The 63478-nt window shown below is 42.3% G+C and overlaps 4 protein-coding genes across 4 annotated transcripts; 2 read left to right on the top strand and 2 right to left on the bottom strand.

The window, feature by feature from the left end:
- The first annotated feature begins 4716 nt into the window (after positions 1 to 4716).
- On the top strand, positions 4717 to 15799 carry LOC135674222 (inositol phosphorylceramide glucuronosyltransferase 1-like). The gene is made up of 11 exons (XM_065183846.1): positions 4717 to 4895; positions 5003 to 5237; positions 7318 to 7438; positions 7564 to 7749; positions 8138 to 8301; positions 12301 to 12408; positions 12617 to 12754; positions 12837 to 12983; positions 13803 to 14082; positions 14159 to 14282; positions 15351 to 15799. Exons 2-11 carry the CDS (start codon positions 5004 to 5006, stop codon positions 15490 to 15492), a joined length of 1644 nt encoding a protein of 547 aa, XP_065039918.1. The 5' UTR covers positions 4717 to 4895; position 5003; the 3' UTR covers positions 15493 to 15799.
- A 546-nt stretch (positions 15800 to 16345) lies between these two features.
- Positions 16346 to 23498, top strand: LOC135674221 (cryptochrome-1-like). The gene is made up of 6 exons (XM_065183845.1): positions 16346 to 16541; positions 16636 to 17604; positions 19626 to 19847; positions 20739 to 21451; positions 22085 to 22774; positions 23259 to 23498. Exons 2-6 carry the CDS (start codon positions 17292 to 17294, stop codon positions 23328 to 23330), a joined length of 2010 nt encoding a protein of 669 aa, XP_065039917.1. The 5' UTR covers positions 16346 to 16541; positions 16636 to 17291; the 3' UTR covers positions 23331 to 23498.
- A 574-nt stretch (positions 23499 to 24072) lies between these two features.
- On the bottom strand, positions 24073 to 27495 carry LOC135674220 (phenylalanine ammonia-lyase 2-like). Its single transcript, XM_065183843.1, has 2 exons — positions 26858 to 27495; positions 24073 to 26008 (listed from the first exon to the last, which is right to left on the bottom strand). Exons 1-2 carry the CDS (start codon positions 27241 to 27243, stop codon positions 24259 to 24261), a joined length of 2136 nt encoding a protein of 711 aa, XP_065039915.1. The 5' UTR covers positions 27244 to 27495; the 3' UTR covers positions 24073 to 24258.
- Positions 27496 to 39419: 11924 nt separating this feature from the next.
- On the bottom strand, positions 39420 to 43769 carry LOC135673956 (uncharacterized). Its single transcript, XM_065183351.1, has 6 exons — positions 43735 to 43769; positions 42928 to 43125; positions 40681 to 40704; positions 40419 to 40531; positions 39718 to 39795; positions 39420 to 39601 (listed from the first exon to the last, which is right to left on the bottom strand). The coding sequence occupies exons 1-6, from the start codon at positions 43767 to 43769 to the stop codon at positions 39420 to 39422; spliced, it is 630 nt and encodes a 209-aa protein (XP_065039423.1).
- Between the last annotated feature and the right edge of the window lie 19709 nt (positions 43770 to 63478).

Below are 63478 nucleotides of genomic sequence, written 5' to 3'. Positions count from 1 at the left end.
GTATTTTTTATTTTATTTTTTTAATAGTTAGAACATGGTAACAAACTAATTTTTTCTTATATTTTGGTGATACTATTCATAAATTATTATAAATATTTATTTGAATCAAAGTATGATATACCAAATGGTTTCTAGTATGTTTTGATTGCATTTAACTCATCTATAGTGGTTTCAAATATGCTCTATAGTGTTTTTATTGTGATGGTTAAAACACTATAACATATCAAAACACTATAATAGAAAAAAAATAATATATATATATATATATATATATATATATATATATATATTTGATAGTTTGGGTATTTTTTTTAAATTAGAAGTATTGTTTGAAAAATAAAAAATAAAATGAGAGCATCGATTGAGAAATACCCAAAGAATGGTTTTTTTAAAATATTTTTAATTATTTTAATAATAATAATAATAATAAAATTAATATATTTATATATAGATATATGTGCACAAACAGACAAACAGTCAAACAGATAGAAAAATAGATAGAAAAGTAAAAAAAAAAGACAATAGACTTCAAAATTATCTGCCAAAAGATATGGGTATTTTATTTCCCTAAATACAAGAATCATAGGAGGGGTTAATGTATAAAATTTGTATACAAGTATTAAGCCTTCGATACTCTGTCAATTTAAAAACCTATATCACTTTTTCAAAATATGATGATGGCGATGATAAATAAATAAATAATATAAGAAAAATAATCTTCCTTATCACAACTTACAAATATAGACAGACAGACAGACAGATAGATAGATAAAATGAAAATGGAAGATAGACTTTAAATTATGTGCCAAATATATTGGGATTTCATTTCCTTAAACATGAGTTTGTCAATTAGTATTGGGCCTTTTAATGGGCTGGATCGGCCCATGAAAATAATACATTTAGGTTAAATTGATGTCTATGGGCCGTTCTCCATTCATAACAATAATACTGAGAATAATATTAATTAATAATATTATGATGATTAAGAGGAAAGTTGATTAACGTGTAATGGCTAGTACGAACTTGTCTATTTTCATCACTCAAGATTGGGTCTCTATGCCAGGTGTTCTTCCGGTGGCTTCAAGGGGTATTCATGTTTGGCATATGCCTGCTTTGACCCAAATCTTTGGGGATGATTTTTCTTTTTTTTCTGAGTTCCTTATATATGAGTTCAAAAAAGGGATAACCAAAAGGGAGTTCCGTTTCTATTCCCCATGATGATAATGTATTTTAGATCTTCACCAAGATTTTAAACAGATTTGGTTTTAATAAGATTGTGTCGGTCAAACAATATGGTGATGTTATTATGTATTTATATTGTCGCTTGTAAGATCTTTTTGCTCTTACATTGGATTAATTATAGATTACCTGATATGATTAGTTACGAATCAATTTTTATTTCATTATTTATCATTATAATTTAAGAAATATTAATCTTATTTTCTTGTTTGCTAATACAAATTAGGGAATAACTATTAAGCATTTCAAATATGATTATATTATATTTGTTAGTATATTAAATAAAAGTATTCATATTAAATAAAAATAAAAATAAAATAAAATAAAATTTCTTTAATAGAAAATCATCTCCTCTTATTTAGGGAGGGGATTTCTCTAATTCATTCTTCAATTAGCCGAGCCCAAGAGAACGAAGAGTTACACTATGCTAATAAGAGATAGGTTTTCATATCTTTATTAAAATTACTTAAATATTAATTTCTTTTATAGTTTGAAAATATTTATTATTATTTTTAATGTCAAAATATTCACTATTGGATTAAGATATGTTATCTGAAGATTTTAAGGGATTCTTCAATCCTCTTAAAGGTTTCTTTGGATTTAAATATATTAAAATTATACATGTTTTATGTATTGAATACATGATATTTAATTCTTTATATTTGGATTAAGAATATTATTTTCTCACATTGTAGTTTATATTTTAATCTTATCTAGATTAAAATATACTATGAGTAGTTCAAAAAATATATATTTCTTAATCATTTAATTGTTAAATTTTTTATTGTTAGATTATAATATATTATCTAAAAAAATTTATCCCTGTTAAGATTTAAAATTTTATTATTTGATTAGATCATGTTGAAATTATTCATGTCATATATATTAAAAATATGATTCCTATTAAAAAAATAATTTTTAATTCTTATTAAATTTAGAATATCAAGTTTATCATTCAATCTTATTCTTTAATCTGATGTTACACTTTAATGTATTATTGTTAATGAATATATGTTGTTATAATGAAATTAGATAAGCGTAGAGTTACAACAGTCCGTAAACTAGGTCTAACCCATAGGCCAAGACACAACCCATTGATTAGGCCCAATCAATAGACTAGGGCCAACTCATAGGCCAGGTCTAACCCCCGGGCCAAGCCCTAGCCCGTAGGCTAACCCAACCCAACTCAACATGGGAAGTCATGTGTGACGCATATGACCAGTCCATGGGCTAAGGTTGGCCCAGCCTACTATGGTCTGTGCACAGTTATGTGTAGTATATATGACTAATATATGAGTCAGCCTAGCCTAGTCCGATATTATGTAATTGTTGGAATTGAGTCCGAACTAAACTAGACTTAATTGGTCTAGATCAATTCAGGATAATTCTAAATTGGTTTAACTTATCGTTAACCTAAATCGAACTTAATCTAGTCCAAATTATACTAGTTTAGGGTGGTTCTAGATTAGTTAAATAAGGATCAAAGATCGATTCAGTTAGGTTCTAGTAAATTATATTCGATTGGATTAATTGAACTCGGGTTCAAGTCAATTAAGGGCTAATTTATATTATTTAATATTGATGATATTTGAAAGAGATATTTTAAATATATTATTTTATCTTGATATAGACATGATCGGTATAATATTATATTATTTTCGTACCAAGTAGGTAGGGCGATTCTCTTCGGGGATTAGTGGACCATTAGACTTGATAGTTGGATGGTTCCTCTATTTGTTGTTGGGAGGAACGTGTCCCCGCTTTGGCTGGTGAGGGACACCACTCCATTTGCTGTTTGAAGAATACAAACTCATCCTGTAGGATAAAGCATCTTCATCCGGGGGAGTGCTCATTCGAGTATTTGATATATGCTAATGAGATGATTGATTTTTTATCATGTATTCATTTTGAGTTGACTTTTGACATTCTTACTGAATTTTTCTTATTTTTTATTTCTACAGCAGCCTCCCACTAGTACTAAATCAGATTCTAATGGATAGCGGACCTTCCTCTACCGCTAGGTAGAGCCACTTAGATGATTTTTAGAGTTAATATCACTAAATTTATTTTTTTACTTATGATTTGATGAATAAATAAATTATAATAAATATTTATAAATAATACACAAAAAATATTTATCTACTTGGTTCTGAATGTGTGCAAAGATGTGATAAAAAAAAATCCAAGCTAATTTAGTATTTTAATCTCTATACTTAAAAAAATTATATTGACATTTTTATGATTACGAAAGTGAAATATTTATGTCCATTTATCATAATATTATTGATTTTATTAATGAAAATATAAAAATAAAAAAAAAGATAAAAATTTATTTTTAATATTTTAGTTGGCGGTGATTAACGATAGTGCCATGGATAGTTGTTATGGATGAGGAGAGTAGCACCAAAAGGTGAGGTGGCTTCGCATCTTCATTTGCATCGATGTAGTTATCGAGTGACCATTTTGTCACTGTGTATCTTCAACGATATCGATGCAGTTATCGATGGATCGATATCTATCACCATAAGTTGGAGTATTAAAATTATCTTTTTATTCTTTATTTTTATTAATAAAATCGATCATATTATGATAAATAAATTTAGATGTTTTACTTTTATAATTATAAATAAAAAATGTTCGATATATTTTTTAAAATATAAAATTTAAAATATTAAAGACGTATAATATGTAATTAGGTCTCTAACGATCTTATTTTGCTTTATGGAGTCGAACGAGCATAAATCAAACGGGCACATGCATTTGCACATGGAAGACGGGTCATAGTGTGCATGCACATGCAACTTCGAGCATATCAAAAGAAATGTAAGCCATCATAACCTAACCCACATAATATTATAATGCAATAAAGTGAATGTAATTGAGTATGCGTTATTTATGAAAAACATCCATCTAAATTTCAGCTAAAAATGCCAAGGAATACGATACTATTTGGGATGCAAATTAGACTTTGTAGTCACAAGAGGTGGGAATACGCTATTAGTGGTAAGAAGACAAGTAAAATGAGATATAAAAAGATGATGCTATAAATATAAAACATAAACAGTCAAGATAAAAGGATTATATGTCCTCCAAAATGAGCAATTAACAACACGACCCAATAATACCAAGTCTTATATTAATCAAAAAGTTTCAAGGTGCTAAGATGATTGATATTTAATGTAATCCGTGATACATATTATAACAAATTAGTGAAATATAATGTAACAATATTGTATTATCAAAGGAGCATAGTGTGTTAGTGGTTGGGGTAATACGATTTATTGTTATTTTTTGTGTAAATATTTTAGAAATTTATAAAATTAATTAACATTACTATTGACAATAGTGATTATTTTTATTTTCTTATAAATGTTATTTCAATATATGGGTAAGGATAAATATGTTGATTTCATATTAATTATATTATTGTCATTTAACGTATCACGATATTATTATGACTCATCCTCCAAGTCAAGAAGGGGCGGCCTTCGGACTTTTGTCTCCTCCTCTCTTTAATTGAGAGAAGGGGGAAAAGGGAAGAGGAAAAAGAGAACTCCACAAACTTGGTTTTCTTCTCGATCGATCGAAACCACCGCCTCTTCCCCGTCAACGGAGGCCGCCGCTGCACCCCTCGCCTCGTCTTCGGTGCCTGGAAGGTTCCCTTCTTCACTCCCTTGACGATCTCGAGACGTGTTCTTGAACAGGGGCTTCGTATTCGGTTCGTCTCTTATTCTTGATCTGGATTCTTGTCGTCGGATCCTAGGATGGGGTCGCCTGTGGCAAGATTAGGGTTCTTGGCGATGGTTTTGCTGGTTCTCGGAGCTACGGGTTGCGGGAGGGCCAAAACCGAGGACGCCTACGTCACCCTGCTCTACGGCGACGAGTTCCTCCTCGGCGTTCGTGTTCTTGGGAAGTCGATTCGTGACACCGGGTCCACCAAGGACATGGTCGTCCTCGTTTCGGATGGCGTCTCCGACTATGCCATGAAGCTTCTTCATGTAGGTTTCCTCCCCCTATTGTTTTCTGTTTTGGTTCTCTACTCTTTTCTGAAAATAAGTCAGGTCAAGCTTCGGTTCTTGTCACCTCAGAGAATTGGAGTTCTTTAGTGTCGCAAGGAACACTTTAGTTAACTTGACCTTTGAGGCGTGTGGTTGTTTCTAGGCCAATAATTGGAGTTCTTTTGCATACCGAGCATGTCGTCCCGCTAGCTTGAAGGCTGCGGCTGGATAGCTGAGCCATAATTTACATTCCTTCCAAGCTACGGGAGCAGCAGAGCAAAAGAAATGGTATGATCGAAGGACACATAACACATAATAAGAGATACAAGGTGTTGGCTGTATCACATGAAAGAGCTGTATTTAGTTTAGTAAAAAATGTTGATGAGAAAGATTCCGTTCTTTTTCATTGTGAGGTAAAAAATCCCTTGAGTCAATGTTTAAGCCAACTCAACTTAAAGTAGACTGGTGTAGGCCTGATCCTCGCACGTCGGTCAAAAATTTAAGCAAAAGAGAAGAGGCTTCGATAATTGGGAATTGTGAAATTCTGTTATACTACTCCCTGGTTTGCAGCCAAATAAGGTTACTGATTGCTATGCTGTAAACATGAAATTGTATGCATGTACATACTAGCATTTGACATGTACTGCACATGATCAAATTTGAAGTCATTATGTGTACAATTTGACCTAATAACTGTATAATTAAAGAAATATGCTAAACATTAGAGAAAGGCAGGAGGTGGTTCTTTCCTTCTTTCAGTTTACCCATATGCTATTGGGGATAGATACCCAATGATTTAAATAAAACTATAAAAGATGGAAGGTATAATTTTTTTAAAACATGTTTGCTGTAATTGTGAAGAAAACATAGTCTTCACACATGAGATATCACTAATTTATAATTTGTTTTCTCATGACGAGTTAGTCTTCATTTGTGACTGGAGCATTATGCTAGTAGATACACAAGCTGCACATTTGTGTACATATGTGTGCTTATGTAAGTTCATATTTTTTGTATACATGATTACATGTGAGCACACATGTATATGTACATTTGTCTATGAAGTCAAATTTGGGTGATCTTGCTAATGTGGCTTTTTTTGAGGTACCATCTGAGCTGAATTGAGCAATAGTGGTTTGAAAACAAGGTGCCAAGGGCAAGGATAATTAAACTGAGGTATCCTAGTGAGTCAGGGTGATTAAACTGCTGTACACGATGGAGGATGGGAAGCATGAGTTATGCAAAGCAGATAGATGTCAAAAATGTATTCTGCAGGGCCTTCCTAATGCTCAAGTCATAATTAACTTGGAAGCATTGAGAGGGTACAAATCTCAACAAAGTAAGAGAGAGAAAGAGATTTTGTCTTTTAGCTTCAGAGGAGGCCCCCCTTTATAGGGTTGAACTCTTGTTGCTTTTCTATTATGGGTGGTTACCCATATCAGGTTATTAAGATTTTGTCTTAGGTTGTTATATGATTGAATCTTGTAAATTAAGTGATGGTTGATATAGCACCATGTCAGCTGGGGCACATTTTAACTTCATAAATGATGTATAAAGTCATAGAAATGTTGTCCACATGTCACGCTTTCATTGGCACATTCGTTGGAGCCTGTTTGTAACCCCCTCTATGTACATGTATATTTGTGTGTGTATATATACACATATTTGTTTACATATGTATATATGTGCACACGTGAGAATGCCAGAATGATCAAGTATATATATGATTTAGTAGTAGTTACTGTTGTGGATATATGATTAAACATGGAGCACCTGATATCACAGCCAGTTCTCAGCATGATAAAGATACACAATTCCTTTAATACAAAGCTGTCAAATGCACATGTGAAATTTTATCGTTAGTGGTTGATATTCTTTATCTGTATGTGGTTTAATCATGCATAAAATCTTCCTGACATTGGCTTGTTGAGTTTGTATATCATACAGGTAGTACATTTTTTATCACTTTTGCATCTTTGGAAATATTGGAAATTTTCAAATAATTACTGTGATTTTGATGTCTACATGTTTTTTTGATTCTATTCTATATAATAACTTATACTTTTTAGATCAATTGTAGGCTGATGGTTGGATTGTCGAGCATATAAGTTTATTGGCTAATCCAAATCATGTGCGGCCAACAAGGTTCTGGGGAGTGTACACGAAACTGAAGATATTCAATATGACAAACTATAGAAAAGGTAATTTAATTTTTGAAATTAATCCTGTATTTTAATGGTTAGAAATGCATGATCTTCCTTCTTTTTCTTGCTTTTCTAATTGCTCCTTTTAGTGGTGATGTTCTGCTTTTCTTGTCAACTATCAGTTGTATATCTTGATGCTGATACAATTGTCATAAAGAGTATTGAGGATCTATTCAAGTGTGGAAAATTCTGTGCAAACTTGAAACACTCTGAAAGATTGAACTCTGGGGTGATGGTTGTGGAGCCTTCTGAATCCACTTTCAAAGATATGATGAGCCAAGTGAACTCTTTATATTCTTACACTGGAGGTTAATCTTTTCCCTTAATCCCTTTACTGCTCTAGAACCTTAGACTGTTTGATGATGTTATGTTGAATTTTTTCCTTCTTTGTAGCTGACAGTTTATCCTGTTTGATGCTTCCATGTTGTGAAGTTTGAATTACAACTTTTCTGCATCAGTAAGAGTCTGGCATCTGAAAAACAATCTTCAGAAGGCCAATATGCTTGTGTTGAAAGAAATTGTGTTAGATTTGATACCATAATATAGAAATAAAAAAGGTCATCTTGTTGAGTGCTCCGATAGTTAGTGTCTCATCATGGTTTTTGGTCAACAATATGTTGTGTGATAGCATTTATACCTTGTTATCACTATTATCCTCTTTGCTTATTCTTTTCATTTCTCTTTTAATTTCTGCAGGAGATCAAGGATTTCTGAATTCATATTATTCTGACTTCCCCAATGCCCATGTTTTCGAGCCAGATTTGTCTTCAGATGCCAAGAACTCTATTCCTGTGCCTGAAATGCAACGACTTTCTACTCTATATAATGCAGATGTTGGTCTTTACATGCTAGCCAATAAGGTAATTAGCTGGTAGAAATTGGAACTAAATGATACATTTTGTATCACTACACTTGCTTGTCTTATCCACAGTTACTGCTTCATATGGTATCAACTGACTATTCTTGAGAATTATTTAGTTGTTTTCTAATATCCTCATATGGAGGGAATTAAAGAATAGTTCTTTCCTTTTTTGTAGGTTATTCATTTGAATTACTGCTTTGTTTTCTCATTTAATTTATCATCTTATCTCCTATGGGTTCACGAGGGTGTTTCTCTTTCTTGTACTTGCCATCTTTGCTTACATGATTTTACAAGTGGATTTTAGAAAATTAGAAATAAATTATGCTCATACTGATGGTCTGGATTCCTTGTCCAGCTGTCACGTTGTCCTATAACATGTACCCAAACTTCGTTTATCTTCCTTTTAACATACTTGACCACAATCTATTTAAATTTTGGAATCAATTCTAGCTCCATTTTTGGTGTTTCATGAATTTTAAATTATGGCTGAAAGCAATTGCTGAAGGAACATGGATGAACTAGAAATACATTGATATAGAGGAACTTTACAACATCTTTCTTCTTCTCTGCCACGTTTGATAGCTATACGTAATTCTTTGTCTTGGATTGGTAAGTCTATATTGGATTCATGTCTTTGATATCTGCACCTTGCCTTCTTGATTCATTCTCTTCAAGGAATAGAGCATCTTCTTGCTTCTTATTTTTTTATGTGTTACTTCTAAGGCATACTCAGTGTCACTGCCATGATTGAACCCCATATTGGATCATGATTTGGAGCGATTACCAGACATATAGGTGAAGGGGATGAAATGTAATTCACTATTGCTTCTTTCCCATTCCCATTGTTCCTTTGATGATGTTTGCATGTCTGGGTGACTTCAATGCCTTGGTATTTGTACTTCATGTTCTCTCAATAAGTAGATCTAATAAATCTACCATTTTTTGAATCAGTATTTAAAATTTTAGTTTGATATCGCTCGACATCTTCGATGACACTAAAAAGAAATAAAAATGAATTAAGTAGTATCAAGCTATGTATCACATGATATCATTGAAACAAGAAAAAAATAAAAAATAGTAAAAAACCATTAATACCAAGATATATAGTCCGTTACTGATTCTTGACCGGGCCGTTAGATACTAGTCAGTAGATATCTAATCAGTATTTGAAACCTCAATTAAATGGATAACGTAATACACTTATTTTTCTCAGATTTAAATTTTATGACAACTGCAATCTCCTTTCTTTACATAATTATACAAAATCTGCATATTTTAATTGAAGATCATAGTGTTAATAGGTGATCTGATAGACCACTATTATTTTTATAGATAATAATTACTAAATCAGTTGTTTTAATTAAAAACAAAGAATCTGTTATTTTATATTGTAGTTAACTAAAATTTTGAAAAGATTATTTTAGTAATTTAAACCCCCAAGTTAAACAATGCATACTCATGTTATAAATTCATATATCAGTTAGATTCAATACATATGTATTTTTAATTTTTTTTGTTCTTGTATATGAAAAAGTGAGATATATTCTTTAAAGCCTATCCAAATTGTACAGTGCCAGTCCCATCCAAATTAAAAGAAAAAAAGTCATCTTGCTTATTTACCTGTACAAAGAGACACTTTCTATTGGTTATATAGGCAAGGGAATGTTAGAAGTTGGTGACTCCTCGCAGGAAAGGCTGGATTCACTCAAGAAAGAGTTCAACTAGTGAGACTATGACAATCTGTTGTTGAAGACCTCATTGGACTGGTCCTCATTGCTGAAGCAACTAGTTGATACCAGAATTTGGGTCCTGCACGAGCTGCAGGAGTAGAGAATTTGAGGCTTGGGAACACTTGAAGAAAGAGATAATAGATAGAGAATCACATAGGAAACCAAGGAAAGGAGGAAAAAAAAGAAAGAACTCTATTAGCATGCTGTGAAATTGCTGTTAAGAATCTCTCGTTTGGCGAGCTGATAAGATTGGGAAATGATATGTATATTTGGTATGCCTGACATGGATACTGCTTGTATGGTAGCACTTTCCACTGTAAGATCCATCACCAGGATTTTATGGCCTTTTCGAAGGTCAACCAAAAAGCCATTTTTGATTGCATAGAATTGCTTATACGTTATTTCAAAGGTCAACCAAAAAGCCATTTGGATTTTGTACATCAATGTAAGTTTTGGTTTCGTTGGTTATATTATTGTTTTCAACAAGGAGATAGTCTTGTTTTGAGATTCATGGAAAAGTGAATAAGAGACATCTTACCTGTCAAGATGCATGGATATACTTTCCGAGTAGAGGTAGCCACCTGTAGGTATTTTCCAAATAAAGAACGGAAGTCATGTCATATTGCGTGAGGATACACATATTGTAATGAGTTTGGAATGCTTGTCATGGATGATTAATTGATTTTGAGTTTTGTTATTTTGTGGCATTGCATGATCTATTACTTAGATGATTAATTTTCTATTGTGTTATATACAATGATTTAAATAGGCGCTCGGGCAAGGCGAGGCTCAAGCGCCTCATGTGTGGACTAGGCGGCATGCTTCAATGAAGCACCGCCTGGGCGCTCGCCTGAACCCAGGTGTCGGGCGCTCTGGGCGAGCGCCCGGTTCAAATGACGCAATCAAACCAGACTTAAATGTTTGGTTTGGTTCAACAATAGTTAGTTGGTTTGATTGAACCAACTAACATAGTTACTTACCCTCAAAAGCGACACTTCATGCCTACGCGACCTCGAGCCAACCCTAGCGTTGTTTCTGCCTCCGTCACTGATGCTTTCTGCCGCTGCCTCCACGGCAAATGCAGCAGATCGAGCCTTCCTCTATCGTTGACAGATGGGTCCGATAGCCTCACAAGAGCCCGTAGCTTCCTTCCACCATCGCTCCGTGTGCAGTTCCTCAACTTGTCGAGGGAGAGTATCATAGGTTCCTTTGCCATCGACGGACTCCCTCTGGAACCTCCATCACTGCTGCTATCTGCAGCTTCCCCTGCTGCTGTCCGTTGCTGTCGTTCGCAGTGCTGCCACAGCTGTCTTAAACTAATCCTCCGCTGCTGCTGGCAGCTTCTTATCGCTGCCTCTCCTCACTTTCCACATTGTCGATGGCAATTTTATCCTCTTACTGTTAATAAATAGTTCTTTTCTCTCTCTCTAAGTACTATACAAAGTAATCTTTATATACTAGATTGATAATATAGATTTTAACACTGCTAATATTTGTTTATTTAAACTTTATTGTTTGAGTCTCTTGACATTTTTGTTATTAGAAGATGGATAATGTGATTTGGTACTTTAGATCTTTTTAATTTAATATCATATTTTTATTTAAATAATTATATTTATCAATTATATTATATATTTTTTATATTTTAATATTTCATGGCGTCTCACTTCGCTCGTCTTGGGCATTGTGGGAACTTGACGTCTAGCGTTTTTTAAATCACTGGTTATATAGCTAACAAGACCTGGCAAAATCCATTATTTTGTACCACTTGGCATAGTGTATAATACAGATTTCTATTCTGGCATCTTAGTTCTTGTTTGATTACATGTATCTCCTTTCCCATCAAAGCAACAAATGACGAGCTAGTTGACCACCAAAAAACCGCACCAACTGAATGATCCTGAATAATGCTCGAGTTTCTAAGAAGTGAAAACTTTGATCTAACAACATGATTAGGTTGCCGATGTGTGCTTTTACAAAAGAGGGATTTTTGTGGAGTGCCTTGGATTTGTTTCACTTTATCCATTGTGTGTATTTCTCCAGATGCGACCTATGTCATATTTAGATCAACACATTAATGGGAAATTTTTATATAGCTTTCATGTTTAAGCGACTCTAGCTTGTTGCTAATTTAATGGTCTCTTTTGTAAAATCATACTTTACGATAACTTGCAGTGCTGATGTTTGCAACAGTTTGACTTTTTTTTTTCAAGTGTTCTCTTTTTAGCATTATTTGCTGAACTTTTACGTTTACACTTCCTGACCAGTGGATGGTTGATGAGAAAGAACTCAGAGTTATTCATTACACCCTGGGCCCCCTTAAACCTTGGGATTGGTGGACAGCTTGGCTTCTAAAACCAGTGGACGTATGGCAGGTGATTGGCCATCAGATTTATTTAATGTTGTATGAATTGTTTTTACAACATTTTCCTTCAAGTTATCTGCAACATCCGTGAATCGTTTTAAGCTACTTATACTGTATTAAATGTGATTGGTTCGAGTTAATTGAAAACTTGCTTGAAGAGAATTCTATAATCAATGGTCGGAAAACTTTTGTTAACACCACTTGCACAAATACTGCAGAATGTTCGGAAACAACTTGGAGATTCTCTTCCTGGAACTGGCGGAGGAAGAAACCCTAATGACCAGCTGTTGGTTAAATTTTTATTTGCTTTTCCTGTTTTCTTGCTGATTTTCTGTTACTATCGATCCTTTCTTCAGGTTAGTGATTCATTACAGGCTGTTATTTATGATGTTGACTGAAAAAATTGCTTGTATAACTTAATTTGTTTCCGACTTGCAGATAAACAAGGATTTCGCCACCATATTTTCTCGAAGTTCCTTATGTGATTATGCAAGGCGAATCTACTACCGATACAGATCTGGAGGCATTCCTGCATATTCTGGTGTTGGAGTTGCTTCATCTTCTTTTGTCAATTCGAGTCAACAGGTTGCATTTCTGAAGGCAAAGTTATTAGGAAGTTCATATATATTTGTTATATACTTTCCATTAAGGAATTTTTGCATTATCTAGAAAAGTAATTAGTTCAATGGACTATCATATTTTACATTGACTTCCTCATTGTTTGTTGGCTTTTTTTCTCGCTGTGAATCAGAAAAATAATTAAATTATGAGAATGCACACTGGAATTTTAGGGTGTTAACTAATTCAGTAATGAGGAATGAAAATAAGAATTCTCAGATAAAAAGGGATGGTCCCATATGTAGTATCTGCCAGAACATTGATATATGAACATCGGCATGGAAATTTTTTTTGCATCTCATGCTTCTCGACAACTGTAGGTAGAGTGACACGTTCTGATCATGATTATCTTGGGGCAACATAAAGTCATTAACCATCTTGAGTGGCTTCATAGTTATTTACATAGTCGATGCTAAGATAGTGGATTCAGATGTAACACTTATGAGTTTTCATGAAGATTATTATTTAGCATGCATACGGTCTAAACACAGAAGAGTATACAATTCATCCCCATATAATTGAAAATTGTGCTCCCCACCCATTGAATAACTTATGGAAACCCCTATTATGCATTTTGGAGATCAGCATTAAAATTTTCTGTTGTTGCTGATATAAAAAAAGAGCTTGTTTAATGCATGTAGGATCTTGGCCTGTATGGTTAACTACTTAACTGTATGTGAATCAATGTGTAGTTCTCACAATTTGATTCATGTGGATCCTATGCAGTGCAATAGATGTAAATTTGCATTTGTATATTTCTCATATGTCATTTTTACTTCGTGACAGTTTTCAACCGGTGCACATTCCAAGCTGCCTGCTCATTTGGGTGCAATCTCTGTTTTTATCTGCTTTGTGGCTGCTGCGCTATCTCTTGGTCTTTCATTTATATTGGTTCCTCATCAAGTAATGCCATGGACAGGCTTACTGCTGATGTACGAGTGGACTTTTGTGACTTTTTTCATAATATTTGGGAGTTATCTAAATTTTATATATCAATGGGGAAAGTCGACAGGGAATCAAACTAATCATAATCGCTTTGATTCTTCCGATTATGACTCTGGAAAAGGTTTGTCGAGTTAAATGAAAAGTTTCATTTGGTGATTCCTTTGTTGCACCAATCTAACTGCAGATATTTTATGCAGGCTCTCAACGCAGTTCATCTAGCTGTGACATAGTGCCATGGTTCTATTGGCTAGGGATGGCATTTCTCGCTGTCATTGTTCCTTCAATGCCATGCCTTTTGGGGATTACTGCTCTTTTTGCAAGGTAGATTGATCAGGATCTATGATTAACTAGTACTAGATCAGGAAGGAATTATTGAATTGCTGCAGATCTGGTTATATCGTCATTTATAATTTTCTGGCTGTCTCTTTATATTATCCTTTTATTACAACTCTGCTATGAAATTTGAATTTCCAAGTTGTTTGCTTTATCTTCTGATTTTTTTTATTAATTTAATTTTTTGAGGACAGTATATATATATATATATATATATATATATATATATATATATATATATATATATATATATATATATATATATATATATATTATATCTGTGTGTGTGTGTATAAAAGATTATGTTTGGTCGGTTATGGTGTTTGTTGTGTATATGAATTCAATTATATTATTCAATTTCTTTACACATCCTTTTTCACAAGATTTTTAATGACTAACTACTGTTGTAAAGAAATAAGAGTTTGATCATTGTCCTTTAATAGTGTGGACATTGTTTTTGTGTGCTTGTCAATTTGAATTTTTATTACAATTATGGTAAGTGTATCTAGAATCTTGATGTGTTTTATGATAATAGAGGAGCAAACTATTGCTTTCTTGATGGCATTCTCTCTTTTGAGAGGACTTACTTTTCTGGCTCAGTAAGGAATGCATGTGTTTTAGCAGTATTTCTACTGCTTGTCAAGTTTGAGTTCACATCTTATCTGAACATCTGGTAGTAAATTAGATATTCTTAGTGAATGCAACATAGTGAAAAGTAAAAAAGAATGTGTATAGAAAGCTGTTTCTACAAATATATTCTTTTGAAATTACCTTAGGAAACCTTACATCTAGGTCATGTATTGTGGGTGAGTCCTGGTGAATGTATGATGGAAGTTTGCTTCTTTTTTATGGTCTTAGTATTTAGAGCCATAAGATAGCTCATGTGAATCAGGACGCGGAGCATGATCCATTAACATTCGGGCTTTTTGGTGCATGATGGTATTTGTAATGTCGAACTAGATTGTATTGTTATATACTCATGTCGAATTTTATTTTCCTTTTCCATGTTCTCATTTTTTTTCTCCTTTTTATCTTTTATTTTACTCCCATTGACAGGTTGGGTTTGATGGTCGGCGGTGGTCTTATATTGGCTGCGTTCGTGACATTTTCCTCGGAGCATCTTGCTATTAGAGCCTTTACTAAAGGCTGCGAAGATCGTCATCAGCCAAGAGCTAGAAACATATGCTTATTATGTTAATGAGCACATCGAGTAGCTTGGTTAAAGTAATGCTTGTTGTATCCATGTATCATAATTCAATTTGGAGTTCTGGAAGGTCCTCAATCATTCATCGCTGTAGTCCGTAGCATCCGATGTGCTTGTTGCATGCGTGGGGCTTTCTGTACTCTGCACCGAGAGCAAACATCCAATCCAGTTTTTGGAAGTATCAGAGCAGTACAGGGGTGGGGATGCCAAAAATGACCGAGACGGATGATGTCCAAGCTTCACGAAGACTCTTGTGTTGTACTATTCAACAGCAACATTATGTGAGCTTATTCTCGCCCAATCATGTTTTAACATATTCAAGATAGAAAACGAAAAGAAAGGAAGATGCACAGCTACTTCCAACAACCGAGTGCGATTTTTCTTGAATCCCAACGATTGTCTGGGATACTGATATTTGGAGTGAGATTCGTTGGGGACGCCCGTGCTGCAGGTTGCTTGGATACGGACGCTGCTTTGTCATCGCCGCTCGTTCTCTTCCGAGAAGCGTACACGAAAGGGGCAGGGAGGGGGTGCGGGATATGTGCTTCTTATCCGGTTCACGTAGGAAAAAAAAAAGATGGATATGTGCTTCTTATCCGATCAATGTATTCGTCATGGTCGAACCGGATCGGATGGTTGGATTCCGCCCACCCCAATCGGGTGGAGGTTTGGGTTCTGGACTTCCATCGGCTCCAGACCCGAAAGGGGGGGGGCCCGTCTTCCCAGCATGGGCACGAGAGAAGCGGAGAAAGGAACTCCCGCGCCAGCGCTGCTTGAAAGAGACTGATGCGATGCGCTCCCTCCCTCTCTAACGCAGCTGTCTACATGTGACGCCCACTTTCGGGGTAAGAAGCGGCAGGAGGCAAGGTTTATTCGGAAATACAGGTGCATGGTAGTGACCAAGGCCACCTTCCTCGGATCGACGCTGTGCTACCTGTGTCTTGCGGTACGTGTGGATGCTGGGTTCATGGTGGGGTGATGGGATGGGTGAGCATATAATAATAATAAGTAGCCGCCGCTGCTGCTGCTGCTGCTGGTCGCTGGTAAACACCAGCAAAACAGCTTCCATTACTTTTATTGAGCACCAACGTCTCTGGTTGGGCGGTTGATTTTGCTCCCATGTGTGTGTTTATCTAGTGTTCCGAAGCTTCAGATTTCTCAACGGGGAGCAGGGTGGTGTGGGTTGGGAGGCTGACTCATGACATGACCCCCGCCCCCCCGGCTTCTTGCTGCTCCGCATACAGAGTGAGGTGAGGGGAGGAGACGATGCTCTGGAGTTGAATTTGGACTTCCTTTGCTCCGCGGTTGCATCTGTGGCTAAAGATCGAGGAGGATCTGCTTGCTCGCGTCTGCTTTTGATTGGTCACATCTTGCTGCGGTCTTCGTGCTTGGTGGGGCCAGCGCTGGACGCCAGTCCTTCCATCTTCTTGCTCTTGTGTCACGGTCTCGTACTAGGGTGCCCAAGGTGGAGGAGAGCTGTTGCCTGCTTCTCGATCGTTGTTCTGGAGGGGAATCTGGAAGATCGATTTCGGGTTGTTGAAAGATCTAGAGCAGTTTGTTGCCGTGTCCATCCACATCTCGCTGCAACCATGGGCATCTTCCCCTGTTCCTCGAACGATATTTTTGTTTTGGGTTTTCTGGTACATGTCACGGCCTAAACTCTTGCCCAACTCCAGGCTTCCTTTCTCCAACGGCTCGTTGGGTGTAGGCACCTCCGGAAGGTTCTTGCAGGTTGTCTTCTTTGCGGTGGAGTTCTTGCCGCCTGATCATGCGAGCCTGAGATTCTTGTCATCATGGGAAGCCAAGCCAAGACTGTTGTTTGGTTTAGGAGGGACTTGAGGATCGAGGACAATCCGGCGTTGTCTGCCGCTGCCAAGGACGGCTGCGTCCTACCGGTTTTCATATGGTGTCCAAGTGAAGAGGGCCAGTTTTACCCGGGTCGAGTCTCCCGGTGGTGGCTGAAGCACTCCCTCGCCCACCTCGATCGGTCGTTGAGGTCCCTCGGCGCTCCTCTCACGTTCATCAGATCTGAAAGCACTCTAGCAGCCCTTTTGCAGTGCATTGGTGCAATTAGGGCTACTAGGTTGGTCTATAATCATCTTTACGGTAAGTTATCTTAATGTTTGTCTCGTTTTGGGAGGTTTCCTGCTTGTTGGGTTCTTGGCTTATGTCCTATATCTAAGTTATTTTATTTTCGAGAACCATTCAGTGCAACACCAAAATTCCTATTCTCTTCATTGATGCACCAATGCTTCGCTCTTGGTTTCCTTCTTGTTTTGTTCCACTCCATTCGATTGTTAAATCTGTATGATTCTGTGTTTGAAAATGATGTTTCGGTTTGGTGATTAGATAAGATCAATTTTTAATAGCATCTTGCAACTTTGTTCCCAAGAAAACTGTGATGATTATTGACCTAAAGCAAAGATGTCTAAATTTTTGTTTCTAATCATTTTGTGATCTGTTTTGACAATGGTATACATGGAGTCCAAGTTGTACAACACTTTTTGGGTAAAATCTGGGTATGAATATGAGTAGGCCATTGCAAAAAGAATCATTTGTTCTGATGACCAATTATCAGGTTGATCTTGTGGTTCTTATCGATTTTGCAGATATCTCTCCATAGATCTGCTCAATCTGGGTTTGGAAATGTATTTCCTCGAAAAAGGGTTTCTAAGTGTTCAAACATTTCGGTTTCTTACACAAATTAGGAATTTTAAATGCTATAGTACTTGATACTCGTCCATCCAATAAACATCGTGTCCAAGCTCAATATAGACTTAAAATATAATATTTTTGACACTAAATAACAATTGTAAAATCTGTAAATAGCTGGAAATACAAAAGATTGGCATACGCTGATTGGGACATAGGGGCCAAAATAACATTGGCTCTAATAAACCTTTTAGCTGAACTAGAGTGCCTCAGTTCATGAAACATTATCGAGTTAAAATGGGTTACTAACCCAACCAAAGTAGTTTAAACTGGATGACCAGAGATAAAAGTGAGAGAATATTGAATAAATTAGATAAAGATTTATCTCTTATGGTCATGAATGAAGCAATGTTAGCCAAAGCCAAAACATTTGGATAAGGATGGTCAACCTGTCTTTGGCATTTGAATCCAAGCAAAATTACCCAACAAATGATTGTAACATATTAAAAATTTTGCTATAACCTCTTAATATTGTTTTGTTGAACATCTTAAATTTTTTTGTTAATGTAAGTCCTATACCCATCCTTATGTTGTTAGCTGTTAAAATCTGTCTCGAGTTAAAAATTTGGTGAGACTGACACCCATTCTTATCTTGTCAGTTGTTTAAATTTGTCTCAAGTCAAAAATTTTGTAAGACTGACAATGTGCACAAAAAATCATGCTTTGATGTTTCGAGTTATTCTAGTTCCATTTTTAGAGTCTATTGGAATGCGGTTTGTTTTCGGTCTCTGATAAGGCTAATGAATTTTCTTATCATGTTAAGTTTATTGCAGCAGTACACATTCTTCTTTGAGCTGCATGTGGAGATTTAGGAACTTTATTTACCTTTTCTCCTCTGAGATGATTGTTCCCCTTCTTCTTTTCAGCTGATCTTTATAACTGCCTTTCTATTGTTTGTATAAAATATTAGCACAAGGTATCGGGAACACAATATGCCAGATATTATGAACTCACAGTGGAAGTGCAATGATGTGTATTTCTAACTTAATGGATACATCCAAGACTTTGCTTTCTAACTTTCCAACAATATATAGTTCAAAAGTGCAAGTAGGCATGGAATATTATTAAAGAAATGTGTTACCTTAAAGGTCTTGGTAGCCTTCTGCATTCACATCATGATATTAGTCTGTTTACTTTCAGTACTTCTATCATCCTGTAAGCATTGCATTGAAGGACTTGTACCCCACTATGCAGATTTTCTGAACAATGGATCTTCAGTTGCTCACACTTGATAGATAGGATTTGAATGGAAAATTATTTTTTGTATACCTCCGATCGCATGTATCTTGAGAGGGCTATTCGGTCTGTCTAGATTAGTCAACTTCTGCACATGGTGATTTTGTGTCCTATCTGAAGATAACTGTCTTTATTGATCTTATGTTTTCCTTTTCAATTTATTTTACCTTACTGTTCAGATCCTGTTTCACTTGTCCGTGATCATAAAATAAAAAGTCAGCTAGTGAGCCTTGGAATCAGTGTGCAAAGTTTTAATGGTGATCTCTTATATGAACCGTGGGGAGTTTATGATGAAAGTGGACTTGCTTTTACAACCTTTGATGCATACTGGGGCAAATGCAGGAGCATGCCAAATGAGCTGACAATGCTTCTTCCTCCCTGGAAGTTGGTTCCTCCTACAGGTAAAATTACTCATGTAATTATGATATTCAGTGTCAAAAACCAACTACATTATGATGACTATAACACATTCACTTAAGTTATATATACCCCTTGTTTATTTTTTTTTCTCCCTTTTGGACATACTGCCATGTTTTCTGCAAACTTATACTGTAACGGAACCTTGATTTAGCAGGTTGTTGGTAGGTCATGGTTGGCTCTGAAATGATCTTGAAACTCTAAGGATCTTAGCCAAAATGCAACCCCGGACCTGGGGTAAGACAAATTAGTTTACTTAAGCTAATAATCTTATGATTTTGCTACTTGTTCCTACAAGCCGAACATTAAAAAATTCACTGCTATAGTGGGCCGCATGGATCTCTAGTACTTTCTTCATGCAGCTTGTTACACGAAGGTCCTCTAAAAAATATTGGACTCTTGAGAGTCTTATAGATTAGGAGAAGTATATACACGTGCCCAGCAATTGCAGAAGTCATCTGTCCTTGTACTTAAAATTGACCTTTCAGTTGGAGTCAATCAATATAGATCTGTTTTTATCAAAAGATACTAATGGTTTTACTGTAATATTGTGGGTAGGGAGGTTATGGGTTATCATCACTGGAAGCTTGTTTAGTCTAATCTCTATAGCAGCTTTAGCTTTTCATCTGATCTGGTTGTGGCATTTATACTGACATCTATGAAATTTGTTTGTCAATTTGAACATGATAATATAAAATTCTTGGATAAGAAGGAGCAAATTTTGGATATGTGCTGCTGCAAGTTTCATTTACTATTTCAAATCATGTCACTTCTCACAAGAAGATTGCTAATGGGAACTTTTCAATTTAGAAACTAATATATGTTTTGCATGCTACACTAATGTATGTTTCATCTCATTTGTTCTGATGTGACAGGTACAGAAAGTGTCGAAAGTTGTTCGATTGAAGAGTTTGGGCTTGAAAATGAAATAGAAAAATCGAGTAATGCATTATTAAGCAGGGCCTGGTCCCCAGGTTGGAGCAATGCAGACAAGGTGTTGAGTGAATTTATTGATGAGCATCTTCTAGAATATTCCAATAATAGAATGAAGGTAGAAGGCACTACTACCTCATTGCTGTCACCCTATCTACATTTTGGTGAACTCAGTGTTAGAAAAATATATCAAAATGTCAGAATGAAGCAAATACAGTGGGCAAAGGATGGCAACTGTAAAGCAGAAGAAAGTGTGAACTTTTTCCTGCAATCAATTGGTCTCAGAGAATACTCGCGTTATCTTTGTTTTAACTTCCCATTCACATATGAGCGATCACTACTGGGTAATCTAAAACACTACCCTTGGCGTGCTGATGAAGGCCAGTTCAAGTCTTGGAGGCAGGGGAAGACTGGGTATCCTTTGGTGGATGCAGGAATGAGAGAACTTTGGGCAACTGGCTGGATACACAATAGAACTAGAGTGATTGTAGCAAGTTTTTTTGTGAAGATTTTGCTACTTCCGTGGACCTGGGGAATGAAATACTTCTGGGACACATTGCTGGATGCTGATCTCGAAAGTGACATCCTTGGTTGGCAGTATGTATCAGGAAGCTTACCCGATGGTCATGAGCTCAAACGTCTTGACAATCCTGAGGTATGCATTCTGTAACATCTACAGAGAAGTCTTGTGACCGCACCGAAACAATATGATTGGTTATTGACTAGCATTTCTATATAACTACAAATTTTGACGAGTTCTTTTGGGGGTGACATAATTAACATATATAAAACAATATAATATAATCTTTAATCAGATTGAATATTAGAGAGATTTTAGATGGTTTATACATGTAGTATAACAATCAGAAACTTTATCAACATGCAAAGAATCAAGGAGTGTGTGGCCTCCTAATATCCCCCGAATCAGCAAGAATACTGTGCTTTGTTGGTTAGTAATTAAAGGAACTGTTGTTTCTTGCTTGTTCTGTTAGGAGAAAGTGGTCTTTTCTTTTTTTGTTCTGAGACTAACTCACTGCATCGTTTTGTGCTCTCATTTCTATTAGTTGTCCATCACATCATTTCATTTCAGCTGATGTCTGGTAAATCTTGTGCTGGTCATTTGGGTAAAACTGAAATGCTTCCTTCATTGTAAGCATGATTTGTTGCAGACTTCTCTGTCTTGACAATACAAACTTCACACATATTCTCTCATCTGGATGTCTGCCTAGGCATTTCATTGGTAAACATTGTTTTCTCAATAGATACCATCATTTTGATTTGGAGTCAGGTACTTGGTCAGAAGTATGATCCAGATGGTGAATATATAAGAAATTGGATTCCAGAGCTTGCGAGACTGCCAACCGAATGGATTCACCATCCGTGGGATGCTCCGAGTACAGTGCTAAAAGCAGCTGGTGTTGAGCTAGGATTGAACTACCCAAGGCCAATCGTAGAAATTCTTACAGCTAGGGAGCGACTTGATGATGCTGTGGACATGATGTGGGAACTTGATAGGGCTGCAAAAGTTGCAAAATTAAGCAGTTCAGATGAAGTTGTAGCTGATAATTTGATTGGTTTGAATAGTTTGGACATCCCAAAAGTCATCGTGAAGAAAGAGGTATATTGCACTAGTTCATCTCTTGATCAAAGAGTGCCCTCTATTCACAATATGAAGGATATCTCAGTAAACAAGAAACCAAGGGATCCAAGTGGAGAAAAACCCTGTGCAGTTATCTTAAGTTCACACTCTAATACTGTGGAGAAGTCAAAGATGGATGTCGATTTACTTTCAACAGCCGAATCATCATCTGCCAGGAAAAGAAGCATCAGTGAAAGTCATTGTGCTGTTCCAACTCATTTTTCTTCTTCGCCAGACATAAATCCTGTGCAAGAGGATGGTTCAATGGGCCAATGTCATCTAAACAGGTCTAGTTCTGACTATCCGTGGCAAGGAGCAGATGGAATTGGAGAAGGAAAGGTTGCTTCAAATTAGATTTTTCAGTTTATAAAAGACACCTGAATGATCTGTTGTCCAAGTATTATTTGATTGCAAATGTTCTTCTCACTGCTTTCTGCTTAGGCAATCAATATCTTTCTGATAAGTTATCTATCAACCGATCATCCTAGCATAGAACCAAATTTATCCCTCATTTTATGTTCTAGATGTTTTCGTCAAGATGTAGTTATCTGATGTAGCTCATTGCAAATAACATCACATGTACGTTAGTTTATTGCAGTAATTTATGGTATTTTATTTTCTCAAGCCTTTCTTGTACAAGTAATCGATACATATAATCCATCAAAAAGTCATAATATTTTGCTTGGCACAAGTAGCCTTAAACTTGATATATACTATGAATTCCCGCTTAAAACTAGAGTTATAATTTGGTTATTTTATGTCGTCTATATATTTTAACTCAATTTGTTTTGCTGCTAATCAATGAATTCTGTTGTTGATGCAGGAGGAAGAGGATTTTGATGCTCAAAGCAGCTTCAAGGGCTTCAGACCATGCAAGAAACCTGCTTGTCTCTAACAGATAATACTGAGGTCGGCGATCTGGTGTACGCTAAAATCTTGTCCCCTTTGTCTTCTACTTGTATTATGTTAATGCAGAAACGAATAGCTTTATTATACACTCATCGAAACAATTTTGTATGTATCACTTCTCCTTTGGTTGAAATAAATGTTCAACTTTGTCAAATAGTTGACCTGAACACATATCTTATGACACATGAATTGTGACACATGCTATTTCTGCTTTCCAATGAAATCATCGTTTCTTACTGCATGGTATTCCGAGTTAATGAAGCATGATAGTTCCTTGTTCCTGCACTTTGCATCATTTATAATGAATTTGATGATCTCACAATCATATCTGCAACTAAAAACAGAAGCTAATGTTCCTGTTAAAACTGTATCACTTCTCTTTTGGTTTGTGAAAGCTAATCTGAAGCATCTTTCTCTTTGATCTGATTGAACATACAGAAAAATCTACTCTTTGCTTCCTCCTGCAATAAATTGCAATATTTTTTCCTTTTGAATTTGAGACCAGAAAAAAAAAAAGGAGCACATTCTTCAAAATAATAACCATGTATAAACTTAACTAGTAGCATTTACCAGATGATGAATTCATTAGTTAAAAGAATGAATCTAGCATCATTATTTAGTGGTAAACTATTATACTTATTGTTTCCATATCTCAGCAACTGTTCAAAGGACTCGAAGAATTACTACATCTGTAGCTGGAGAATCCATATTGTAATTGTTTCCTGATGTATGCAAAAGCTTCTAAGCTTAACATGCTTCCTTCCATTTCCTTACATTACAAAAGTATATATAAACTTGATGAAGGGGAAAACAAATAATAACAAATCGTTGCAGCATTACAACATACACCTTGCATCACCGGATTGACAACGCATATCGACTCCAAAGCAGTAGTAGTACTTCCATCTTGTCGCTTAGCAGATGGGAAGTGGAGCTCCGTTCCATTCCTTCAAGCATTCGAGGAGCGGATCGATCAGCAACCCTTCGTTGACAGCCACGAACACCTTGTCGAACTCCTCTCCGGGGGATCGCGCCTTCTCGCCGGTGAGGTATGCAACCCCGAGCTCCTCCCTGACGAGCCGATACAACGGGTACGACCTGCACTCCCTGATCCTGTTGGCGATGGCCGCGTTGCCGCCCTCGACCACGGCCCTCGCCGCCTCCACTTCCTTGGGGAGGACGGCCTTCAGCTCCTCCTCGAAGGCGGTGATCTTTTGGAAGACGGACGTCGTCGCGTCCTTCTCCTTCTCGCCATTGCTCAGAGCGTGCTCCACCAGGACCATCCTCAGCTTGGGCATCAGAGCGTACGTCGAGCTGCAGGGGTCGTCGATGTAGCTGAAGACGTTCTCCCTGTCGACGACCATGATCAGGTCCTTCTCGCAGAAGCGCGAGGGGTGGAGCTCGCCGTTGGCGCCCGTGGTCAGGACCCTCTTGGCGACTTGGCCCACCGTGTTCTTGACCGCATGCTTGAGGTTCTCCTCCAGGTGCCTCAGATCGATGGCTTGGCAGAGAGCAACCAAGTAGGTGGCGGACATGAGCTTTAGAATGTCGACCGCCTCCGCCGTCTTCCTCGAGGAGATGAGTCCCAAGGAGTTGACGTCTTGGTTGTGCTGCTCGGCGCTCTGGACGTGGTTGGTCACCGGGTTGGCGAGGAACTGGAGCTCAGAGCAGTACGCCGCCATGGCGATCTCGGCGCCCTTGAAGCCGTAGTCCAAGCTGGGGTTGCGCCCACCGGAGAGGTTCGAGGGCAGGCCGTTGTTGTAGAAGTCATTGACGAGCTCGGAGAACTGCGCGAACATGAGCTTCCCGATGGCGGCGACGGCCAGGCGGGTGTTGTCCATCGACACACCGATGGGGGTGCCCTGGAAGTTGCCGCCGTGGAGGGCCTTGTTCCTGGAGACGTCGATGAGGGGGTTGTCGTTGACGGAGTTGATCTCCCTCTCGATGGACTTGGTGGAGGCGCGGATGACCTCGATCTGGGGGCCGAGCCACTGCGGGGAGGTGCGGAGGGCGTAGCGGTCCTGCTTCGGCTTCTGCAGTGGGTCTTGCTCGTGGAGCTTCTTGGCCATCTTCATGTAGGAGCTGCCGTCGAGGATGTGCTCCATAATAGCGGCGGCCTCGATCTGGCCCGGGTGGTGCTTCAGCTTGTGGGTGAGGTGGTCGGTGAACTCCGGCTTCCCCTGCATCACCTCGCAAAAGACCGCCGACAGCACCTCGGCGAGGACGGCGAGCACGTTGACCTCGTAGAGGACGAGGGAGGCGAGGCCGGAGCCGACGGCGGTGCCGTTGACCAGCGCGAGGCCCTCCTTGGGCTGCAGCTCGAAGAACCCGTGGGGGATGCCAGCTCGGCGGAAGGCCTCGGCGGCGTCGACCCCCTCTCCCCCAGGTGCGAGGGCCTTCGCGTTTCCCCGGCCGGTGAGCAGGCCGGCGATGTAGGACAAGGGGACGAGGTCACCCGAGGCAGTGATAGTGCCACGGAGGGGAAGGCAGGGGGTGATGCCACTGTTGAGGAGGCTGGCCATGGCCTCCAGGATTTCGAACCGTATGCCGGAGTAGCCCTGGAGAAGGGTGTTGATGCGGACGAGCATCGCGGCCCTGGCCGCCGGGGTCGGCAGCGTGTGCCCGGACTCCGCCCCGGAGCCGAATATTCCGGCATTGAGGAATCTGCAGCAAGAAGAAGAAAAAGAAAATTCTTAAGGCCGACGATCCAAACAGTGATTGCTGCATGCACGGTTCTTATCGCTCCACCATCGTATGCACCATTACGAGTCCTCCTCCTTGGCTCGACGACAAGAATCCAAGGTCACCCCCAGTTCCCAGTCCACGAAACGAAACCTAAGAGAAATCCATCCGGCAAAGCTTGACAAGGACAGTGGTCTCGACACCTTCCTCCTCCATTGATTATTGGATTTGCTATTGCTATTGCTAGGCTGTGCTGCACGATCTTCTCGTTCTCGGAGAAGTGTCGGTGGACAACACGGTAGCGTCCATTTGTGTGAATCCTATGGCTTTGTTCTCTCAAGTTGGATCTGTCTCGTCCTCGTGAATGCATCCCATCAGGTCCCGAGACTTTTCTTCCTGCAGTGACCTACCCCTCCGTAAGCCGTCGGTGACCTACCCGCTATGGCAACCACCGCACAGCTAGTTTCCTCTATCATCGAAACCACATGGCGCATGCAACACCAAAGCCGCAAGCAACCGGGAACATGCATATCCCGTTGCTGGTGACCCTGACAACTTGCAGCAACATTCTTGTGTGAATTCCTATTGCAGCTTCTTGTTCTTCCCGGAATAAGCACGGGATGTAAGAGAGAACATTGTGGAGATGGGTCGTCGTATACGAACAATTTCCTCAAGGTTTTTGAGTTGTATGATGGTTAGTATGAATCAAGATCTTGATAGGAGTCATTAAACTACCATATGATTCATGGTTTCGACATCTAAGAGGCTAATAAGCTCAGGTGTACGTCTCAGAGAGAGAGAGAGAGAGAGAGAGAGAGAGAGAGAAGGCACCTGATAAGCTCCTGCTGCAGGGCGCCGCCTTGCTTGGTGCGCCTGTGAGAGGTGGCGCCGAAGCCGGTAGTGACACCGTAGCTGTCGGTGCCCTTGGTCATGCTGTCCATCACCCACTGGCTGCTGGCGCGCACCCCGTCCCGCGCCGACTCCGACAGCTCCACCCTAACCGCCGAGTGGGGCGCCGTGGCGACCGCGGCCACCTGAGAGATCTTGAGCGTCGCGCCCTCGAGTCGCACCAGGGGCTGCCGGAACTCCCCCACCATCCGCTTCACCTCCTCGAGGTGGCTCCCCGTCACGGCCTCCGCCGCGGCGCCCCAGTTCAGCGGGTCAGTCCTGATGCACAGGCTGCCGTTCGCATGGACGCCGCCGTTCTCCATCTCCATCGATCACGGAACGAGATCCGACGAAAGACCAGAAGGGAGGAAGTGGAAGGTAAGGAAGGTGAGATAACCCTGAGGTAGAGAGGAGCACAAGGAAGGGTTAAATAGAGCAGCTTGTGGTGGCATGGAGAGAGTTAGGTGGGCATAATACTTCAACCACTGGATCGGTCTCGTCAAAGATGGAGGGGAGGAGAGGGGTGGGTGGAGATAAGAGGCATGCATGCCATCGTTTTCCTCACCAATTCTTCCTTCCTCATCCCCTCGTCCTCTCTCTCTCTCTCTCTCTCTCTCTCTCTCTCTCTTTCCAGGACGATCCCGCGGATATGACGATTGCTTCTCCCGAGTAGAAGGTGATTTCCACGTTCATGTCACACTCGAGTCATATAAGCATTCATTTTTCTTTTCATCTTCTTCTAGTAATGTTATTTAGTTTGTGTAAATCATATAAAACAATAATTTTAATTAAATTGAACCCAATCAAAGATTTTGTCGTCATTTAAGTATAGGAGAAGAAACGCAAGTGAGTTGTTGTACTGCCTGCCACACAGGTCATTATCCCCACCAACCTCTCTCCTCTAATGAAGTAGGTATGGAAGTAGCTGCCAAATTTCCATGGGAATTGTCCTCACCAACCTCCCTTCCCTCATAGAACCAAGTAAGAAATAGCTGCCGAATTGCCATGCAAATGGAGAGGAATTGCAAGGAAGATGTAATCCAATTCCTCAACAAGATTAAAGGAATATGGCTTGTTGAGCATACTTTTTAAGTCCCTATACTTTCTGAGAAACGAAAGACACAATATCTTGGAAGTTGTTTCCGAGCTCAAGGTCTTCGATTCAGATCTTCCACAAGATTAGTTGTAGATGACAGATCCTTAGTATGCAGCAGCTTACTCTTTTGACAGTCAAATTCCACTTGAACAATCTTGTACAGGATTACCACTTAATTCAGATGGTATGTATGGATGAATGGTTGTTAATACAAGTATTATGACATCATAAACTCTTTTGACCTCTATCATGACAACAAACAGCACTCCTTCCTACCTTCCTTGGTTCAATTATTAGATACTTAACATGACTTAAGTGGAACCTCCCTCGGCATACAATTCTTATGTTTGAGAAACGTTAATTTCGTCATCAAATTGTTAATCTTTTGATACTTGATTTTTTGTTTCAATGAATATTTATAGTATTTTTTTTTTTTTTTACAAAGACGAGATTTGAGTTCAGAGTCTTACGATAAACTATCAAAATCTTTATCGACTAAAGATTTGAGTCAACTGGACACACCTATCAGTTTATTGATGAGACATGCTCCGAACTTGCTGTCAATTTAACCTTGTGGCCAATAGTTTTTCTTTTGTCTGAAGGAAATTTCCACCAACCAAGCTTGGAAATTCTGGTCAAGGGTGAGAAAATTGAATGAAAGCCTCTGTTTATGAGACTGGGAGTTTGGTGTGGAATGCTCTTCACCACCAAACATGACAGCCAAATCACATGAGCCTTTGGCATAAGGATCTAACTAGCAAAAACAAAGGAAGCCAAAAAGTTTATGCTAGTGGCTGCTGGTTCACTTCCTCCTGCAGATTCAATTGTGGGCTACCAACTAGTTGGTGTAATAAAATCTTAAGAACAGGAGTAGTTAGCAACTTGTTGATGCTTGATAAAAATAATGCTTCCACTTATGATCAGAACTTTGTATATTAAGAGTTCGAGTATCCTATTGAGCCACTGATGGCCGGATGTGCATTGCACTTATATGCCATGTAGAAGAAAGATATACGAATGTTGACATCTCTATATTGGGAGTCCACCCATGGGAGAAGGAATGGGAGATGACAATGTGGCAAGAACTGGTTCACATCTTTAATGAACCTAAAAGTTTAGGAGCCACTCTCAATTGAAGGTTGGTGGGCAATTTATGATGAAGAGAAGATTGTGTAGATCATAGTTGCTGTTGATGGATAATGGAATGGAGCTCCAGAAAACAAGATGCAACACTTTCTATTGAGTTTTGTTGTCCTTTTGATCTGCCACTGAACATTCTTCTTTTCCTTGAGTGATCTCAATTTATAAGCTTGCTTTTGGACACATCTGAAGTGGACAATGCAGCACATAAGTACACAGATGCCCAGTTGTGACTATCATAGGACATTGAGACCACTCTTAGTTGATTCAGCAGAGATTTCAGAGTTCCATACAAGCCTATTGTAGAAAACAAACATAAAGAGACATCAAGATAGGGGTTTTATTTTGATTTACATAATGATGCCCTTTATTTTTCGTAGTCTCTACGGTTAAATCTAACACTTAACTCTCTTTAGTGAAATTGCTTACTTATTTGCTGCCTTTTTACTTTTTACTTTTTCTTGAACAGTCTTATGACCGGTGTTACGGTAAGTAACCTTTTTTTAGCCGTGACCTCTGTGTCGACGCGACTGGTTCAGGGCTCCAAATGGCTGAGATCAGACGTGGCTTCCCCGGGGGTGCTGTGGTGACTGATGTGGGGGATCTGACTGGAAAGTTCCACGGCGTCAAGTGGGTTCGGCGGCGGTCGAGTACCTGCACATAGGTCGGGTCGGTGGTTCGGCCCGACCCCTCCGACGATCAAGTCAGTGATGGTGGAGAGGAGTTTTTGAGTGAGATCGTCCCCCTCCTGTTGGGAGCCAGAGGGTATTTATAAGTGGGTTTGATGTTACCTGATGTGCCATCCTGCCGGGATAGGGTCGTACCTCTGATGACGTTTGTCGTCGTGGTCGTTGCGTGGAAGGCCGAGCTGCCGCAGGGTATGGGGGGTGTCAGTCAGCGCCATCCCCTGCCTCGGCCGGCTATGAGGGGTCAACCGAGGAGGTTGTTTGGGTATGACGGGTGTGGGTGCACGTCGTGTCGTTGTTAATGCACGTTTTGGGGCAGTGTGCCGCACAGGGTGTCCGACGTGGGGGTGCATCACGTCAAATCCGGGGTGTTATGTCAAATCAATTTTTTACCCCTATCATATGCCCCACCCGAAAGGAGCTATGCGTCGGTTTTGTAGGCAGGGAGCCCGATGTATGGATTTCTGCTTCAAGCGGGCTGTTCAGGCGGGTGTGAGGGGCGTGCCGTAGACGGGTCGGTCGCGTGAATGCATCTCGAGCAGTGCTAGGCCGAGGCGCGCAACTCAGTCGGGAGGCTGAGGAGGATTGGACTCGGGGGCAATGGAGCCGATGAGGGTCGAGGAGCGCAACGCAGGCGGGGTGACCGCGCAGGTGTGTCTCGGGAGGCGAAAAGCCGAGGGCCGAGGAGCACAACGCAGGCGGGGTGACCGCGCAGGTGTGTCTCGGGAGGCGGAAAGCCGAGGGCCGAGGAGCACAACGCAGGCGGGGTGACCGCGCAGGTGTGTCTCGGAAGGCGGAAAGCCGAGGGCCGAGGAGCACAACGCAGGCGGGGTGACCGCGCAGGTGTGTCTCGGGAGGCGAAAAACCGAGGGCCGAGGAGGCCTCGGGTATTATGCGACCGAGGTTGCGGGCTCGGCAAGAGCGGAGCCGAGGCATTCGGCGCAGGCAGGCTGCGACCGAGGTGGTACTTGGTTCTTTGGCCGTTTGATGGGTCGTCTGACTGCGCGCGGGCGCGGGAGGCCGGGTTGCTTTTTCCCCGGGGAAGGTACAGGGCTGCCCCTTTTTGGTAGTCGCTAGTTCTCGAAGCTGATATGATTGGGTGCCCCCGTACTTCGCACCGCGCTACCGCTGGCCGCCACGTCAGGCCCTCATTAATGCGGAGCGCCCTTGGGGGTCTCCCGATGCGACGTGACGGCTGCGGGTGAGTGGGCTACCGCCTGTCCTTGGGAAGCGAAGGGGCGCTGGTTCTGACGAGTCATCCCCTTTAAATGGCGGAGGCTTGACTCCGCCTCCATCTTTTACCGCCGTACTTTCTCTTTCGAGCTACGCTGTTGCCTCCCCGGTCCCCTTCCGTCTTCTGCGTACTCTTCCTCTCTTCTTAAGGTCAGTCGGGATGTCGTCTCCTTCTTCTCCTCCTTCCTCTCCATCCTCTTCTTCTCTTCGTGTCCTCGGAGCCGGGGAGGGAAGTCCCCCTCCGTCTCCCGTTGCGTCCTCCGACGGAGAAGCGGCACGAGCCCTTGAGGCTCTGATGTGGCCGCATGACATTGATTCCACCGTGAGCGGGGCCTTGCTGGAGGAACTCCGGGCGCGCTATAGCATCCCGGAGGACCATATCCTCAGTGCTCCCGAGCCGGGTCAACGGGCGTATGACCCAGTCCCGAAGGGCTTCGCCCTGACCCTCGACGCCCTGGAGGCGGGCTTGCGTTTTCCTCTTCACCCCCTCATAGCATCCAGCCTGTCTCTCTGGCGGATTTCGCCATCTCAGGTGGCGCCAAACTCTTGGCGTTACCTGGTGGTATTCCTGGGGGAATGCCATTATGCCAACATCACCCCCACTCTTAACCTCTTTCTTTCCTGCTACCGCCTCTGCAAGGGTTCGTGGGGCTATTTTTTGTCAGCCCGGACGGGTTTTCGAGTCGGTGGTGCCCCTTCCAGTAACAAGGGATGGAAGGGGAGGTTTTTTTATGTCAGGCGTGCGCAGGACTGGGGTTTCGGGGTTCGGTGGTCCGCGAGGGCGATCGATAACACCACCCCATGTCTGGGCGAGGCAGAGTGCCAAGCTCTGGTGAGGCTCAAGGAGATTCTCCCTAGGTCGCAGGCCATCCGTACCATGACCGAGCAATGGCTGGTCGAGGCGGGCCTTAGCCCGACGCCTATGGGTATGTTTAGTTACGTTTCATCCGGGCGTTTTGCGTGGTTGGCTCCGGGTACTAACTTCTTTTGTTTCTCGTAGATATGGTGAACCTGCGCTCGCTCCTGGGGGGGTCAGGGTTCAGAGCCCCCCCTTCCAGCTTCGCCAACCGATCCGCAACCTCCTACTCCCGCTCCGTCGACCGACCCGCTACCCGGCTCGGTGGGCGCCCCGCTGGAGGTCGAGGCTGGGCGCCCTTCGAAGAAGGCGAAGACAACCCCGTCGAAGGGGCCCGAGGCGAGCTCTCATCGTGGAGGGGCAGTCCCTAGTCGTCGGACGACCGGGAAGGGTCTTCGCCCTGTCTCCGTGCGTGACCTCTGCCGGCTTCCTGCCAGAGACGGGGAGCCGTACCTGACACGGCTAGCGAGCGAGATCCTGCCTGGTGAGCTCAGCGACCCCCTGGTTCCCCGCTGGGAGGGTTTGTCCCGGGGGTCTAAGGTGTGGGCCGGAGGGGATCCCTCCGCGACGTTCCTCCGAGGCGTGCTCCATCCCGATATGGCTCGGGACTTGTATGTCCTGCCCTCGGAGGCGTTGCTCAACAAGTCGGCCCAGTCACTGACCTGGGTAAGCGTGTTCCTGCTTTCCCGGTTCGTCTGTCCGACGCCGGCCTCCTTGACCTGTTTCCTTCTATGCAGGGTCTCCACTACGCGGTGGCCCTGATGGACAGGGTGCGCGACGCCGGCCGGGTCATCGGGGGCCTGGCCAGTCGCAACGCTGAACTCGTCCACCAGGTTGAAGAGGTTCGAGCCGGAGCTGGTCCGGAGGCCGTGGCGACTGCCGAGCAGCGTGCGTTGGACCTGGAGGCGGAGGCGGCGCGCCTCCGGTCGGAGCTCGAGGTTTCTAAGGCGAACGAGGGACTCCAGAAGACAATAAGGGTGGAGCGGACTGAGCTCCGCTTGGTGAAGACGGAGGCGAGCGCCCTCAGCAAAAAGCTGGAGGAGGCGAAGGCTGAGGCGAAGACGGCCTCGGAGGCGCTGGCGGAGGAGGCCCGTCTCCGATCCGCGAGAGACAAGGAGCTCCTTAAGGCCTACAAGAGGTCGAAGGGGTTTGAGCTCGGGCTGACGCGGACGGGGCGGGTATCTTTTGAATATGGATACCGTATCGCTACGTCCCATTTCCGTGCTCGTCACCCGGGTCTCGAGGTGGAGGAGGACCCTTTTACCCCTCACCCCGAGGACCGGGGGGTGGATATGCCCGAGGAAGTCCCCTTCGACGATCGCCTAGAGGTCCCCCAAAAATAAAGGGGTTTTGTATTTGTTTTTGTTGGCCGGGTTTTGTAAGTCGGGTCCTGTATTTTGGTTTGCTGTCTTCAATAAAAGGAAAGACTTTTCTCCATCCGCTTTATTGTTCCCTTCTTCTTTTCCTAGGCAAAAGCTTCTTCCTTCGGGAGAGAGTTCTTCCTCTTTAAACGGAAAAGGTTTCTTCGTTTCAAACGAAAAACTTCTTAAGGTTTCCAACGTTCCAGGTTCTCGGCAAAGGAGAACCGTCCATCGACGTGAGGCGGTAAGCACCCGGTCGGACTACCTTGACGACCCGATAAGGTCCCTCCCACTTGGGGGCCAGCTTTCCCCTTGCTCGGGTCGGGTCGCTAACCTCGACCCTTCGTAGGACTAGATCGCCTAACTTGATCGGTCGGGGTCGTACCTTTTTGTTGTAGACCCTCGCGACGGCTCTCTGGTAAGAGAGGGCTTTCAGGTGCGCGTCAGCGCGTCGCTCCTCGAGCACGTCGAGGCTGGCACGAAGTCCTTCGTTCGAGACTTCCTCGTCATAGCTCTTTGTCCGAAGGGTGGCGACAGCCATCTCGGGTGGCAAGACGGCTTCGGTCCCGAACGTCAAACTGTACGGGGATTCTCCGGTCGCGGCCTTAGGAGTGGTGCGCAGTGACCATAGTACGCTGGGGAGCTCGTCTACCCAGGCTGACCGGGCTGCGGACACTCTTCTTTTGAGTCCGTCCAAGATGGATCGGTTGGTTACCTCTGCCAGCCCGTTCGTCTGGGGGTGAGCCACCGAGCTGAACCTCAGTTGAATGCCATGATTGGCGCAGAATTCCTGGAACCTTCTGCTGGCGAACTGAGGTCCGTTGTCCGTGATAATGGCCTTGGGCAACCCGAACCGAGTTACTAGGTTCTTCCACACGAACTTCTCCATTTGATGTTCCGTGATCGTCGCCAGCGGCTCGGCCTCGACCCACTTTGTGAAGTAGTCCACTCCTATAATTATGTACTTCCGCTGTCCAGAAGCCGGTGGGAAGGGTCCGAGGAGGTCCAAACCCCACTGCGCGAATGGCCATGCGCAGTCGATGGGGCTGAGCGGGACCGCGGGTTGTCGGGGAGCGCGGGCATGTTGTTGGCACGAGCTGCACCGCTGTACGTAAGCTTTCGCGTCCCGGCACATGGTCGGCCAGTAGTAGCCTTGGCGAAGTATTTTGTGCGCCAAGGTTCGCCCGCCGATGTGCTCGCCGCAGACCCCCTCGTGGGTTTCGGCTAGGACCGCCTAGGCTTCGTCAGGCTCCAAGCATCACAGGAGGGGATAGGTGAAGGACCGTTTGTAAAGTCGGCCGCTCTCCTCGGTGTACCATACATGTGTACGACGCAGGCGCCGAGCCGCGGCTTTGTCGAGGGGAAGGGTTCCGTCCCGCTTGAAGCGTAGTAGCTCCTGCACCCACGTGATCGGGGCGTTGCCTGAGGCCGTAGTCGCCACTTCAATGGCGCGAGCAGGGAGCTCCTCAACCTCCGGCCGTGCCTCGGAGGTCGGTTTTGACGCCAGCTTAGCTAGGGCGTCGGCTCGTTCGTTTTTCTTCCTCGGAACATTGGATAAGGTAAAGTAGCGAAACTTAGGGGTTAGGTCCCTTACCCGTGCCATGCATTTCGCCATGGTCGCGTCCCGAGCTTCGTATCCGCCGTTGAGCTGCTCGGCCACAAGTTGTGAGTCGGTGAGGACGCGTATCGCGGCCACCTGCATTTCGAGGGCCAGCCTTAGTCCCGCTAAGAGCGCCTCGTACTTCGCCTCGTTGTTGGTGGCTTTGAACCCGAAGCGAAGGGATCGCTCGAACGAGCGTCCGTCAGGGGCGAGGAGGACCAGCCCTGCGCCTGTGCCCTTTGAGTTGGCCGAGCCGTCGACGTGTAGGGTCCAAGCTTCGGGAGCCCGCTTGAGATTTGCGTCCTCCAACTACGTCAGCTCCGCAATGAAGTCGGCTACCACTTGGGCCTTGACGGCGGTCCTGGGCGAGTACCTTATGTCATGTTCGCCGAGCTCCACCGCCCATTTGAGGAGCCGTCCTGCAACTTCAAATTTCGTTAAGACCTGCCGAAGGGGTTGGTCGGTGACGACCTCCACCGGGTGTGCCTGGAAGTAGGGGCGCAACTTCCGAGCTGAGAGCACTAGGGCGAGTGCGAGCTTCTCTATCGGCGGGTAACGCTCCTCAGGTCCACTCAGGACGTGGCTGACGTAGTAGATCGGGAGTTGTTGGCCGGAGCTTTCCTTGACCAGGACAGAGCTGACCGCATGCTGGGAAGCCGCCAAGTAGAGACCCAACCTCTTGCCCGGAGAGACGGAGGCGAGCCGGGGAAGGCTGGCCAAGTGCTGTTTCATTTGTTTGAAAGCTTCCTCGCATTCTGACGTCCACTGGAAGTTCTTCGGGCTTTTGAGCGCTTTGAAGAATGGGAGGCAGCGATCGCCCGATCGGGCAAGGAAGCGAGACAGGGCGACAAGTCTCCCGTTAAGTCGCTGTAGGTCTTTGACCGTCCGGGGAGACTGCATATTGATTATCGCTTGAACCTTCTCCGGGTTGGCGTCGATTCCTCTCTCGTGCACAATGAATCCAAGGAACTTCCCGGAGGTGACGCCGAAGGCGCACTTCGCGGGGTTGAGCCGCATGCCGAACTTGCGTAGCGTGGAGAAGGCTTCGGCTAGGTCGGCGAGGTGTGTTCCGGCCTCTTGGCTCTTCACGATCATGTCATCCACGTAGACTTCCATGTTCCTTCCGATTTGATGGGCGAACATCTTGTTTACCGTCCTCTGGTATGTGGCCCCGGCATTTTTCAGCCCGAACGGCATGACTTTGTAGAAGTACACGCCTTGATCGGTGAGGAAGGCTGTGTGCTCTCTGTCGCCGGGCGCCATCCTGATCTGGTTATACCCTGAGTAGGCGTCCATGAAAGAGAGTCGCGCGTGACCGGCTGTTGCGTCGACCAGCTGGTCGATCTTTGGGAGGGGGTAGCAGTCTTTAGGGCATGCATCGTTGAGACTGGTGTAGTCAACACACATCCTCCAACTTCCATTGTGTTTCTTCACGAGGACTACATTGGACAGCCACTGAGGATATTTGGCTTCTTCTATGAAGCGCGCGGCCAGGAGCCGGTCCACCTCCTCTTGTATCGCACGTTGTCGATCAGGGGCCTGGCGCCGGGCCTTTTGTTTCACCGGGCGGGCGTCAGGTGGGATGTTGAGATGGTGCTCTGCGACCTCGGGGTCGACGCCCGTCATGTCCGATGGGGACCATGCGAAGACGTCGGCATTTTCCCATAGGAGACCGACGAGCTGCTCCCGTTCCCGCTCTGGTAGTTCCGATCCGATCTTCACGGTCTGGTCCGACCGAGCTTCTTGCAAAGGAATGTCAATGGTGGACCCCGTCGGCTCGGGATGGGGAGTCAATTTCTTCTTTTCCCGCGGATCTTCCAGGGGTGATTCGGTCCTGGCTCTCTTGCCCAATGATACGGCGGTAAGGTAGCACCGCCTGGATTCTCGGGGGCTTCCCGTAGCCTCCCCGACTCCAGCGTGAGTTGGGAATTTAATGGTCTGGTAGTAGGTCGAGACGACTGCTCTGACCTTGTTGAGGGTCGGCCGACCGAGTATGGCATTTTAGGCGGTAGGAAGGTCGACCACCAGAAAAGTGGCCATCACAGTCTTCGACTTCGGTGGGGTCCCCAAAGTCAGGGGTAAAGTAATGGCCCCCAGGGGTGATATTGAATCTCCCGTGAAACCGGTGAGCGCCGAGCACATCGGGCTCAGATTCTCCCTGACCAGGCCCAGCTTTTGAAAGGCGTCGAAGTAGAGTATGTCGGCCGAGCTCCCCGTGTCGACCATGATCCTCCTCATTTGTGCGTTGGCTACCCTGGATGATATTACCAAAGCATCGTCGTGGTCGGGTCGCTCGGTAGCTCCGGTTGGGAAGGTGATCTCGGGCTCCGGCTCGTGCCCTGAGGCTTCGTCAGGCGCGGCTCGGGCATACGCCTTCCTGCCCGACATGGAACCTCCCCCTGATGCGGGGCCCCCGGCTATCACATCGATGTGTCGCTCGACGGGACCTTCTGGGCGAGGCGACTGCTCTTTGTTCGGCCGGAGGTACCGGCCAAGGTGACCTCTGAGGATAAGCTCCTCGATTTGCCTCTTCAGCTCGTAGCATTGCTTAGTGTCGTGCCCGTGCTGCCGATGAAATCGACAATATCTCGATCGGTCCGCGAGCTCCTACGGGTTCCTCATCGGGCGAGGGTCCTTGAGCAGTCCTTTCCCCTTTTCGTGTAGGAATATTTCAGTCCGGGACGAATTCAAGGCGGGAAGAGGAGGCCTCGGGTCAGGTCTGTCCAACTTTCGTCGGGATGCGGCGGGTTGTTGCTATCGGGGCGGTTCTGACTTGACCTTTTTGTGTTCCTCCCGCCTTCCAGACATCCAAGTCTCCGCGGCGATGAACTGACTGGCACGCTAGAGCATCTCGGGGACCGCGACGGGGGGTCGCTCTACGAGCGACCAAAAGAACCTGGAGGGGCGCAGGCCTGTCATGAATGCCTGCATCAAGAAAGAGGGGTGAGCATCCGACAATCCACGGATTTGGGTTGTAAATCGGTTCACAAAGTGAGAGAGGGGCTCGTCCTCCCTCTGGTTGAGCCCGAGGAGTAATGCCATGGACGGTTTAGGTCGGGCGTACGCCAGGAAGTTAAGCTCGAAATCCTTGGCGAGCTGGTCGAAGGAGGCGATGGTCCCCGGCTTCAGGCCGCCGTACCACGTGCGGGCCGGCCCGCGCAGAGTCGTTGGGAATGCCCTGCACATCAGGGTGTCGGAAGTTCCGAATAGCGCCATCTGGGCGCGGAAAGCAGCCACGTGGTCTGCCGGGTCGATGGCGCCGTCATACGCATCCAAAGAGGGGAGGCGGAAGTGCGGCGGGATCGCCTGATTTTGTATCACGAGGGTGAACGGAGATCCTTGGCGTCCGTCTGCCCCGAGCTCTCCCTTTGACTTGCGAACTTCCTGTTGTACCTCGTCAAGCCTTTGACTGACAAGGCATAGCTGAGCCCGTAGGGCATTAGTCGAGTCGGCGGTCGGAACCTCGGGGTCGGGTCGGCTTGCCGTGTCTTCTGCTTCTCGGCTCCCGGGCCGAGCTGCGGGGTTTTGAGGTGAGATGGGGAGCTCAGGAAGTGGTACGTGAGTCTAGACAGGGGTCTCCCGTTGTGGCGAGGGCCGAGTCGCGTGCGGAGGGGTCCGTTGGGAGACGATCGGGATGATGGTCTGGACCATGCTTGTCAGGTTCCGGACTTGGTGGGCGAGGTCGTGAAAAGCCTCGGGTGATACCAACAACGGGCTGACAGGCGCGCCGTCGGGGGGTGATAAGCCTGGGTCATTGAACAGTCGCCAGTAACGCTCCGATACCGCCGCGGGGCAGTCGTCATGGGTTTCATTATGCGGGGGATGCTCCCCCAAGGTGGGGAGCTCGGTAGTTGAGGATCCGCCGAGGCGGATTCGCTGATCGCCTGACATTTGGACGACCCTTCCTCTAGCGCCAATCTGTTACGGTAAGTAACCTTTTTTTAGCCGTGACCTCTGTGTCGACGCGGTTGGTTCAGGGCTCCAAATGGCTGGGATCAGACGTGGCTTCCCCGGGGGTGCTGTGGTGACTGATGTGGGGGATCTGACTGGAAAGTTCCACGGCGTCAAGTGGGTTCGACGGCAGTCGAGTACCTGCACACAGGTCGGGTCGGTGGTTCGGCCCGACCCCTCCGACGATCAAGTCAGTGATGGTGGAGAGGAGTTTTTGAGTGAGATCGTCCCCCTCCTGTTGGGAGCCAGAGGATATTTATAAGTGGGTTTGATGTTACCTGATGTGCCATCCTGTCGGGGCAGGGTCATACCTCTGATGGCGTCTGTCGTCGTGGTCGTTGCGTGGAAAGCCGAGCTACCGCAGGGTATGGGGGTGTCAGTCAGCGCCATCCCCTACCTCGGCCGGCTATGAGGGGTCAGCCGAGGAGGTTGTTTGGGTATGGTGGGTGTGGGTGCACGTCGTGTCGTTGTTAATGCACGTTCTGGGGCAGTGTGCCGCACAGGGTGTCCGACGTGGGGGTGCATCACGTCAAATCCGGGGTGTTATGTCAAATCAATTTTTTACCCCTATCAACTGGCTGTTTACATTATATTTCTTGCATCCATCAACACTCTTTGACTGTCAACTTGAGGGCAGTCGTTTGTGGGAGGGGGGGTGGTTGGTTGGTGGGAGATTAAACACTCATATTTGAGGTGCACGGTGGTATCAACTACCCCTGTCTCCTTCATTTTGCTTGCTTCAAGTGAGGTTCCACCCACACCTGCTGCAGCAGCAGCACCACCAAACTTTCACATGTTCAATACATATACATAAACATGACAATATAATAAAATTTTCACTGACCATGCGAAAATATGTTATGGCTCAAAATTTTGATACCTGACCATATCAAAATGGTGGCATCAACTACCCCTTTCTCCTCCATTTTGCTTGCTTCAAGTGAGGTTCCACTCACACCTGCAGCAGCAGCACCACCAAACTTTTCACATGTTCAATACATATACATAAATATGACAATATAATAAAATTTTCACTGACCATGCAAAAATATGTTATGGCTCAAAATTTTGATACCGGATATATCGGTTGCGAGCTGGAAAGGTACATAATACAGCGAGAAAGAGGAACATGAACAAACTGGAGAAAAGGAGAAGTATCAAACCGACAAACCGACCATCAACAATAGACAGCAGCAATTGAACACTAGGGAAGAATTGCCCCTTAAAACATTCATAGTGTTCAATGTATGAATCAATGATGCCTCTCATCATGATAAATCATCTTGCCATAAAAAATGACATGGTTCAAGACTTCATTGGACAAATTATAAATTGGTCCATTTCTATCCATCATGTTCAAGAGTACAGTAGCAAAAATAAGCACGATAAAAAGGGTATTGTCATGTAGTCTAAAAACATGTTCATGGATCATGTTTTCACTCAATGACGAAGTTAATAGAATTAAGAATTAAATGATAATCTAACCTCAAATACGCTGCTGGTTCATGACATCATTCCATAAGAAAACCATGAAGCATGCAATCCACACAGCTATCACAAGATTCCAACTCTGGTTCTTACTTGGGATTTCTGAGCACAATGATGACAGAGTCCTCTCCAAGAAACATTTTACTGATGAATCTATCCTTGTTGACAGTAAGAGCTTTCTTCTTTCCCTTGCTCGTCTAATGTATCTGCAACAACAACAAAAGAGTTCATTAGAAATTAGAGAAAGTGATGACTCCAGGAAGTATGTAGTTACATTACCTCAGTCCACATTTCCCTAACATTTTCAAGGACCATTTTACAGTGGCGATCGAAAACTTGAGGTAAGAAAACTCACATTAGTGTTGTCCTCCATTGGCTACTGCAAAATGAAACAGGAAGAGTAAGACGTGATAGAGAAAGATTAATACGCAGTATGATTATAATAAAACTGAAAAGCATATACAACTGCTGATTACGGAACTTCAGCAGTAGCATGAAAATACTAATTACAATAGAAGCACACAAAGTATGCTCCCAGAAAACTAGAGAAATGTGTTTGCGGAGGACATTTTAACATCAACAGAAACTGACCATAGAAAACAACTATCATCAATAAAGTTTACAAAGTGTTATTACTTCATAACCACTTAAGGTTCCTTTGACAAATGGCCCACTTATGTTAATGTCAGTGAAATGCTGAAGCATAACACTGTGGCTGATATGACTAATGATAATCACTGGGACATTAATGTCTTACTCCATGGTATTCATCTCCCTAGAGCCCTCTATGATATAATCTTGGAATTGGAGCTCAGCTTCTCAAAAAAATACTTCTGCTGGCGGTGGTTACTTTTATATAATACAAATTGTTTATGAGGAGAAAGTTTGGTCGGGCTGGAAGGCAATTTGGTGTCTCAATATGACTTCTAAAGTTAAACTTTTTTGTGGGAGTTTAGCTGGAATAGACTGCTTACTTCTAGCTGGTTGTCTCATATCCAGCATAGCCAAGTTGAGGTTTGTCCTACTTGTGAAGTTCACATTGATTCTATTAAATGTATCTTCTTTGAATGTTCCCAAGCACTCTGTTCTTGCCATCTCCTTGAACTTAATATGGGCCTCAAATTTAAGTTTTTTAATAGTTGGCACAAAGGTGATTGACCGAAAGAAGGAAAAGAGCATGACCAGTGTTTTTAAGTGGATTCACTGTCTCATAGCTACTTCATCCTGGTTTTTTTGGAACCACAGGAATGAAACTAGATTTCATAACCGTTGGATCGATAATAGCCATGACAAGCTTGAGGGAATTGCAGAAAGGTATGACCTTAGTCAAGCAGTGTGGCTAATCTTGATTATATATTAGAGTGTGATGGCTCATTCAGCTTGTCTAAAGGTCTTGCAGGTATGAGCTTTATCATAAAGAAGGAAGAGGGCACGATTGTCGAGAAGGGTAGTGGGCCTTGTCCAGCTGTTAATCCTACCATCACAGATTGCATTGCACTATTGGAGTGGTTGCAGAGGCTGGAACTGGATATTAGAAGTAATACTTAGGTGCAAATGGATACACTGTATGTTTGAGAGGTCAGTGTACACAACATAGCTTACTCTTAATTGCTGGAGGTAACATATGCATAGGATCTTAATTTCATGAAACACAACGTGGCTTACTCTTTGAGATGTCACTGTGCGCTTTTTCTTTTGTGAAGCAACATTTTTTTCTTTTGTGAAATAGCTGTGTGGCAATTACTGTAATTCCTTATTAAGTGCAACACATGGTTCTTTCTTTCAAAAATAATCCACACACACAGTTCACAATGACATTTGCACAGGTGCCATGTGTTGTGCCTGAGCATGTGTGGAGTGCAGTTACTATGATTGATGTCGAAGTAAAATGCAACAAATAGGAAAGGAGCACGTGTTAACCTTCACGCAATGTCAGCATGATACATATATCATTGCATCAAGGAGTATCCTTTTCGAGTTAACTCTCAATTACTTGTTGCCATATTCTTAAGATCTTGGAATGTGTTCATAAAATTCTAACACATCCAAGTAGTCATCAACTTTCACCTTTGCACAAGGATACTGCTATTAAGTTCATTTCGACCTACAATGTGCAAAATCTCTTATTTAACAATCTAATCAAAAGCAAAAATTCCAGGCCAAACAAGATTATCCCACGTAAAATCTTGAGCAATAAGCGTATGCAACAAAGTTAAAAAAAAATGTTTAAACCTTCACAAACTTATGGCTTGAATTATGTCTCTGTAAAAAAACAAAATTACGATATTTTCCTAACTAAAAGTGGATAATTCGATCCTATTACCTCCAACAAATAAAGCCTAGTCCATGTGCAACTCTCAGCCTGAACTTGCAGAATCAGCAAAATCATACAGCCAAGTAGTCCACAAAACGAACAACAATTTTAATCGATACCATAAGGACCCTAAACCCTCCATTCCCAGGCAGAAGCAAAACCAAACCATATGTATCCTAAACCTTAACCCAGAACAGGTTTAAAGGCAACGACTTTGTCACAAGAAAAGCATCAATCACACAGTGCAAACATATACGGTGCATAAAGAAACAGAGGAAAGAGTAAAACCGAAAGGGATCGGAGGTGCCCGTCGAGTTATTCCTCCGGTCGCTGGCCCTTCCCCATGAAGCCCTAGTGAAAGCAGCGAGTGTGCGAATGCGGCCGTGAGCGAAAACGAGTTCCGCCGCTTTTATAGTAGCCGGACTCGCACACGGCTTTGTAACGGCGCGGCACACGCCGTTTTGAAACCCGAAAATTCTTGACCGTCTGATGTCATCCAATCATCAGCTGTTGCATTGTCTGGATACGTGGCAGACTCGAATAAATATTATTATAATTCATTAGTAGCAAAACTATAATTAAGATATTAATTTATATCCATTAAAGTGATGGGTCTTATGGGGGTTGCTCCAATAGGTTTAATGTGACCTCTGTCAATTTTGAACATTCAATTCTCTTTTTAATAATTTCAAAATTTTATATTTTCTTAGATTTATACATATCTGAAACAAATAGGGGAGATAAAAATTACCTAGGAGTGCTCCAAATAAGATGAATAATAATAAAGATATTATTTCGATGTGACGTGTAGATAAGGATGGATATTTAAAGATGTTTCTTTTTAAAACTTAAATTGAGTTTTTTTTTCATCATATCGACTCTCACATCTTTGTTTTTTTGCTAATAATTTTAACCCTCATCTCATGAAAAATTTCCTTATTGTCCTTAATAACGAGTTCAACACTATTATCGACTCAATGTCTTTTTTATTTTATTTTATTCAAGTTCCCCATCAAGACTCATATCCTTGGGATGAGTTTAAATGTCATAAATTTAGTTAAAATTATTTAATTCATAATACATCATAATGTTAACTTTTCAAACTTAATTAGAATTGCCTGATGCTCCATTTCGATGTGCGTCCGCAAAGGGTCAATCAATTTGGAATCTCACTTAGGTCCTATATGACTTGTAAAAGGAGAAAGTTGATTAGTTCGAAAGCAAGCGACGGACAAGCCCCGACATCTCACGAAGAAAAAAGTTTTACAAGTAAATCAGCAAGTACTTTGAGTGTAGGACTTTAGGAATTAAAACGAACAATTGTAAATCCACAAACGATTACTCAGGTGTCAAGGGTAAGATTTTTGTTGGGCTGATAGCCCATATTCAGCCCATGTGGGCTAGGGCAGCCCACAGCCCACACCCCCTCTTAACCTAACCTTAATTAAGATTAGGGGGGTATGGTGGCTGCGTTTTGGAGGCAGATTAAAGCTATAAAAAGGCAGCAACGAGGCAGATCTTTGAGCCATGGGATTCCAAAGAGAAGAAGGAGAACAAGGCAGAAAAGGAAGAGAAAGAAAGGGAAGAAGACAAGGAAACGTAGAGAGACTGTTCACAATCATCTAGCAGTGTTCTCATCTCAGGTTAGATCAAATCTACAGTAGACTCTTACTGTGATTACTTGAGGAGGTTTTAGATATTGTGGGCAGTGACGTGATCCTTGTATCCCAATTATTCTCTTGTGGTTGTTGCTAGGGTTTTGGGCAAGAGATTGAGATTTGTATATTCATTATTCTCATAGTGGATTATCTTTAGTTTGCCCCGTGGTTTTTACCCTTCACATTGAAGGGGTTTTCCACGTATATCTTGGTGTTCTGTTTGATTGTGTTTCCATTTTATTCCGCTGCGTATTTTGGTCTTCTAGTATTTGTTCCTATACAAAGGTTATTCCTGTTTATATCCCCATCAACTGGTATCAGAGCAGGGTTTTGGTGATTTAATTTTTTTTGTATTTGAACATGGAGGCCAGTAATATTTCTCGTATAATTAGTTTGAATGGAAATAATTGGATGATATGGAAATCAAGAATGGAAGATCTCTTGTATTGCAAAGATTTGTATGGACCTTTGCAAGGGGATAGTGCAAAACCTACAACTATGACAGATGATGAGTGGAAGAGGTTAGATCGAAAAACAATTGGGTTTATTAGACAGTGGCTTGATGATAGTGTCTTTCACCATGTTTCTACTGAAATTTCTGCATATTCTCTTTGGAAAAAATTGGAAAGTCTCTATGAAAGAAAAACAGCTGGCAACAAAGCTTTTTTGATCAGAAAACTTGTGAACCTAAAATATAGAGAGGGTGCTTCTATTACTGAGCATTTGAATGAAATGCAGAGTATTACTAACCAGTTATCCTCTATGAAAATGTCCCTTGATGATGAGTTGCAGGCATTGTTACTTCTCAGTTCATTACCAGAAAGTTGGGAGACACTGGTGGTTTCCCTTAGTAATTCTGCGCCAGATGGTATTGTCACTATGAGTCAAGTAACAAGCAGTTTGTTGAATGAGGAGTTGAGAAGAAAAAGTTCGGCAACATCTCAGAATGATTCACAGGCACTTATGTCAGAGAACAGAGGAAGGTCAAAGTCTAGAAGCAGTTCACGTATGGGTAGGAGCAAGTCAAGATCAAGAAAAGATATTGTTTGCTATAACTGTGGTGAGAAAGGACATTACAAGAACCAATGTAAGCAACCTAAGAAGAATAAGAAAAAGGGAAAAGAAGTGGAGTCTACAAAGTCAAAGAATAATACTACAGCTACAGTGCAGGGTGGTGATTATTTGATTTTGTCTCCTTCTGATGATATTTTTTCTTGTGTGTGTCAGGATCTTGAGTGGGTGATTGACACAGGTGCTTCTTATCATGCTACACCTCGGAGAGAGTTTTTTGCTACATACAGGTCTGGAAACTTTGGTGTTGTCAAGATGGGCAACTATGGCATGTTAGGATCGAGAGCACTAAGAGGGGGGGGGGGGTGAATTAGTGCAACGGAAATCTTACAGCAATTTAAAACCGAAAGGTGCGTTCGTTCAATAAAATCTATTATGGTGCAAAAGCCGATTCACAGTTTGTATTTAAGCGCAGTTTGCGTCTAAGCGCAGATTGCGTCTAAGAGCAGTTTACGTCTAAACGCAGTTTGCGTCTAAACGCAGTTTTACGTCTAAACTCAGTTTTACGTCTAAATGCAATTTTACGTCTAAACGCAATTTTACGTCTGAACGCAATTTTACGTCTGAACGCAGTTTTGCGTCTGAACGCAGTTTTACGTCTAAACGCAGTTTTGCGTCTGAACGCAGTTTTGCGTCGGAACGCAGTTTTACGTCTAAACGTGGTTTTACGTCTAAACGTAGTTTTGCGTCTAAACGCAGTTTTACGTCTAAACGCAGAAACTGAACTTTGAAAATCTTTTTGTGAATGTGCAGAAAGCAGTTCGCAGTTATGAATGGAATCAAAGCGTAAGCGTAAACTGCGATGTAAAGATCGTACGAAAACACCGATTTATGTCTCAATGCAGATTCGGAAAGATCTGAACTTAGAGAATCGTTCGTAAAAGCGCAGAGGGCAGTAGCTATGTAGGAGGTTTGCAGTAATGATAAAGTACTAAAAAATAAACGCAAACCAGAGATTTAGAGTGGTTCGGTCAGTCTTGACCTACTCCACTTTTGGCTTCCTCCACCGATGAGGTTGCCGACGTCAACTAGAGGCCTTCCTTCAATAGGCGAAGGCCAACTGCCCTTTTACAGTTTCTCTCCTTTTGACAGGCTCAGGAGACAACCTTTACAGATCCTTTCTCTCCTCTCTTTACAACTCAAGACTTTGAAGAACAGAAAGAGGAGAACTTTTGGACTTTACACAATTTTGAGCTCTTAGAATCACAGAAAAGATCAGGAATTCGGAGTGGATCTGTATCTTTTCAGTGCTGAATGGGTGGGGTATTTATAGGCCCGAACCCAGTTCAAATTTGGAGCTCAAAACGATCAAATCCCGGAATTCTGGGATCAGGCGGTTGCACCTCTTGACTGGAGAGGTTGCACCGCCTGGCAGAGCTCGAAGACTGAGCCTCTGGGCGGTGCCACCTCTGTCAGAGGCGGTTGCACCTCTCTGCCAGAGCTCGAAGACCGAGCTCAAGCGGTTGCACCTCTTGACTGGAGAGGTTGCAACGCCTGACGGGAGAGGTTGCACCGCCCAGTCTCGCTCGAAGACTAAGCCCTGGGCGGTTGCACCTCTCGGCTGGGGTGGTTGCACCTCCCAGTCTCGCTGGGAGACACAGCCTGGGCGGTGCTACCTCCCTACCTGGGCGGTTGCACCTCCCACAGCCACCTGGGTCCGAATGGGTTGAACCATTCGACCCAATCTAAGTTTTTCAGGGGCCCAATTGCCCCAAGATTAAGCTAATGGGATCACCTCCCATTTCTAACCTAATCATCGTGCTAACTATGATTATTTCCTAAGACATATTCTGCAGCTTGCTTTGGTGCGTCACTCGCTTCTTCCGGCGAGTTTCCGGCGAACTTCCGTCGATCATCCGATGAACCCTCGGTGATACTCCTGCGGACTTCCGGCAAACTCCTGGACTGCGACGATCCACTTGGCAAGTTCCGATGAGCTCCTTTGGCAAGCTTCTAGACTTCTCGGATCTGTTCCCGTAGAACCTTCGACGATTGTCCGAACTTCCGTCGAGCTCTCGAACTCCCAACGTGATCATTGTCATGACTCCGGCGCAACTCCTGCTGCTTGTCTAACTTTCATCGTAGTTAATCCTGCACACTTAAAACAAAACTTCGATCGAGACAATTAATCCTAAGCAATTAACCAAGTTGTCCGACATGTCATTGGTCCCTCGACGCTTCGTCCGATTCTTCGGCGCATCGTCCTCTCTTGCAGCCTATTGCCCAATCGGTCAGTTGACTCCGCAACTCCGATATCCTTGGCACAATACCCGCTCTTCTTGGCCCGATGCCCGATTCCACGGCCCGAAGCCTTCTGTCGATACGTTGACCGATCCACCGGCCCGACGTCCAATCTTCTGACATGTTCCTTCGGCACAACATGATTTTCCTGCTTTAATTGTCTCATCCTGATCGAAGCATCCTGCGTCACTCAAAACGCAGATTAAATCATAAACATATATCAAGTAGTTTCATCATCAAAATACGAGATTCAACAATCTCCCCCTTTTTGATGATGACAACCACTTGATGACGGAGTTAAACTTAACTCCCGGAGTTTAAACAAACTCCCCCTATCAATATGTCATATTGATAGAACCTTGAATTCAAACTGAATTCAAGTCATTGCAATATTCATCATGAATACTTGCAACACATCAACATGAACATATGCATAAACTTATGCATCACATGTCATGTCATCAACATACTTCTCCCCCTTTGTCATCAACAAAAAGGAGAAGTATCACAATCAAGTGTTTGTGATATTGGTTCAACTCATTGCATGAAAAACATAATATCAAGTTTTATCATCATGCAATTTTGCTAGAAAATATAGCAAGTGTTGAATCATGCTTAGAACATTCATGCTATCAAGTTTTAGATATGCAAGTTTTATAGCATATAAGATAGCACTTTTGGTAATGTTCAAGATAGCAAGTTCTACATCATGTAAGCTAGCAAATTAGAGATGTTCAAGAAGGCAACTCTTGCTTCTTGAAAATTTTGTTCACTTTGCTTAGATGCGCAAGTTAGCATTTTTGCCTCTTGAGATAGGCAAGATAGCACATTAGCTTCTTTTGAGATAGCAACTTTTTGCTTCTCTTTAGACCAACAAGCTAGCAATTTTTACGATATACAAGTTTCACAATATATAAGCTAGCAAAAATTTCGAAAGCAAATGCAAGATAGCTTTCTTGTGTAAGCTCATGATTCTTGCTTCCTATTGCAATGTGCAAATTGCAAGTTTTGCTTCTTGAGATATTCAAGATAGTGATGTTCAAGAAGACAATTTTTCTTCTTGAAATAAGCAAGTTAGCAATCTTTGCTACTTAAGATAGGCAAGCTAGCAATCAAGTTTTTGCATCTTCTTGACTTGTACAAGCTAGCTATCTCCCCCTTTGTCATTGTCAAAAAGAAAGGAAGAATACAGTTTTGTAGTTCTTTTTCCTTTTACAATGATTTCAAAATCATGACAAAGGATGAATAATCAAGTCATGAATGTCAAGACAATTTTTCATCATGAATATCATTGCATGCATCGTTATCATAGGTTGAAGTATTACATGCATAATTTCATATCATCATTCATAATTACATTAATGTTTCAATATAGCAATTTTTTCTCAAAGTGTGTAACTTAGCACTCATAGCATTTTAAATCATGATTTACATCATATGCAATACATCACATCATAATTAGAAAGCACAAGTATTGCATGCATAATTGCACATCATAAATATATCATGATGGTATCAATTTTGTCAAATTATATCCTACCATACATGATTGAAACTTCTTATTTGTATATATCAAAACAAATTAATGAATATTTCATGTATTCTTCTCTTCACATAAAGAATATCAAGAAGAATTATTAGGTGATGAGATAAACATTTCATGAATACAAGGAATTGCATAAAAATCATATCATAAGTGTTTCATGTATTCATATTATCACATGAAGCATACAGGACAACAATGCAAAGAAATCATGTCATGAAGAATATCAATGTGAAAATTCAGCAACGATCACATGATACAATCGCAAGGCATGATATAATTATGCGACATATCATGAGATGATAATTTATCATATCAATGAAAGATATCAATGAGGATCAATTCGTGAATACCAAAGATATGATTCATGGTTCATTACAATTCTTCTTAACAAGTTCACGATCAAGATTCATATAATTCTTAATAAAGTAAATTGATGTACAATCATCACATAAGACATACAAGGCGAAGAAATCTTGTTATTTCTGTATTATGAAATATATGATATCAAGGCTCATGATTCATTTGAAAAGATATAGTACAAAGAACAACTTGAAACATTCATATCAAGATCACATTTTAAAATATTCCAAGTTTCAAGATATCAATATGACACTTCATTGAATTCTAAGAAATCAAAAGACAAGTTGCATTTCATTTGAAGAACTCCTTTTTGATAAATGTAGGGAGCATAATGAACGATCTTGATTTATAAAGAGCTTCATGTTATAATTATCAAGATCATGATTTTAATAATTATTTTCTTTAGCAAAAACACTATCATTCATATTTCGAGATGGAATTTATAAGCAGGAATCATTTCATCAAATCCATCTTAGAAAAATATTTTTCATAAGTGTATGAGAAAATCCGATTGTTAGGATACCAATTGTTAAGTGAATCCGAAAATGAAATTAGTACTTTCATGCATTCGGATAAGATTTTGCTATAGATTTTCAAGTTCAATTATGAAGATAAAACATGCTCATGATAATAAAAATTTATGTATCAAAAAAATATAATTTCCAACATGTTATAGTGTAAAATCATCATGGCAATTAAGTGTTTTGAACATTGAATCAAGAATGTCCGAAAAATAATCTTAACACGTTCATGCATTCGAGCATATTTTTGCCATAGTTTTTCAAATATACTCATGAGAATAACACATGCTTATCATCGGCTTAAAATCTCATGCATAAAATTGTTAATCAAAATATTTAATTTCATCATTATGCATTTCTTCAAATCAAACATGATCTTTAATCAAAACCGAGAAATAACAATGGAAATCAACGTAATACACATTATTACTTCTTAACCATGATTTCATATTTTCAATCAAGATCATTTTATTTGTTTATCATAAAATATGCAATATTATCATTTTCGAAATTACTTAGTATGATCATAATAATTTTTTTTTTAACATGTAATTTTTAAGAAAATTAATTCTAAACTAAAAGGGAAAAATACATCATGAAAGCATCAAGTAATTTCAAAATAAATTAGGGGGATTTCGATTACCTCATCATTGTAGGCTGTTAAGGCGTAGTTTGCCGCCTTGCTTTTGTTGACTTTCTCTTCTTCGGAGGAGCTCGATTCATCCCAATTTTTGTTCTTCTTCTTGCGTTTAAAGCAAGTAGTTCGATTCTTTTTGCTTTTTAATTTTCGTTTCATTTGTAGTTTAAGTTCACCATCACTTGAGCTTATGCTCGAGTGGTCTTCAAATGTTCTATGCCCCAAATCCTTCCTGTTCTTTGGAAGGTTGGTTTGTTCATCATTGTCCTCATCACATGAGTCATCGCTCAAGTGGCATTCATTTGTCCAGAGTTCCAAATCCTTCCTGTTCTTTGGAAGGTGATTGTGTTCAACATGTTCATCATGTGCATTGTGCACCATTTTATATGTCATCAATGAACCAATTAGTTCTTCAAGTGGTAAGTTGTTTAGATTTTTAGCTTCTTGTATTGCAGTTACTTTTGAATCCCACTTTTTAGAAAGAGAACGCAAAATTTTGTTTACGAGTTCAAAATCCAAAAAACATTTTCCAAGAGCTCTTAAACTATTAACGACATCCGTGAAACGGGTGTACATGTCGCCTATAGTCTCGCTTGGTTGTATTTGAAAAAGCTCGAAATCATGCAATAAAAAGTTAACTTTCGAGTCTTTGACTCTACTAGTTCCCTCGTGCGTGATTTCAAGTGTTCGCCAAATGTCAAAAGCCGTTTCGCACGTGGAAATCCGATTGAACTCATTTATGTCCAAAGCGCAAAATAAGGCATTCATAGCCTTTGCGTTTAAAGAAAAATACTTCTTTTCCAAATCCGACCATTCGTTCATCGGTTTAGAGGGAAGTTGAAAACCGTTTTCAACGATATTCCATAAATCCAGATTTAGAGAAATCAAGAAAACTCTCATTCGAGTTTTCCAATAAGTGTAGTCCAATCCGTTAAAGAACGGTGGACGAAAGACCGACAAGCCCTCTTGAAGAGCCATTTCTCTCGGGTGTAAATCCGAAATGAGAAATACCCCGCTCTGATACCAATTGTTAGGATCGAGAGCACTAAGAGGGGGGTGAATTAGTGCAGCGGAAATCTTACAGCAATTTAAAACCGAAAGGTGCGTTCGTTCAATAAAATCTATTATGGTGCAAAAGCCAATTCACAGTTTGTATTTAAGCGCAGTTTGCGTCTAAGCGCAGATTGCGTCTAAGAGCAGTTTACGTCTAAACGCAGTTTGCGTCTAAACGCAGTTTTACGTCTAAACTCAGTTTTACGTCTAAACGCAGTTTTGCGTCTGAAAGTAGTTTTACGTCTAAACGCAGTTTTGCGTCTGAACGCAGTTTTGCGTCGGAACGCAGTTTTACGTCTAAACGTGGTTTTATGTCTAAACGCAGTTTTGCGTCTAAACGCAGTTTTACGTCTAAACGCAGAAACTGAACTTTGAAAATCTTTTTGTGAATGTGCAGAAAGCAGTTCGCAGTTATGAATGGAATCAAAGCGTAAGCATAAACTACGATGTAAAGATTGTACGAAAACACCGATTTACGTCTCAATGCAGATTCGGAAAGATCTGAACTTAGAGAATCGTTCGTAAAAGCGCAGAGGGCAGTAGCTATGTAGGAGGTTTGCAGTAATGATAAAGTGCTAAAAAATAGACGCAAACCAGAGATTTAGAGTGGTTCGGTCAGTCTTGACCTACTCCACTTTTGGCTTCCTCCACCGATGAGGTTGCCGACGTCAACTAGAGGCCTTCCTTCAATAGGCGAAGGCCAACTGCCCTTTTACAGTTTCTCTCCTTTTGACAGGCTCAGGAGACAACCTTTACAGATCCTTTCTCTCATCTCTTTACAACTCAAGACTTTGAAGAACAGAAAGAGGAGAACTTTTGGACTTTACACAATTTTGAGCTCTTAGAATCACAGAAAAGATCAGGAATTCGGAGTGGATCTATATCTTTTCAGTGCTGAATGGGTGGGGTATTTATAGGCCCGAACCCAGTTCAAATTTGGAGCTCAAAACGATCAAATCCCGGAATTCCGGGATCAGGCGGTTGCACCTCTTGACTGGAGAGGTTGCACCGCCTGGCAGAGCTCGAAGACTGAGCCTCTGGGCGGTGCCACCTCTGTCAGAGGCGGTTGCACCTCTCTGCCAGAGCTCGAAGACCGAGCTCAAGCAGTTGCACCTCTTGACTGGAGAGGTTGCACCGCCTGACGGGAGAGGTTGCACCGCCCAGTCTCGCTCGAAGACTGAGCCCTGGGCGGTTGCACCTCTCGGCTGGGGCGGTTGCACCTCCCAGTCTCGCTGGGAGACACAGCCTAGGCGGTGCTACCTCCCTACCTGGGCGGTTGCACCTCCCACAGCCACCTGGGTCCGAATGGGTTGAACCATTCGACCCAATCTAAGTTTTTCAGGGGCCCAATTGCCCCAAGATTAAGCTAATGGGATCACCTCCCATTTCTAACCTAATCATCGTGCTAACTACGATTATTTCCTAAGACATATTCTGCAGCTTGCTTTGGTGCGTCACTCGCTTCTTCCGACGAGTTTCCGGCGAACTTCCGTCGATCATCCGATGAACCCTCGGTGATACTCCTGCGGACTTCCGGCAAACTCCTGGACTGCGACGATCCACTTGGCAAGTTCCGACGAGCTCTTTTGGCAAGCTTCTGGATTTCTCGGATCTGTTCCCGCAGAACCTCCGACGACTGTCCGAACTTCCGTCGAGCTCTCGAACTCCCAACGTGATCATTGTCATGACTCCGGCGCAACTCCTGCTGCTTGTCTAACTTTCTTCATAGTTAATCCTGCACACTTAAAACAAAACTTCGATTGAGACAATTAATCCTAAGCAATTAACCAAGTTGTCCGACATGTCATTGGTCCCTCGACGCTTCGTCCGATTCTTCGGCGCATCGTCCTCTCTTGCAGCCTATTGCCCAATCGGCCAGTTGACTCCGCAACTCCGATATCCTTGGCACAATACCCGCTCTTCTTGGCCCGATGCCCGATTCCACGGCCCAAAGCCTTCTGTCGATACGTTGACCGATCCACCGGCCCGACGTCCAATCTTCTGACATGTTCCTTCGGCACAACATGATTTTCCCACTTTAATTGTCTCATCCTGATCAAAGCATCCTGCGTCACTCAAAACGCAGATTAAATCATAAACATATATCAAGTAGTTTCATCATCAAAATACGAGATTCAACATGGCACAGCAGACATCATTGGCATGGGTGATATCCATTTAAAGACCAACCTTGGCTGCAAGTTGGTACTTAAGGATGTGAGGCATGTGGTTGACTTGAGGCTGAATTTAATTTCAGTTGGAAGACTAGATGATGAAGAGTATGAAAGCAGATTTCACAGAGGGCAATGGAAGCTCAGTAAAGGTTCTCTTATTATAGCTAGTGAAAAGAAATGTCATACTTTGTACAGGTTGCAGGCTAAAGCTTATGGTGAGCAGTTAAATGCTACAGAGAAAGACTTCAGTATGGAGTTGTGGCATAGGCGATTGGGACACATGAGCGAGAAGGGGCTGCAAGCTCTTTCCAAGAGAGAGGTATTACCAGATCTCAGAGGTATACATCTGAACCCTTGTATTGATTGTTTGGCTGGTAAACAACATAGAGTTTCATTTGCTAGTACTGCTTTGTCTAGAAAAATGCATGCCTTAGACCGTGTTTATACAGATGTATGTGGTCCTTTGAGGACAAAAACTCCTGGTGGATCTGTTGATGTTCTTGGTATAAGTGGTGCACTTTATTTTGTCACTTTTATAGATGATTTTTCCAGGAAAGTTTGGGCTTATGCTTTGAAGACCAAAGATCAGGTTATTAATGTCTTCAAAGAGTTTCATGCCAAGGTTGAAAGGGAGATAGAAAGGAAATTGAAATGCATAAGATCAGATAATGGTGGTGAGTATACGGGATTGTTTAATGACTATTGCAGGTCACATGGGATCCAACATGAGATGACAGTTCCTGGTACACCTTAGCATAATGCAATTGCAGAGAGGATGAACCGCACCATCATGGAAAAGATCAGATGTATGTTTTCACAGGCCAAGCTACCCAAAAGGTTTTGGGATGAGGCTTTGAGGACTGCAGTTGATGTGATCAACTTATCACCATGTACAACCCTAGATGGCGATGTTGCAGAGCATGTATGGTCAGAGAAAGATGTTTCCTACAGGCATTTGAGAGTATTTGGTTGTCGTGCATTTGCACATGTTCCAGATAATGAGAGGTCCAAGCTGGATGGTAAGTCTAAAGAATGTATTTTTCTTGGTTACTCACATGATCAGTTTGGTTACAGGCTTTGGGATCCAGAAAAGCAGAAGGTGTTCAGGAGCAGAGATGTGGTCTTCTTTGAGGATTTGAAGAAGAAGGCACCAGCCAAGACTTCTGCAGAAGGATTAGCAGATTGTGACCCAGTTATTCCTCTAGTATATCAGGGTGATGGGGGAGATGTGTGTTGAATCTCGTATTTTGATGATGAAACTACTTGATATATGTTTATGATTTAATCTGCGTTTTGAGTGACGTAGGATGCTTCGATCAGGATGAGACAATTAAAGCAGGAAAATCATGTTGTGCCGAAGGAATATGTCAGAAGATTGGACGTCGGGCCGGTGGATCGGTCGACGTATCGACAGAAGGCTTCGGGCCGTGGACTCGGGCATCGGGCCAAGAAGAGCAGGTATTGTGCCAAGGATATCGCAGTTGCGGAGTCAACTGGCCGATTGGGCAATAGGCTGCAGGAGAGGATGATGCGCCGAAGAATCGGACGAAGCGTCGAGGGACCAATGACATGCCGGACAACTTGGTTAAATTGCTTAGGATTAATTGTCTCGATCGAAGTTTTGTTTTGTTGTGCAGGATTAACTATGATAACGATGAAGACATAAAGCGAAACAAAGTATCGGAGTCAAGCGCGAAGGATTTGTTGCGAGTTCGAGAGTTCGACGGAAGTCCGAAGGTTCGTCGGGAATGCTACCGGAACTAGCCGAGAATGAGTTGGGAGCTTGCCGAAGGGTTTTTCGGAAGCTCGCCGGAAGGTTCGTTGGAAGTTCACGGAGCTCGCCGAGAAAGATCGGAGCTTGCCGACGAAGCTCGTTGGAACTCGCTAAGATCAAATCGTGAAGTCTAGGAGCTTGCCGGCAGTCCGCAGAATGGTTTCCGAGAGTTCATCGGAAGACCGCCGGAAGTTTGCCGGAAGCTCGCTAGAAGAAGTCTTGACTTGCGAACTTTGTAATAGCTTAGAAAATGTCTTTAAATTCATAGTTAGCACGTTAATTAGGGTTAGGATTAGGTGTTAATCCTATAACCCAAGTAGGGGCCAATTAGGCCCAAGTTCGGACTGGTTTGGACCAAGTTTGGAGCCAAACCAAGTGAGCTGGAATAGTGAAAGAGGTGCCACCGCCAGGGTTGGAGGTAGCACCGCCCAGGCTATGTCTTCCAGCGAGACTGGGCGGTGCAACCGCCCCAGCCAAGAGGTGCAACCGCCCAGGGCTCAGTCTCCAAGCGAGACTGGGCGGTGCAACCTCCTCTGTCAAGAGGTAGCACCGCCAGAGCTCAAGTTTCGAGCTCTGCCAGGCGGAGCAACCACCGAGCTCAGACTTCGAGCTCTGCCAGGCGGTGCAACCACCGAGCTCAGTCTTCGAGCTCTGGCAGAGAGGTGCATCAGCCTGAGCTCAGTTTCGAGCTCTGCCAGGTGATGCAACCACCGAGCTCAGACTTCGAGCTCTGCCAGGCGGTGCAACCACCGAGCTCAGTCTTCGAGCTCTGCCAGGCGGTGCCACCTCTCCAGTCAAGAGGTGCAACCGCCTGATCCCGAAATTCCGGGATTTGATCGTTTTGAGCTCCAAATTTGAATTGGGTTGGGGCCTATAAATACCCCACCCATTCAACACTGAAAGGATACAGATCCACACCGAATTCTTGATCTTTTCAGTGATTCTAAGAGCTCAAACTTGTGTAAAGTCCAAAAGTTCTCTTCTCTTCTGTTCTTCAAGTCTTGAGTTGTAAAGAGAGGAGAGAAAGGATCTGTAAGGGTTGTCTCCTGAGCCTGTCAAAAGGAGAGAAATTGTAAAAGGGCAGTTGGCCTTTGCCTATTGAAGGAAGGCCTCTAGTTGACGTCGGCAACCTCATCAGTGGAGGAAGCCAAAAGTGGAGTAGGTCAAGGCTGACCGAACCACTCTAAATCTCTGGTTTGCGTTTATTTTGAGCACTTTACCATTACTGCAAACCTCCTACATAGCTACTGCCCTCTGCGCTTTTACGAACGATTCTCTAAGTTCAGATCTTTCCGAATCTGCATTAAGACGTAAATCGATGTTTTCGTACGATCTTTACATTACAGTTTACGTTAACGTATTGATTCCATTTATAACTGCAAACTGCTTTCTGCGCATTCATAAAACGCTTTTCAAAGTTCAGTATCTGCGTTTAGACGTAAAACTACGTTTAGACGCAAAACTGCGTTTAGACGTAAAACTGCGTTCAGACGCAAAACTGCGTTCAGACGCAAAACTGCGTTCAGACGCAAAACTGCGTTCAGACGCAAAACTGCGTTCAGACGTAAAACTGCGTTCAGACGTAAAACTACGTTCAGACGTAAAACTGCGTTCAGACGTAAAACTGCGTTCAGACGTAAAACTGCGTTTAGACGTAAAACTACGTTTAGACGTAAAACTGAGTTTAGACGTAAAACTGCGTTCAGACGCAAAACTACGTTTAGACGTAAAACTGCGTTTAGATGTAAAACTGCGTTTAGACGTAAAACTGTGTTTAGACATAAAACTGAGTTTAGACGTAAACTGAACTTGGACGCAATCTGCGCTTAGTCGCAAACTGCGATTAAATACAAACTGTGAATTGGTTTTTGCATCATAATAGATTTTATCGAACGAACGCACCTTTCGGTTTTAAATTGCTGTAAGGTTTCCGTTGCACTAATTCACCCCCCCCCCCTCTTAGTGCTCTCGATCCTAACACTTCACATTTGGCTATCTTGATGAGAAGCTCGTTGACACCGGTCTTACAAAGTTCCTTGGCCTCTGCCCTTAAGCCTTGTCTCGGTACTTGGAGTTTGCCTTTGCATGCTCCATCTCCTTGGCCCCTTTCACGACCAAGCGCTCTCCCTCCATGAGAGCAAGGGATCAATGACTTTCACGGAAGTCCCGCCTCTATTATTAATAATAATAATAATAATAATAAAATACTCTTACTAAATAAAAAAGGAACTCAACCCCTTAAGGTTATGGTAGGCATCAGAGTAAAAGTTTTATTTTGGAACAACTGTAAGATATAAGATATTTTTTTAATAGAATAAAAAAATTACTCTTATTTGTGAAAAAAAAAAAAATCTTTCATCCTACAAGTCCCTTTGGGGTGTTGAAGGCTATGATGAAGTAATTTAAAATTAAAAAATAACACTAATTTGCTCTCATACCAATATTAAGAAATAAATCTTCAAAATCTCTTTTATCACAAGTAAAATAATTTTCATCCGGTTACAGTCTCCATCTCCCTCTTGAATCAAAAGGTCTTTAACCATCGTGTTTAACGATACACTAATCCTAAAAAAGAAATTAAATATTAATATTGGATTCTTGCTCAAACACAAGAGTTTAAGTTCCTAATAGATAGATAGATATGGCATGTAATTTCATATGTCAAATATATGGATATGGCATTAAACTGAAAACAACATAAAATGTGAAAAAAATATGAATATCTTAAATATCTTAAGAGAATTATGAAAAGAATATAAATCAATAATTATTGATCACTAGTTTTCCAATTTATTCATTATAATAAGTTTTATTTGATTTAAATTAAATTAAGTGTTATTTTTTTATCTTTATTAAAATTTCACTATTGAATCTTAGATTTTGATGATGAAATCAATTGATATGTTTATAATCTAATCTACATTTTGAGTGACCTAGGATTAACTTCGATCACGAAAGACAATTAAAGTAGGAAGAATCAATGTTGGGCCGGAGTGAAACATGTCAGAAGATTGGACGTTGAGCCGGAGGATCGGTCAACGTATTGGCAGAAGACTTCATGCCATGAGTTCGAGCATCGGGCCTAGAAGAGCGGACATTGCGCCAAAGAGATCAGAGTTGCGGAGGTCAACATGTCGATTGGGCAAAAGGCTGTAAAAGAGGACGATGCGTCGAAAAATTGGATGAAGCACCGATGAATCAATGACATGCCGGACAACATGCGATTAATACTTTATAATAGTGGTCTAGATCAAAGTAATTTTAGTTCTAATGGAGTTGGTTTAGAATGTAATTAGGTCAACTCAATTAAGAGTCAATTGGGCCCGAGTTAGGGTTATTTTGGGCTAAGAGAAAGACACATTCAGTGACCCAAAAGTTGAGTCAAGTGGTCACTACCAAAGGCTCAGTCTCTAAGACATAGTCTTTAAGACTGTGTCAGGCGATAGTACCGTCAGATTAGGCGATGGTACCACCCAATGTCTGTGCTACAGGCGGTGGTAGTGCTATGACCCGGGAAACCCGGGCTGAGACCTTTGTTTGCTCTAATTTTGAAGTCATTTGGGGTCTATAAATACCCCAGCTATTCCTACATGGGATAGCAAGAATTGAGCATGAAATTGAGTTAAAAAATAGGGAAAGAGTGTAAAGGAAGAATTGAGGTCTAAGAAAGAGAGGCTTGTAAAGGTTGTCTCCTAAACCCGTGAAAAGGAGAAAGAGTGTAAAAGGATAGTTAATCTTCGCCCATTGAAGGAAGATCATTGGAGGATGCTGGTAGCCTCGAGGGAAGAAGAATCGAGAGTGGATGTAGGTCAGGATGACCGAACCACTATAAACTTAGTTTGCATTTCTGTTTTGTTATTTACCTTTATTGCAAACTACTTTACTTCCTCGTTACTTTAGCTGCACACTCTTACGAACGTGTTTTAAGTTAACATCTTTACAATACGAGTTTTTATTGTATGAAAATTTTTGACTCGACATAATTTTTATCGTTGCACTAATTCACCCCCCTCTCCTCTTAGTGCCGACTCGATCATAATAGTTGGTATCAGAGTCAAGTTTTTCTCATTTAGTTTAACACTTAAGAAAAATGACTCTTTTCGAATTTCAAGAGGATCACTCTATCATTCGTCCTCCTATGTTCAATGGGACGAACTACACATATTGAAAAACTCGAATGAGAGTTTTCTTGCTTGCTTTTAACCTCAATTTATGGAATATCATTGAAAATGGATTTCAAAAGTCTTCTCTTCCAATGAACGTATTAGAATGATTTAGAGAAGAAAACTTTTTCTTTAGCTGCGAAAGCTATGAATGCTTTATTTTACGCTTTGGATAAAAATGAATTTAAGCAAGTTTCTATTTGCGAATCTATGCACGATATTTGACACACTCTTAAAATCACACACGAAGGCACTAGTATAGTTAAAGATTCTAAGATAAATATTTTGATGTATAATTTTGAGTTGTTTCATATGAAACCAAGTAAAACTATTGGAGACATGTATAACCGTTTTATGGATATCGTCAATAGTTTAAAAAGTCTTGGTAAATATTTTTCTAATTTTGAACTTATTAACAAAATACGAAAATCCCTTCTAAAAAATTGGGATCCAAAAGTGATTGCAATTCAAGAAACAAAGTGTTAGGATCAAGAGCACTAAGAGGGGGGGGGGGGGGTGAATTAGTGCAGCGGAAAACTTTCAACGTTTAAAACTGCAGTCGTACGACAAAGGCGATTTCAATAGAAAAGTCGATTTGTAAATCACTTTAACTTGAGATCAGGTAAGAAGCAGTTAAAACAAATCTATAAAGGCAGTTTGCAGTTATGATGGAAATCAGAATGTAAGCGCAAACTGAAATACGATGTTCGTACGGTAAAAGCGATTTCAGTAAAAAAGCCGATTCGTAAATCACTTTAACTTGTGATTAGGCAAGAAGCAGTTAAAATGAATATGTTAAGGTAGTTTGCAGTTGTGATGGAAATCAGAATGTAAGCGCAAACTGAAATACGATGTTCGTACGAGAAAAGCGATTTACGTCTAAACACGATTCGAAAAATACTGAGCTTGGAAACACAATCGTAAAAGCGCAGAAGGCAGTAAGCTATGAAGGAGGTTTGCAGTAAGGATAATAAGCTCAAAGTAAATGCAAACCAGAGAAGATGGGAGTTCACAGTGGTTCGGTCAATCGTGACCTACATCCACTCCTCCGATTCCTCTTCCGTCGAGGCCACCGGCATCCACTAACGATCTTCCTTTACTAGGCGAAGATCAACCTCATTCTTACACCCCTCTTCTCCTTTTACTGGATTTAGGAGACAACCCTTACAAGCACTCACTCTCCTCTCTTAAATAGAATTCTAACACTTAAGCTAGAGGAGGAAAATTCTAGAGATTGCAGCAGTGTTTTCTCTCTTTTAATCTCTCTGTGCTTGTGTCTTTTACCCAGGGATTGGAGGGGTATTTATAGGCTCCAAACCAGTTTGAATTTGGAGCTCAAATCTGTCATCTCCCGGAATTCCGGGGTCTAGCGGTTGCACCGCCTGACTGGGGCGGTTGCACCGCCCAGCCAGAGTTCGGAGACCGAGCTCAGGTGGTTGCACCTCTGTCAGAGGCGGTTGCACCGCCCAGTCTCGCTCGGAGACTGAGCCATGGCGGTGCCACCGCCTACCTGGGGCGATTGCACCGCCCAACTTTCATGGGAGACCCTCTCCTGGGCGGTGCCACCGCCGACCCTGGCGATCCCACTGCTTACACTATTTCAGCTCACTGGTTTGGCTCCAAACTTGGCCCAAACCAATCCGAACTCGGGCCCAATTGGCCCCTACTTGGGTTATAGGATTAACACCTAATCCTAACCCTAATTAATGTGCTAACTATGAATTTAAAGACATTTTCTAAGCTATTACAAAGTCCGTAAGTCAAGACTTCTTCTGGCGAGCTTCCGGCAAACTTTCAGCGGTCTTCCGATGAACTCTCGGAAACCATTCTGCGGACTCCCGGCAAGCTCCTAGACTTCACGATTTGATCTTGGCGAGTTCCAACGAGCTTCTTCGGCAAGCTCCGATCTTTCTCGGCAAGCTCCGCGAACTTCCAACGAACCTTCTGGCGAGCTTCCGAAAAACCCTTCAGCAAGCTCCCAACTCATTCTCGGCTAGTTCCGGTAGCATTCTCGACGAACCTTTGGACTTCCGTCGAACTCTCGAACTCGCAACGAATCCTTCGCGCTTGACTCCGACACTTTGTTTCGCTTTATGTGTTCATCGTTATCATAGTTAATCATGCACAATTAAAATAAAACTTTGATCGAGACAATTAATCCTAAGCAATTAACTAAGTTATCTGGTATGTCAATGGTCCCTCGACGCTTCGTTCGATTCTTCGGCGCATCGTCCTCTCCTGCTGCCTATTGCCCAATCGGTCAGTTGACTCCGCAACTCCGATATCCTTGGTGCAATACCCGCTCTTCTTAGCCCGATGCCCAAGTCCACGGCCCAAAGCCTTCTGTCGATACGTCGACCGATCCATCGGCTCGATGTCCAATCTTTTGACATGTTTCTCCGGCACAACATGATTTTTCCTACTTTAATTGTCTCATCCTGATTGAAGCATCCTGCGTCACTCAAAATGTAGGTTAAAACATAAACACAATTATCAATTGGTTTCATCATCAAAATACGAGATTCAACAATCTCCCCATTTTTGATGATGACAACCAATTGATGACGGAGTTAAACTTAACTCCCGGAGTTTAAAAAACTCCCCCTATAAATATGCCATATTGATAGAACCTTGAATTCAAACTAAATTCAAGTCATTGCAATATTCATCATGAATACTTGCTACACGTCATCATTAACTTATGCATAACATGTCATATCATCAACATACTTCTCCCCCTTTGTCATCAACAAAAAGGAGAAGTACAACTATTCTTTGTGTTTGTAATATAAGTTCAACTCATTGCATAATATCAAGTTTTATCATCATGCAGTTTTGAAGCTAGAAAATTTAGTAAGTACTACATCATGCTTAGAACATTCAAGCTATCAAGTTTTAGATATGCAAGTTTTACAGCATACAAGATAGTACTTTTGGTAATGTTCAAGATAACAAGTTCTACATCATGCAAGCTAGCAATATTATAACATTTTAGAACATGCAAGCTAGCAGTTTTTAGACGTTCAAGAAAGCAACTCTTGCTTCTTGAGATATGCAAATTTGTCAAGTTTTGCTAGATGTAAGTTAGCATTTTTGCCTCTTGAGATAGGCAAGATAACACTTTTGCAATTTTTGTTTCTTAAGATAGGCAAGCTTGTGATGTTTAAGATAACAAGCTCTTTCTTCTCTTTTGAGAAGTGCCATTTTTTGCTTTCTTTGTAAAGTGCAAGCTAGCAAAATGCCAAACTAGCAAGAGATAATATTTTACATGAGGCAAGCAAACAATTTGGCAAATGTTACATTTGCATCTTCTCTTTTGAGAAGTGCAATTTTTGCTTTCATCTTGAATTATGCAAGTTAGCTAGTTTGCCTCTTTTCATGATGTCCATGCTAGAAATTCTTGCTCCCCCTTTGTCATTGTCAAAAACAAGAGAAGACCCTTATATCATTTTTCATATTATGATAAAGGTAAGTATCAATCTTATTTGTGCATCATTATCATAAGTATTGCATACATCATTTTAACTGCATGAATATTTCATCATTGCATGCATCATATCAAAATATTTTAAGCCATGCAAGCCATAAATACAAAGAAATCATGTCATGAGGAATAAAATCATTTGAATATCAAAAGACAT

Source organism: Musa acuminata, chromosome BXJ1-5, assembly GCF_036884655.1.
Source record: "Musa acuminata AAA Group cultivar baxijiao chromosome BXJ1-5, Cavendish_Baxijiao_AAA, whole genome shotgun sequence".
Lineage (NCBI taxonomy): Eukaryota > Viridiplantae > Streptophyta > Magnoliopsida > Zingiberales > Musaceae > Musa > Musa acuminata.
This window is presented reverse-complemented; position numbering and strand designations above follow the sequence as displayed.

What these genes read in the sequence shown, in the direction of transcription:
- LOC135674222 (XM_065183846.1), top strand. Translation starts at nt 5,004, where the DNA reads ATGGGGTCGCCTGTGGCAAGATTAGGGTTCTTGGCGATGGTTTTGCTG. An exon ending in TATGACAAACTATAGAAAAG is followed by an intron (nt 7,439 to 7,563) that starts GTAATTTAATTT and finishes GTCAACTATCAG; the next exon opens with TTGTATATCTTGATGCTGAT. An exon ending in TTGTCAATTCGAGTCAACAG is followed by an intron (nt 12,984 to 13,802) that starts GTTGCATTTCTG and finishes ACTTCGTGACAG; the next exon opens with TTTTCAACCGGTGCACATTC.
- LOC135674221 (XM_065183845.1), top strand. Translation starts at nt 17,292, where the DNA reads ATGGGAAGCCAAGCCAAGACTGTTGTTTGGTTTAGGAGGGACTTGAGG. An exon ending in GAAGTTGGTTCCTCCTACAG is followed by an intron (nt 19,848 to 20,738) that starts GTAAAATTACTC and finishes CTGATGTGACAG; the next exon opens with GTACAGAAAGTGTCGAAAGT. An exon ending in AACGTCTTGACAATCCTGAG is followed by an intron (nt 21,452 to 22,084) that starts GTATGCATTCTG and finishes ATTTGGAGTCAG; the next exon opens with GTACTTGGTCAGAAGTATGA.
- LOC135674220 (XM_065183843.1), bottom strand. Translation starts at nt 27,243, where the DNA reads ATGGAGATGGAGAACGGCGGCGTCCATGCGAACGGCAGCCTGTGCATC. An exon ending in CTGCAGCAGGAGCTTATCAG is followed by an intron (nt 26,009 to 26,857) that starts GTGCCTTCTCTC and finishes TTCTTGCTGCAG; the next exon opens with ATTCCTCAATGCCGGAATAT.
- LOC135673956 (XM_065183351.1), bottom strand. Translation starts at nt 43,769, where the DNA reads ATGGAGCATCAGGCAATTCTAATTAAGTTTGAAAA. An exon ending in ATTCTAATTAAGTTTGAAAA is followed by an intron (nt 43,126 to 43,734) that starts GTTAACATTATG and finishes GGATGACATCAG; the next exon opens with ACGGTCAAGAATTTTCGGGT. An exon ending in ATTGTGCTCAGAAATCCCAA is followed by an intron (nt 39,796 to 40,418) that starts GTAAGAACCAGA and finishes CTGCTGCTGCAG; the next exon opens with GTGTGAGTGGAACCTCACTT.